This window comes from Dipodomys merriami, unplaced genomic scaffold, assembly GCF_024711535.1.
Source record: "Dipodomys merriami isolate MVZ:Mamm:240054 unplaced genomic scaffold, mDipMer1.0.p SCAF_78, whole genome shotgun sequence".
NCBI classification, from domain to species: Eukaryota; Metazoa; Chordata; class Mammalia; order Rodentia; family Heteromyidae; genus Dipodomys; species Dipodomys merriami.
In genome coordinates, this window is record NW_027206379.1 from 1,650 (window position 1) to 64,551 (window position 62,902).

At 51.3% G+C, this 62,902-nt stretch overlaps 5 protein-coding genes and 1 non-coding gene across 7 annotated transcripts; 3 read left to right on the top strand and 3 right to left on the bottom strand.

The window, feature by feature from the left end:
* Nucleotides 1-1,359: 1,359 nt before the first annotated feature.
* LOC138818782 (basic leucine zipper transcriptional factor ATF-like 2) lies at nt 1,360-7,634 on the bottom strand. 2 transcript variants are annotated; one of them, XM_070009886.1, is made up of 3 exons: nt 7,443-7,634; nt 5,109-5,213; nt 1,360-2,554 (listed from the first exon to the last, which is right to left on the bottom strand). In XM_070009886.1, the coding sequence occupies exons 1-3, from the start codon at nt 7,479-7,481 to the stop codon at nt 1,850-1,852; spliced, it is 849 nt and encodes a 282-aa protein (XP_069865987.1). In that variant the 5' UTR covers nt 7,482-7,634; the 3' UTR covers nt 1,360-1,849. The 2 variants fall into 2 exon arrangements, with proteins under 2 accessions (XP_069865987.1, XP_069865986.1); XM_070009885.1 differs by having other exon boundaries at nt 1,360-2,557.
* Nucleotides 7,635-24,298: 16,664 nt separating this feature from the next.
* On the top strand, nt 24,299-30,944 carry LOC138818755 (ADP-ribosylation factor-like protein 2). The gene is made up of 6 exons (XM_070009843.1): nt 24,299-24,450; nt 24,768-24,899; nt 28,516-28,626; nt 28,715-28,877; nt 29,746-29,826; nt 30,503-30,944. The coding sequence occupies exons 2-6, from the start codon at nt 24,835-24,837 to the stop codon at nt 30,635-30,637; spliced, it is 555 nt and encodes a 184-aa protein (XP_069865944.1). The 5' UTR covers nt 24,299-24,450; nt 24,768-24,834; the 3' UTR covers nt 30,638-30,944.
* Nucleotides 30,945-34,976: 4,032 nt separating this feature from the next.
* LOC138818754 (sorting nexin-15) lies at nt 34,977-45,181 on the top strand. Its single transcript, XM_070009842.1, has 8 exons — nt 34,977-35,198; nt 37,702-37,737; nt 37,942-38,062; nt 39,584-39,699; nt 39,802-39,949; nt 40,493-40,636; nt 43,491-43,748; nt 44,636-45,181. Exons 1-8 carry the CDS (start codon nt 35,100-35,102, stop codon nt 44,728-44,730), a joined length of 1,017 nt encoding a protein of 338 aa, XP_069865943.1. The 5' UTR covers nt 34,977-35,099; the 3' UTR covers nt 44,731-45,181.
* On the bottom strand, nt 39,277-39,383 carry LOC138818832 (U6 spliceosomal RNA). Its single transcript, XR_011369223.1, has one exon. It is a non-coding gene; the product is annotated as a U6 spliceosomal RNA (small nuclear RNA).
* Nucleotides 45,182-46,027: 846 nt separating the features above from the next.
* Nucleotides 46,028-55,401, top strand: LOC138818772 (SAC3 domain-containing protein 1-like). The gene is made up of 3 exons (XM_070009864.1): nt 46,028-46,419; nt 46,659-47,239; nt 50,774-55,401. The coding sequence occupies exons 1-3, from the start codon at nt 46,343-46,345 to the stop codon at nt 51,271-51,273; spliced, it is 1,158 nt and encodes a 385-aa protein (XP_069865965.1). The 5' UTR covers nt 46,028-46,342; the 3' UTR covers nt 51,274-55,401.
* On the bottom strand, nt 51,612-58,774 carry LOC138818769 (aminopeptidase NAALADL1-like). Its single transcript, XM_070009860.1, has 18 exons — nt 58,590-58,774; nt 58,329-58,501; nt 58,137-58,258; nt 57,873-57,995; nt 56,895-57,178; nt 56,713-56,817; nt 55,693-55,778; nt 55,455-55,574; nt 54,558-54,643; nt 54,400-54,463; nt 54,247-54,314; nt 54,071-54,162; nt 53,900-53,990; nt 52,875-52,956; nt 52,615-52,788; nt 52,452-52,539; nt 52,034-52,126; nt 51,612-51,798 (listed from the first exon to the last, which is right to left on the bottom strand). Exons 1-18 carry the CDS (start codon nt 58,772-58,774, stop codon nt 51,612-51,614), a joined length of 2,223 nt encoding a protein of 740 aa, XP_069865961.1.
* Nucleotides 58,775-62,902: the final 4,128 nt, after the last annotated feature.

A 62,902-nucleotide genomic window follows, 5' to 3' on the forward strand; every position in this document is an offset into this window, starting at 1 on the left:
AAAGCCGGACACCGTAGCTCATGCCTTTAATCCTAGCTGAGGTCTGAGGATCAAGATTCAAAGCCAGCCCCGCGACAGGAAAGTCAGAGAGACTTTTTTTTTTTGTTGGTCATGGGGCTTGAACTCTGTGCCTTGGCACTGTCCCTCAGCTCTTCAGCTCAAGGCGAGTGCTCTACCACTAGAGCTACAGTGCCACTTCTGGTTTTCTGGTGGTTTATTGGAGATAGGAGTCTCACAGTCTTTCCTGCCCAGACTGGCTTTGAACTGTGAGCCTCAGATCTCAGCCGCCTGAGTAGCTAGGATTACAGCGTGAGCCACCAGCGCCCGGTTGTCAGTGAGACTCTTATCTCCAATAAACCACTAGAAAACCAGAAGTGGTGCTGTGGCTCAAGCGATAGAGCTCTCACCTTGAGCTGAAGAGCTGGGGGACAGTGCCCAGGCCCAGAGTTCAAGCCCCATGACTGACAAAACAACAAACAAAAAAACCTGGATGAAGAACTGGGGCTGCTACTCTCAAGACCCCTCCCCTGAGGGCTCCCCTGGAGTATGAGTGAAGCCCCATATCAGAGCAGATACCCCAGTGTAGCCCCATCTGTGCATAAGTCCCTGATCTGCCAGCTGCCATCAGACCAGACTCAAGGGTGCTCAGGGAGCTGCTCCAGGGTCTCCACAGATATTGAGTGTCTGGGGTTGCCTAAAGTTGGACTGCTGCCTGGGAAGCCACAGGCCGCAGGCCGCCAAGTTTGAGTCCAACCCTGGCAGCTGCCCCTTCTCCCATTCTCTCCCCGCCTTGGTCCTGGAGGAGGATGGCACTGAGGTCCACTGGCCAGGCTTGTTGGGAAAGAGGCAGGGAGCCAGCAGACAATCGCCTAGAGATTGGTGTGGAAATGCAGAGCGGCCTGACCCAGGCCTAACTCCTCCTAACTCCAACCCCCAGCTTATTGCATTTCTTTCCTGCCCGGGCTGGCTTTGAACTCAATCCTCAGATCTCAGCCTCCTGAGTAGCTAGGATTACAGGCATGAGCCACCTTCGCCCAGCCCCAGCTTGTTTCTTGCTGCTGGAAACACTGCTGTGGGAAGTGGGAGCAACTCCCAGACCTCTCTGCAGCCTCTCCTCACCTAGACCTGGACTTTGCAATGTCCCCAGCTGCAGCCAGGTTTCTCACACCCAGGGAATGACCAGGCACAGTGGAGATCCCCAGCTGCTCCCAGCAATAAACCTCTTGATTGCCTTAGGTTTCTAGGACTTGAGTTCCTTGGGCACCTGGTCCAAGATCCCACCAGGAGACAAAGAAAAGAACAAATGGCTCCAAGAAAGTCTGCATGGGAAAAAAAATTTTTTTTAATGATAAAGACAGGGCTGGGAAGGTGGCTCAGTGGTAGAGTGCTTGCCTTGCATGCATGAGGCCCTGGGTTCAATTCCTCAGCACCACATAAGCAGAAAAAAAAAAGCCGGTAGTGGCGCTGTGGCTCAAGTGGTAGAGCACTAGCCTTGAGCTGAAGAGCTAAGGGACAGCGCCCAGGCCCAGAGTTCAGGCCCCATGACTGGACCAAAATAATAATAATAATTTTAAAGTCTATGTGATTTTATCCATGTCACTTTATCTCTCTGGTCCTATTATCTGAGAAACTGGAGTGGTAACCTTGACTTTTATGGATGGCTGTGGTGGTGAAATAAAATAATGGAGATTACTGGCCACAGGAGTGACAGCTATTTCTCCATGGTAAAATCCTGAACCAACTGGTCGACTAAGAAGGGTGGCCTCCAGGAGAAATAGAGGAACAGCCTGGTGCTGAGGCTGTTGTTTCCTGAGTCCCAGGAAGGGGCAGCCCTGCTGGGGCAAATGGGCTAGAATTGAACTTGAGCAGAGGAGAGCAGTGGGAAGGCCAGGAGAGGGTGGAGGTCAGGATCCTCCTCCAGCCTTTGGCCATCTGCTCCAGAGAGCGGGAGCTCGGGCTTGTGTACCTGGCTCTGTGGACACGTGGGCCCCAAAGCCACCGTTGGGATGTGTGCCGAAGACTCAGGCCTTCCTTTGATAGGGTGCTCCAGCCCAAGGAGCTGTGGAGAGGCAGGCTGGGCCGGGGGACTGGGCAGGCGGGCACTGAGCTTAGGACAGTACACAAGGAAGTTGGAACCAGTAGGCAAAGCAGACAGGACAGGGCTGGGAGACAGCTGGGCAGGAGAAAAAGTCACTATAGGTGGGCCAGGAGATAATGAGGGCTGTGGTGGTGGGGATGGGAGGAGGCCAGGAGAATCCTGACCCTGTGGATTTGAACACAGATGCTGGTCTAGTGGATTTGAACACAGATGCTGGGCTAAAGGAGAGGAACCTGGCTTCTCCTGGCAGCCATGTTGTCTCTCAGGGGCAGACTGTCCCTGGAGTTGCTCAGCCTGGCCCCAGCAGGTGGTAAGCAGTGGAGTTGGGGTGGAGGCACATTTCAGGGGGCACTGGCGCTCATGGAAGTGCAAGGTCCGGCTCCACCAGGTCAGCTCTGCCTGCAGGGTGTGGATCTCCTTCCGCAGGGCGTGGTTGTGTTTCTCCAAGGACTCATGCTGCTGGGGGGGCGGGGGAACAGATGGACAGGGAGGGGATGTCAGCCTGGTCATGGCCAGCACACACCCTGTGCCACTCCAGAGTCTGTATTGCTGAGAAAAGACACCACTACCTTTTGCATGTGCAGGATGGAGCCCCTTGCCCATACTCTGACCATCTGTCCACCATTATCCACCAATTCTTTGTTTTTAGTGGTATGCATGCACATGTGTATGTGCGTGCATGTGTTCATGTATGTGTGTGCATGACTTCCAGCCTGTGGCTGGTTAAGTGTAGGTAAGAGTCTTACAGACTTTTCTGCCAGGGCTGCATTGAACCATGATCCTCAGATCTCAGCCTCCTGAATAGTGAGGATTACAGGTGTGAGTCACCTGTGCCAAGTTCTCATCCTGCGTCCTCATAGGACTCAGACCTGCCCAATACAGGTGCTACCACTATTTCTCACCTGAGGAATTCTCTTGGCCTGGAGAAGCCATTCAGTAATGGCCATTAACTATGGGCTGAAACATCTGAAGGTGTTGTTTTTTTTTTTTTTTTTGGGTCCGGTCGTGGGGCTTGAACTCTGGGCCTGGGTGCTGTCCCTCAGCTCTTCAGCTCAAGGCTAGCGCTCTACCACTTGAGCCACAATGCCACTTCCAGCTTTTTTTTTTCTTTTTGCTTATGTGGTGCTGAGGAATCGAACCCAGGGCCTCATGCATGCAAGGCAAGCGCTCTACCACTGAGCCACCTTCCCAGCCCCCATCTGAAGGTTTTTGAGATGCTCAGAATCCATAATCCCTGTCCAGGGGTTCAAGGCCAGCATGGCAGTTCCAGGGCAAGCTGCCAGCTCTGTCGTGTTCCCTTGAATTCCTGTCATTCAATTGGAATTTGCATCTGCTACGCAATTTCTGTCTCTTCTGATGCTTCCTACCTTGCCCTGTGCCAGTCCTGAGGTGGCCTTCCTGTGGCAAATGCAATGTTATTGTGTCCTAGACACCTCGAATCTGCTTAATGCCATTGCCAGGCCCCTCTAACCTGGCCTAGAAGCCCCCAGCGCTTCCAGAGCACCGTGTGGGGGGGACTGAGGACACTGCTTCTCAGGTTGGCAGCATGGGTGGGTTTTACTGGGTAAAACATAGCTTTTCCTACATGCTGTTCTGAGGAACACCAGTTTTGTGGAGATCCATCAAGGTGGGCCTCTCAATGACCATGTACACATATATAGTGGCAACAAGGATAGAAATGAAGAGAGATTTCTCTTGAGCTAGGGGATGATGTCTGTCTAATCCTAGCTATTCAGGAGGCTGAGATCTGAGGACTGCAGTTTAAAGCTAGACCTGGCCGGAAAATCCATGAGGCTCTAATTGCCAATTAACCACCAAAAAGCCACAAGTAGAGCTGTGGCTCAAGTGGTAGAGCACCAATCTTAGCCAAAAATAAAAGCTAAGAGATAGTGCCCAGGCTGAGTACCAGCCCCAGTACTAACTTGTGTGCGCCCATGTACACACACACACACACACACACACACACACACACACACACACACACACACACACACACACACAAATTTCATTCCACAGACCCTAGGATGAATAACTGGAAACATCATCCTTGGTTCCCTATGTGTGACACTTTAAAGGAGAAGTTGAAGGCAGGGGCCTATTGCATAAGAATGTGGCTGAGGCCAAGGACTCCAGGTTCAGTGGCCTCACTGTCAGACTGGTTTCTGCTTGTGGAATGGATGTTTCTAAACCTCAGCTGAGCACACGTGGCCCACACCTGTAATCCTAGCTACTCAGGAGGCTGGGTATGAGAATTCTGGTTCAAAGCCAGCACGCTTATCTCCAATTAAGCACAAAAAATGGCAGAAGTGGAGCTGTGGCTCAAGTGGTAGATTGCTAAACTTGAGCACAAAAGCCCAGAGACAGTGCCTAGGCCTTGAGTTCAAGTCCCTGGACTGGCACAAAAGGAAAAGAAAAAAAAAAAAAAAAAAACACCTCATCTGTGGAAGCCACAACTCCCAACTGACTGTAAAGATAAGACTTTTAGGAAGTAATTTAGATTAAATGAGGTCAAAAGGGTAAGGGTCTAATCTGATAGGGCTGGTGGCCTTATTAGCAGAGAAAGGGAGAAGGGTCACTCTCCTGTCACACCTATAGAGAGGTCACAAGTAATCACCAAGATGGCCACTTATAAGCCAGGCTGGGAGCCCTTAGCAGGAAGAAAACCAAGGGGCACCTTGATCCACCAAATGCTGAGCTGTCTGTGTTGAAGCCCATCTATGGCTTTGCGTGGTGGTCTGAGCAGATGGCATATGGCCCCAGAGCTTCCCATTGCCTAGAATAGAACAGTGCCAAGCAAAGAGGAGATTTAACAGTTTGCTGTGGAGTAAGGTGACATCCATGAGGCCTTCCCCAGATGCAGGCTGGGCAAATGCTGGCACCATGTTCCTGTCAGGATTTCCCAGCCTCTAGAACCAGGAGCTAAATACAACTCCTTTCTTGATAAGTTAACCCAGTCTATGCTGCTGTGTTACAGAAACAGAAGACAGACTAAGACAGAGGGCATCCCCACCTCGTGCAGGGCATCTGCCTTGTCCGTGTGCTTCTGCCGGCTGCGCTGGGCGGCCACCCGGTTCTTCTGTTTCTTCTTCAGCTGCCTCTGACACTCCACCTGGTTCTGCTAGGCATAAAAGAAGGCTCTAGGGTCCTGGCAGGGACCTGAACGCCTCTCTCTCCCTCGGCACCTAAAGCACAGGTACGTCCTTGTAATGCCGGTCCTATCCAGTGTGCTGCTCACAGCTCAACTGGGAGGTGAGGCAGCCTAGATTTTCGGTTTTTTTTTTTTTGTTTTTTTTTTTGGGTCCAGTCGTGGGGCCTGAACTCTGGGCCTGAGTGCTATCCCTCAGCTCTTCAGCTCAAGGCTAGCGCTCTACCACTTGAGCCATAGCGCCACTTCCGGCTTTTTTCTTTTTGCTTATGTGGTGCTGAGGAATCGAACCCAGGGCCTCAGGCATGCAAGGCAAGCGCTCTACCACTGAGCCAACTTCCCAGCCCCTCGTTTTTATTATTTTTATGCCGGTCCTGGGGCTTGAACTCAGGACCTGGGCACTGTCCCTGAGCTTCTTTGGCTCTTAGGCTAGCACTCTACCACTTGAACCATAACACCACTTCTGTATTTTTCTGAGTAGTTTATTGGCGATAAGAGTGTCACTGAGTGGGCTGGAAAGGTGGCTCAGTGGTAGTGGTAGAGCGCTTGCCTTGCCCTGGGTTTGATTCCTCAGCACCACATAAGCAAAAATAAAAAAGCTGGAAGTGGCGCTGTGGCTCAAGTGGTAGAGTACTAGCCTTGAGCTGAAGAGCTGAGGGACAGCGCCCAGGCCCAGAGTTCAGGCCCCACAACCAGACACCCCCCCAAAAAAAAGAAAAGAAAAGAAAAAAAAAAGTGTCACTGATTTATCTGCCCAGGCTGGGTTTGAACTGCAATCCTCAGATCTCAGCCTCCTGAGTAGCTAGGATTACAGGAGTGTGCTACTGGCACCTGGCTAGAAACCTGAAATTTAAGCCCAGACAGAAAGGGCTTCAAACAGGCCAAGTCTCTCTGGATTAGGCACTCGTGTCTCTAAGCCCAGTTACCTCACCTGTACCTAAAGGCACAGGGGACCTTCTTTTCGCCAAGAATGGAGGAGAGAATCTGGCACAGGTGGCCTTGTGCCAGCGAGGAATGGCAAAGGTCAGCGCTGTTATGCCAACTGCTATGGTTTCCACAGACCAGGTGCTGAGGTTCCCTACCGGATGGCTCGGTGAGGGCAGGGCCAGGGCTGACTCAGTTCCATGTGCCAATGCCCAGCTTGGGTCTGAAACAGATGTTCACTTGCTCAACAAACATCTGTTGACCACCTACTACTATGTGCCAGAGCCTCAGATAGGACACAGCAGCCAATAAACCAGACAAAACTCCCTGTCCACATGCTCACACTACAGTGGGCCTGTAGCCATAGGCAAAGACAGAAGAGTGGACCCCAAGGTTAACAATGGTGTCACCCGCCCTCCCCCCCAAACCTGGGAACCATGAAACCTAGATGAAACATCTCATCCAAATGCACAGAGCTCTGGAAAACGAGGGCAAGAGGGGAGAGTTAGCTTGCCGCCCCCCTGCGGAAGTGTGATAGGTATAAGGTCCTGGTGACCCTGCCCAGGGACTCTGGATCTGGATGTCCCCGGTTCACAGCTACCCCGGGCCCTGTCCTCCCAGGGGCTCCTGAGCACAGCAGGTTCATTTTGGACTCTGGAGAGTCACAAGATCAGAGGCTGGGGAAAGGAGGGGGAGAAACCACAGCTGGGGAGACTTGGGGAGGGAAGAAGAGACTTGGGGAGGGAAGACAGTGAGGGATGAGCTTGTGAACGGGAGGTGGCAGGGAGCCAGTTCTAAACTCAAATCTGGTCTGTAATATGAGAGCTAGGGAGGTGTCATCCCAATGCCCCCAGCTCTTCAGGAGAGGAACCAGCCAGCCAGGCACTGCAGACTCACACCTGTAATCCTAATTCTTCAGGAGACAGATCTCAGGATCCATGTTCTAAGCCAGCCAGGCAAGTGAGTCTGATGACTCATCTCCAATTTACCACCAAAAAGCTGCAAGTGGAGCTGTGGTTCAAGTGGTACAGCACCAACCTTGAGCAAAAACAAAAAACTAAGTGACCGTGCTCAGGGCCTGAGTTCCAGCCCCAATACCAGTGCACGGACATACAAATTGAGATCCAGGAAAGAGGAGGATGCACCCTGTGTGTGTGCGGAAGTGGGACTAGAACTCTGGCTGTATCCCTCTCCCTCCCATCCCCCATTGTCCAGACCCTGGGAGGGAACCTCAGCTTATTCCCCTTCTCCCCCATTCCTGGTCCCGATACTCACTGTCCCAGACAGCAGCACATCCTGGCCACAGAGGTGCATAGCTCTGGCAGGAGTGGCAGAGGCCCCGAGGTCCCCACCAGCATCTGCGACCTCCCGGTGCCCTCTGGGGGCCGCTGAGGAAGTGGTGCCTCTTTAAGTCCTCAGTGACCACTCCCCCCCTCCCCCCCTCCTGCAAGTCCAGTTTCAGTTTCTTCTAAAGCCACCGGCTGCTCAGAATCCCTGGCTCAGGCTTGCTCACGTGGCTGGGACTTCCTAACATGCACTGGCCTTCCGGTGGGGCCCCTTCTCTGGGAGGAGGCCAGGTGAGGGCGGAGTAGAGGGGCATGGAAGGCCAGGTGTCAGGTGGTGCTCTAGGGAAGAAGGACCTTCAGGCTGCCAGGGACAGAGCCAAGAGGAGGAACCAGTGGGGTCCCAGAGCTGATGTGGGGTTGTGGGGAGCCCCTGTTTTCTGGGGGAAAGCCCAGGTTTACAATCTTCATTGAAGCTGTGCAGCTTGGAGAAGATGATTCACCTTCTCTGGGCCTTCGTTTCCTCATCAGTAAAGGGTATGGGAGGAATGATACAGATTCCCAGGCTTAAGTTGGATCTGAGTGAAACAATGCAACCGTCCTAAACCTTATAAGGCCCTCAGAAGTTTTAGTTTTACCAGATGGGTAAAATACCACACAACATGGAGAGACCGGCTTCCCAGTCATGTGACCTGAGTAGGTAAACTCACCCTTGCTGTAGTTTTGGTTCCAAATCTGTAAGGAGAGGGTGGAAATCATTTTGTGACAAAAATATAATGAATGAAGGCAGGTGAGTTGCATGAACCATGCCAGTGCAAGGTCTGCAAAGAAATGTCTCAATCATAATGGTAGGAGATGAAACTAAGCTTATAATCATGCCTAAAAGGCCGGAGCACCCAGTTATATAATAGCAACTGCCATGAGATCTGAACAATATAGACAGGAGCCAGTCGCTCATGCCTGTAATCCTAGCTACTCTGGACCTAAAACTGAGGATTATGGTTCAAAACCAACCCAGACTATAAAACTTTTATCTCCAATTAACCACCAAAAGCTGGAAGTGGAGCTGTGGCTCAAGCCTTGAGGAAAAAGGCCAAGTGAGAAGAGCAGGAAGGCTTGAGTTCAAGCCCGAGTACCAGCACAAACAAACAAACAAAAACCCTGAACAGGGGCTGGGAAGGTGGCTCAGTGGTAGAGTACTTGCCTTGCATGCCTGAGGCCCTGGGTTCGATTCCTCAGCACCACATAAGAAAAAAGAAAAAAGCCGGAAGTGGCGCTGTGGCTCAAAGGGTAGAGCACTAGCCTTGAGCTGAAGAGCTGAGAGACAGCGCCCAGGCCCAGAGTTCAGGCCCCACGACTGGACCCAAAAAAAAACAAAACAAAAAAAACCGCTGAACAACATGATTAAGATTCTGAGCTGGGCATTGGTGGCTCATGCCTATAATCCTAGCTACTCAGGAGGCTGAGATTTGAGGATCACTGTTCAAAGCCAGCTGGTTAGGAAAAAGTCTGCAAGATTCTTATCTCCAATTAATCTTCTGAAAGCCAGAAGTGGAACTGTGGCTCAAAGCAGTAGAGTGTTAGCCTTAAGCAAAAAGAGCTTAGGGACAGCACTCAGGCCCTGAGTTCAAGCCCCACAACCAACAAAAAAATAAAAATTTGTAAATAAGATTCTGTAAAGTTTGATATCAATATGTAAATAGGTAATAAAGTATAAAAGTGTGCATGGAAGGGAATAAGAAATAAAATTGAGAGTCATGGATGTGGGTTGAATCATGAAAGGTGGGTTGAGAGGCCTGGGGACTTCTTTGAGAAAGATAGTGAATCACTTTTAAATATATTGCAGTATATACACAAACAGCATAAAGAACCTAAATGAGAGCTGTTGGCCAGTAGGGGAATGGAGGTGGGGAAAGAGAAACGGGCTTTGTTGGGGAATGAACACTAGCGGGAGAGGGTTAGGATAGGGAGGACGAGGGCCTAGGAAGGTGGCTCAGTAGTAGAGTGCTTGCCTTGCATGCATGAAGCCCTGGGTTCGATTACTAAGCACCACATAAGCAGAAAGAAGTGGAAGTGGTGCTGTGGCTCAAATGGTAGAGCACTAGCCTTGAGCTAAAGCGCTCAGGGACAGTGCCCAGGCCCAGAGTTCAGGCCCCATGACCGACCCCCCCCCAAAAAAAAAGATAGTGGGGACGAAGGAAGATGAATACATATGATGAAGGAAATAGGTTGTTTGCAACTATGAAAATAGAACAATGACCTGGCTCTGGAGGCTCACGTCTACAATCCTAAATTAACATTAACAATTAAAAAAAAAAATCTTTGTACCCATGCACCAGTGGCTCACTCCTATAAACTTAGCTACTTTAAGAGACTGAGATCTGGAGAATGGCAGTTCGAAGTCAATTTGAACAGAAAAATCTTCAAGAATCCATCTCTAAAAATAAGCATAGAGCCAGGCGCTGGTGGCTCACACCTGTAATCCTAGCCACTCAGGAGGCTAAAATCTGAGAATTGTGCTTCAAAGCCAGCCTGGGCAGGAAAAGTCCATGAGACTCTAATCTCCAATAAACCACTCAGAAAACCAAAAGTGGTGCTGTGGCTCAAGTAATAGAGTGCTAGCATTGAGCTGAAGAGCTGAGGGACAGCACTCAGGCCCAGAGTTCAAGCCCCATGACCCACCAAAAAAATTTTTTTTAAATCCTGGCTAGAGTCTGTGGCTAAAGTGAGGGAGCACCAAGGGAATATGAGGCCCTGAGATTTGAGCTCAGTACCGCCAAAACAAACAAAATCAAATCTCAACTAGCAAAGCCTAAAGCTCCAGGTAAACTTCCATGGTCATGATCTTTGGAAGTAAGACCTTGTTTGGACAGAATATCTGTTAGGGACAGAGGAGCCAGTAACCACTGTCCACAACAAGTATGCTATATGTAGGATCCTATGGTCTGGTGAGCATCTTGGGGTTGTGCCTGAGTCTGAGGGCTCAAGGCTGATAAGACTACTAGGATGGCAAGTGCTGTGGATATGACAATTACTGATGAGTGGTCTGGAGTGGATGTGCTGAATTTTCAGCTGCCTGTGAGCAGATTAGAAAAAAATCTTGCAATGATTGGTAGTGTCTGCCATGCTGTGATTGATTAGTGATGTCTGCCATGAACAGAGACATAGTAAGTAATTTTATACCCTCTCTCTTTTTTTTTTTTTTTTTGGTAGGCCATAGGGCTTGAACTCTGGGCCTGGGCGCTGTCCCTCAGCTCTTCAGCTCAAGGCAAGCGCTCTACCACTTGAGCTACAGCGCCACTTCCGGTTTTCTGGTGGTTTATTGGAGATCTGAGTCTCACGGTCTCTCCTGCCCAGGCTGGCTTTGAACCGAGATTCTCAGATCTCAGCCTCCTGAGTAGCTAGGATTACAGGCGTGAGCCACCAGCGCCCGGCTTATACCCTCTCTTTAACTAAGTCTAAAACTAGCCTGGGTAGCTTTAGCATTGGAAGACTTCACTCTGAGTGCTGGTATGCTGCTCATCAGGTTTATCACCTGATATGTTCACTGGGGATGATGGAGAAAACAAACCTATTATAGTTCTGTTGTTTTGAAGAAAGGAAGGAATGAGGTGAGATGAAAGTTTTTCCAATATTGTAAAGTCCTGTCCTGCTAGATACATTCCTCCTCCGGAGATTTATGGAGACATATTCTAGATTCTAAATCATTGAATGCCATCTCATAATGAGAAATGCTGGATAGGTGGGCAGGACTGGGCCCAATATCTGGGTCCTGCTGCCTTGCTTCGAAGGGGGTTGAGACAGATTGGGGCACCCCAGGCAGTAAGGCTGCCATTTCTCTGAATTGTTTTTGTTTCTCAGAAACCAAGAGGGCAGGGGTAGAGTCTTACCTGAAACAAACACCTGAGGGGCTCATTAGTAGTCCATGAGCTCCATAGGGAATGGATCTGGAGCAGGCTGTGTGTGATGTAACCCCTAAAATACCTGTGTGGCTACCTAGAGCACAGATACCCACCCCCTCTCCCCAGCTTATAGTCGCATACGCAGACTCCCAGGCCCTGGCTTCTGCTAGAGGATAGACAAGCAGCAGGTATGGCTTCAAAGCCAGCCAGCCAGGCCCCAGCCCTGGAGGAAAAGCAGAGGCAGCGTTTATGGCTTGCTCTCCCAGAGGAGATGGCTTGGAGAGGGAGGGACAGGCAAAGAGGGATTCTAAGGGTGATAAGGTTGAACCTTGAATGCCTATGCAAAGCTTCTCTCCAGGGTGCTTGACCTCCTGGCTGGCAGAGTCACCAAGTCGGAGCCTTCCCTCAGATAGGGCAGGAGGCTCAAACTACATTTATTTCTCACAGTATTGGAAGCTGGGAGTCTAAGGTCAAGGTGCTGGCAGATTCTGTGGTGGCACACAAAGTTCTGCTGCTTTTTTTTTTTTTTTGTCAGTTGTGGGGCTTGAACTCTGGGCCTGGACGCTGTCCCTCAGTAAGCCACAGCGCCACTTCTGGCTTTTTCTGTTTATATGGTGCTGAGGAATCGAACTCAGGGCCTCATGCAAGGCAAGCACTCTACCACTGAGCCACCTTCCCAGCCCCCTCTGCTTGCTCTTTGACACTAACCCTGCTGGATGTGGAGGCACACACCTATGAACCCAGGTAATTGGGAGGCAGAGATCAGGAGGGTCATGGTTCAAGGCCAGTCTAGGCAAGAGTTAGTGAGACCCCCCCTCTCCAACAAGTTGAGTTTGGTGGCCACTTCTACTAACTATACAGGAGGCCTGGATAGCTATAATATGGCTTATGATTGACTTTGGGCAAAAAAAAAAAATGACAGGCCTTATCAGAAAAAATACCTAAATAAAAAAGGGCTGGAGGTATGGCTCAGGCTCAAATGGTAGCGTGCTCCCTAACAGCACAAGTCCCTGAATTCAAACCTTAGTACTGACAAAAAAGGGTGGGGAGGTCTAATTCCATCATGATCTCAAGACCTCATCTAAACCTAATTACTTCTGATCCTTGCTCTTCTCACACCTCCTGGGGTCTCCAGCTGCCCAGGAGTGTAGGTCCTCCCTACTTCCTCATCCCTCATGTTAGGCCAGACCTCCTTCAAGTCACCTGAGGGAAGCAGAAGGGGCCAGGTGGCTCTAGTGGGACAAAGTATGTGTGGGTCAGCTAGGAGTTAAGCCTCAGCTAGGAGTTTACATGAGCACACACCTGTTGAGCCTTTCTGCTGGACAGGTCACTTCCTATTGGAGAGGTCAAAGAAGGCTTTCCCGAGCAGGAGCTCTTTGAGACAGCCATTAAAAAATGGGCAGGCTCAGCCAGGCGTCGGTGGCTCACACCTGTAATCCTAGCTACTCAAGAGGCTGAGATCTGAGGATGGAAGTTGAAAGCCAGCCCGGGCAAGAAAGTCCTGGAGACTCTTTTTTTTTTTGTCAGCAGCAGCACCACTTTCGGTTTTCTAGTGGTTTATTGGAGATAAGAGTCTCACAGATTTTCCCTGCCCGGGCTGGCTTTCAATGGTGATCCTCAGATCTCAACCTCCTGAGTAGCTAGGATTAGAGGCTTGAGCCACAGGCACTGGGCTGGCTCTAAATGAGACTCTTATCTCCAACTAACCACCAGAAAACTGGAAGTGGTGCTGTGGCGCAAGTGGTAGAGCGCTAGTCTTGAGCTGAAGAGCTGAGGGACAGCGCCCAGGCCCAGAGTTCTAAGCCCTACCACCAACCAAAAAAAAAAAAAAAAAAAAAAAAAAAGATGGGCAGGCTCTATCTCAGGTTTTGGAATTTATTCTTGGCCAAATCACTTAAAATAATCTTTATGATTCCTCTGTTAAATGGAGATAACAAAAATTGTATATAAAATAATAAGTATAAAAAGGCTTAGAACACTGGTAAGCAATAAGTCACATAGACATCTGAACTTTTTTCCTTTAATAACATAGGTATTTTATTTTAATTAGCTTACCTCAAGTATAGAGAGAAAGGTTTTTCTTTTTTTTTTTTTTTCCTTTGGGTCCAGTCGTGGGGCCTGAACTCTGGGCCTGGGTGCTGTCCCTCAGCTCTTCAGCTCAAGGCTAGCGCTCTACCACTTGAGCCACAGCACCACTTCCAGCTGGGAAGGGTTTTTCATTGTTACATTTCCATACATGTCTATAATATATACTGATCAACCTCACTCCTTCTTTCGGGTCTACCTTCCCCCACTTCCCAAAAAAATTTCAACAGGTTTCGTTGTTCTATTTTCATATGTGTCAACAATTTATTTCATCCTCTTTTATCTTCCTTGTTAACCCAACTTCTTCCTGTTAGTACCTCCCCATACAGAATCTATTTCTCTTTCCTCTCCTTACCGTCACTCTATTGACCTGCTAAACTTTTTTGGGAGGGTGGGGGAGGGTGGGGAGGGATGCAGTCCTGGAACTTGAACTCAGGGCATGGGTATTGTCCCTGAGCTTTTTTTTTTTTGGGGGGGGGGGTCAGTTGTCAGGGCCTGGGCGCTCTCCTTCAGCTCTTTAGCTCAAGGCTAACACTCTACCACTTGAGCCACAGTGCCACTTCTGGTTTTCTGGTGGTTAATTGGAGATAAGAGTCTCACAAGCCAGGTGCCTTTGGCTCTGACATGTAATCCTAGCTACATAGAAGGCTGAGATCTGAAGATCACAGTTCAAAGCCAGCCAGGACACAAAAGTCCATGAGACACTTATCTCCAATTTAAAAAAAAAGCACTCAGAGAACTGGAAGTAGTGCTGTGGCTCAAGTGGTAGAGTGCTAACCTTGAGCTGAAGAGCTGAGGAATAGTGCTCAGGCCCAGAGTCAAGCCCCATGACCGACCAAAAAAGAGAGAGACAGAGAGACACAGAGAGACACAGAGACACAGAGACAGAGACAGAGAGAGACAGAGACAGAAACAGAGAGAGTCTCATGGACTTTCCTACCCAGGCTGTCTTTGAACTGAGATCCTCAGATCTCAGCCTCCTGAGTAGCTAGGATTACAGGCGTGAGCCACCAGTGCCCAGCTTCCTTACCGTTTTTTCCCCCTCTATATGAGACTCTACCACTTGAGCCACAGCTCCACCTCTACCTTTTCTTAATTTTTAAATTTATTTTTGTCAAGGTCATGTATAGAGGGGTTACAGTTACATAAATAAGGTAATAAGTACATTTCTTGTCAAACTTATTACCTCTTCCCTCATTTTTCTCTTACTTTCCCTTCCCCCTCTTACTTTCCCTTCCCCCTATCCCCCCCCCACTAGCTTTTTTGAGGTGTAGTTTATCAGAGATAAGGAATCTCATGGACTTTCCTGCCTGGGATTGGCCTGGAACCAGATTACAGGTGTGAGCCACCAGTGCTCAGCTACATTTCTTTTATTCTGTCAATGAAAAGATTTGAAATTTATGGGAACATAAGTGACAGAGATGGTAAATTCCCCTGGTAACTTCGGTGTGACTTGAATCTGCGAAAGGGACTGACTACAGGATGCCTTTTTGCTACGATGGCTGCTTCATTTTGTGAAAACTATACTTTTTTTTTTTTTTTTTTTTGTCGGTCGTGGGGCCTGAACTCTGGGCCTGGGTGCTCTCCCTCAGCTCTTCACCTCAAGGCTAGCGCTCTACCACTTGAGCCATAGCACCACTTCCTGCTTTTTTCTGCTTATGTGGTGCTGAGGAATCGAACCCAGGGCCTCATGCATGCAAGGCAAGCACTCTACCACGGAGACACCTTCCCAGCCTGAAAACTATATACTCTTTCAAGTCCAACGACAGAAAAGCCACATTGTCTCTGACTGAGCCAAATCAACTTTCCCTTGTCATGACTGAGAGACTCTGTTTTGTTTTGTTTTGTTGGGTCCAGTTGTGGGGCCTGAACTCTGGGCCTGGGTGCTGTCCCTCAGCTCTTCAGCTCAAGGCTAGCGCTCTACCACTTGAGCAACAGCTCCACTTGCGGCCTTTTTTTCTTTTTGCTTATGTGGTGCTGAGGAATCGAACCCAGGGCCTCAGGCATGCAAGGCAAGCACTCTACCACTGAGCCACCTTCCCAGCCCATGACTGACTCTGGACCCTGAGGTTCCCTGCTTCAGCAGAAAGCAACTAGGTCAGTCTTGCTGTCCATACCCCTAAAAGAATTCAGGGTCTGGAGCTCTCGAGGGGGAATGTTATGGTTGGCATCCAGGCAGGCATGAGCAGGAAATGCCCTGGGATACAAGCATCCGTTCTAAAACCTCCAGATGGCCCACATCTGGAACAATCATGGCTAACAGTTAAGGTAACAGCCCTACATATGGCATAGGCCAAGGCTAAACCAAGAAGGACAAAGAGGACTGAACATGAAGGACAAAAGTACCAAATGCACAAGCATAGGCCTTCCCAAACCTGGGCAAGCCTCAGCACAGTGGCCAAACTATTTGGGTAGGGCCACCTGAAAAGCTAAGGGAGAAGAAGAGGCCTTGACTTGAAGTCCCAGTACCAGCACAAAACAAACAAGGAAGCCAGGCACCGTTGACACACCTGTAAACCTACCTACTCAGGAGGCTAAGATCTGAGATCGAGGTTCAAAGCCAGCCTGGGCAGGAAAGTCCATGAGACTCTTATCTCCAATTAAACACCAGGAAACCGGAAGTGGTGCTATGGCTCAAGTGGCAGAGTGCTTACCTTGAGCTAAAAACAGGACCCAGGCCCAGAGTTCAAGCCCCCTCCCTTCCCCCTCCATGACTGGAAGGACTGGTCTATGTGTCTCTGACATCAGGCCAAGCATTCTTTCTACTTTGTCCCAGCTGAGTCAGGAAGGAAGGTCACGCTGGGGGACCGGGGGGGGGGGGGGGGGGATTGGGGCTATGACTCCCCAGGGCCTATGGGGCGGAAGATACCTTTCACTTTCAGCCCAGGACATCATGAGCATGCGTCAGAGTAGAGTTGGCCTCTAAGGAACTGGGTGACTTCACCCAGGGTTCCATGATGTCAGCCCCACGGTTATTCCTCAGTGGTGAGAGGCGCAGGGCAGGGGAAGTGGGAGCTGGCTCGGATCCCAGCAGTCTGCTTTTCCCTGAAGCCTATGTTTCTGACTCTATGCTATTCCTTTAATATACATGTATTTCTGGGAAGTTAACTTGACCTGGGCTGGAAGAATAAATAATAAACAGCCGCTTTGAAGAGTCAGCTTGTATTCCTGGGCTTTACAGGATGTGGCAATGATGATGTGTCCCTTCCATTTTCACAAGAAGTGTTAGCTGTGCGACTCTGGACAAGTCATTGGTTCTCTGGGCCTCAGTTGCCTTGTCTGTAAAATAGCAGGCCCTTCACTTTGCCAGAGCTGTCATGATGACTAAAGCCATACATGGCAATGATCAATAATGAGCCCAGAAAGACTGATCCTTCTCCCTCTTGACTCAGTGCCCTTAAAAACAGATGGCCTTTACCGAGGCTATTGTGCAGGCTAGGCTAGCTCAAGGTAAAGAAGGGCCAGCCCAGAGCAGTCAAGCTCCCAAGCCCCAGACATGAGAGATTGCCTTTGGTAGACCTAGAACCAAGGCTGGGAATGTGGGTAAAGCGTTTGCCTTGCATGTATGAGGCCCTGGGTTCAATTCCTCAGCATCACATAAACGAAAAGGCTGGAAGTGTCACTGTGGCTTAAGTGATAGAGCGCTAGCTTTGAGCTGAAGAGCTCAGGGACAGCGCCCAGACCTAGAGTTCAAGCCCCACGACTGACCAAAAAAAAAACGAATGGTGCCCAAGGGACAGAGCTGTTCTTGGCCAGGCAGGTAAGCAGGTGATCATGGCTAGAGAACTTCAGAGACTGTCTAAGACTACTGGTTTTGCAACTGGGGAAACTGAGGCACAGTAAGAGGAAGGAGTTGGCCAAGTGTAAGGAGACAGCAGAGCCTGGCAGACCTGGGTTCTTCTCCCCTTGTTCATCACTGATTCAGCAGTGCCTTGGGGGACTGGAGTGGAAATAAAGGTGGCCATGAGGTTCCCACAGGAGGACAAGGAGTGTTTGTACTTGCCAAAGGTCAGCAGAAGGACTGAGGGGTGCACTGTGCAAGATGGGGCCTCCCGAGATGCCAGAGCAAAGCCCCTGAAGCTAAACATCCACAAGGCTGAGAGGGGCTTCAGAACTGTGCTCATGAGTGCCAGGTTTTGAAGCCTCACACAGACTTGTACCCTCTGTGAGCCTTAGTTTCCATATATGTAAAGGAGTTCATGAGACTCATCTCCAATTAACCAGCAAAAAAAATTCTAAAGAGGAGGTATGGTTCAAGTAGTAGAGTACCAGCCTTGAGTGAAAAAAATCTAAGAGACAAGGCCCAGGCCCTGAGTTCAGGCCCCAGTGGGGCAGGGGGAGGAGGGGGGAGCAACAAACGTAAAAGCTATGGGAGAAACAGTAGGAAAAGGGGGATTTAGGCAAAGTGAGTTGAATGGTTTCCTTCCCCACTTTCCTCCCTCTCTTCCTTTCTTCCTCACTCCCTTCCTTTCTCCCTCCTTCCCTCCCTCCCTTCCTCCCTTCCTGCCTTCCTTCCTTTTTTTCACCCAGACTCTTACTGTCTTGCCCAGGCTGGCCTCAAAATTTGTGATTCTCCTGCCTCCCCCTCATAAATAGCTGGGATTGTAAGTGTGTCGCACACGTTTAAATACGGAGGTGATGCTGGGCCTCCCTGAGATATTTGCTTTCTTTTTTTGCCAGTCCTAGAGCTTGGACTCAGGGCCTGGGCTCTGTCCTTGAGCCTCTCTGTGCTCAAGGCTAGCGCTCTACCACCTGAACCACAGCGCCACTCCCAGCTTTTTCTGTGTATATGGTACTGAGGAATACAAGCCAGGGCTTCATGCATACTAAGTAAACACTTTACCACTAAGCCACATTCCCAGCCTGAGATATTTGCATACAAACTTTTTTTTTTTTTTTTCAGCTATCTGAGAGAAGTAAGGTGGAAAGAGATACTGGTGTGGGCAGAGGAGGGGTTATCCAGGAGGGGTTACTACAGCAGGAAGTGCAGGAGATTTCCTGGGAGAAGCAATGACCCTCCTAGGCCTAGAGGCCCCTGGGCTGTTGGATAATGTCTGACAGAAGATACAAGGGTTCTAGTGCCTTGGGGGAAAGGAGGGAGGGAGCAAACACATTTCAAGGAGCTGCTGCAGCCAGATGGGCCAGCAGAGGCTATGGGAAATGCTGGGGACAGGGTCAGGGCCAAGAGGGAGCAGAAGCATTTGGCATGGGTCTTGAGCTCTTTTTTTGCTTGAACTTAGAGCCTGGGCACTGTCCCTGAGCTGCTTTTGCTCAAGGCTAGCGCTCTACTACTTGAGCCATAGCACCACTTCTGGCTTTTTCTGTGTATGTGGTACTGAGGAACCAAACCCAGGACTTCATGCATGCTAGGCGAGCACTCTACCATGAAGCCACATTCCCAGCCCAGTACCCAGTGAGGTGGACACAGGTGTGGCTGCTCCAAGCAATTAATATCATCTTTCCTTACTCCTAAGGTTTTGGGCGGGCCTGGGGGTGTCACTTGACCTCTGTGGCTGGAAGAGAGTGAGTGACAGCTCCTTCTGTCATGGGGAAGTTGGACAGGATGCCTTCTGTCACCCACGCCAGGTGAGACACCTGGGCAAAGACCTATAGAGGTTTCAACACCGGACACCCTTGGAGGTGCCAGGCTGGGGTCTGTGGGTTGCCCATACCCACTGAGGGTGAGTGAGCAGCCCTGGGGCAGGGGACTGTCCTGGGGTACTGGAGCCCCCCTGAGCATGAGGGAGTCCTACAGCAAGGACTGGGGTTTATCTGCAGTTGCCATTTCAACATTGGAGTTGCCTACTAGACTTTCCATTTCTTTGCTCATCAGTAGGACAAAAGCTCCACTTGGGTATGCTGCCACCAAGTGCTGGCTGAGGCCCCTGTCCTGGGCACACAGTTCAAAGCACACAACTTGCATCATTGATGTGTGCACGGAGAATTAAATATGTGTTCTCTTCCCATCAAAATTATTATTTTTTGGGGGGGGGCTCTGGTTGTGGGGCCTGAACTCTGGGCCTGGGTGCTATCCCTCAGCTCTTCAGCTCAAGGCTAGCGCTCTACCACTTGAGCCACAGCACCACTTCCAGCTTTTTTCTTTTTGCTTATGTGGTGCTGAGGAATCGAACCCAGGGCCTCATGCATGCAAGGCAAGCGCTCTACCACTGAGCCACCTTCCCAGCCCTTCCCATCAAAATTATAACTTTATTGTGGTGGTGCCAGGTCCTGGCAAGGGGCATTGTACCACTGGAATAGCTATGTCCAGCCCCTGTAACTTGTTTACTTAGTATTTATCTGCCAGTTCTGGGGTTTAAACACAGGGCCTTGTACTTGTCAAGTCTATTGCTTAGCTGGAACTCTACGACTTGAGCTATGCCTCCAGCCCCAATTTTTGCTGGTTGTTTTGGAGATGAAGTCTCACAAACTTTTCTTCCTAGGGCTTACTTTGAACCTTGATCCTCTGGATGGAACCTTGAGTAGCTAGGATTATGGGCCTGAGCCACCAAGTACCCAGATTCTGTAACTTTCTTTTAAACAACCTGAGTACAATAATTTGAATTCAGGTCTGGGAAGGTGGCTCAGTGGTAGAGCACTTGCCTTGCATGCCTGAGGCCCTGAGTTCGATTCCTCAGCACCACATAAGCAAAAAGAAAAAAGCCGCAAGTGGCGCTGTGGCTCAAGTGGTAGAGCGCTAGCCTTGAGCTGAAGAGCTGAGAGACAGCGCCCAGGCCCAGAGCTCAGGCCCCACGACCGGACCCAAAATAAATAAATAAATAAATAAATAAAAATAATTTGAATTCAATAGAGGTGAAGTTGTAACTTAGTGGTACAGTGCCAGCCTAGTGAGCAAAAGGAGCTGAGTTCAAACCTCAGTATCACCAAAAGAACAAACAAAAGAATCAAATAGATAACTTATTTGGTAAGCTTAAAAATAAAATGTAGATAAGTAAAATGCTTGGGTAAATTGTTGCTGATATTTAGTGATTAGTAAGTATAACTTAAGAAATGTTTTATCTTTTAGTTTAATTTTTTGATTCCAAAATTTAAAGTTTTGTTATTATGATTTATTTATTAGTCAGTTGTGGGTCTTGAACTCTGGGCCTGGGCATTGTCCCTCAGCTCTTCAGCTTAAGCCTAGCACTCTACCACTTGAGCCACAGTGCCATTTCCAGTTTTCCGGTGGTTTACTGGAGATAAAGTCTCATGGACTTTCTTGCTGGGGCTGGCTTTGAACCATGATTCTCAGATGTCAGCCTCCTGAGTAGCTAGGATTACATGTGTAAACCACCGGCGCCCAGCTATTATTCCTTATTTTTATAAAGGGGTACATAAAACAGCTGATTGAAATGTTGTACCTTTTTTATTTATATTTTGAAAGGTCTCATTGTGTTGCCAGGTTGGTCCCTAACTGGTAGTCAAAAGCCCCCTAGCCTTGCTGGAGATGTAGCTCAAGTGGTAAAGCACGAGCTTAGCAACTTTGAAGCCAGAGTTCAAACCCTAGTAACCCTAGTACACACACACACACACACACAGAGAAAAAAAAACCCTAGTAACCCTAGTACACACACACACACACACACACACACACACACACACACACACACACACACACACACACACACACACACACACACACACACACACACACACACACACACACACACACACACACACACACACACACACACACACACACACACACACACACACACACACACACACCCCTACTGCTACAGGCTGGGAATGTGGCTTAGTAGTAGAGTACTTGCCTAGCATGCATGAAGCCCCGGGTTCAATTCCACGTAAACAGAAAAAGCTGGAAATGGTGCTGTGGCTCAAGTGGTAGAGTGCTAGCCTTGAGCAAAAAGCAGCTCAGGAACAGTGCCCTGGCCCTGAATTCAGCCCCAGGACTGGCGCTGCCACTCCCCCCCCCAAAAAAAAGCTACTACAGATATTTTTTTTTCCTGCCTCACCCTCTCAAATATTGGACTATACAGGTGCATGCCACTGCCCCCAGCAAAATTAAAATTATATTGCTAAGTTGTTTATACTGGGCAAATACCGCTTTTTGCAAGGCATATAGAACTCAATTCTCAAGTTAAATCCATTTAGCCTAAAGGAGTCTTCTTTTCAAAAGTAGGTTTCACAGCTGTCAGGATTTGGGTATTTTAATTTCATGATCTTTCTTGTGGGAAAAATTATATTTATATATATATCTACAGTTATATATAACTACAGCTTTCTATATATTCTTTTGAAGGTATTTCTCAGGAGTTTTATTTAAGAGCTCTCTTCTCTATGAGGCACAAGGAAACACATTCTGAAATAGATCTCACCCTCCTCTTTAAAATCCCCTCTATGTGACATTGATCAAGATACATCCTTAAACTGACTTGAATTCAAACTCTTCTGTACACGGAAGATAACAGTACATGCAAAATAAATAACTTTTTAAAAAGCCTCTTCACTCCTGATTTCTAGCTTCAGGCAATTACTCATAGTCACTTTCTGACTTCTTCCTTTTTAGACTGAAACCTACCATGAGAATCCCACATTTACTTATTTATGTATTTAGCCTGCATTTATTTAGCCTTTAGTTATATAATTAACCTTGATGTATTTATTTATATAGCCTCATATGTATTTATTCATGTATTTATTTTGTGCCAGTACTGGGGCTTGAACTCAGGGCCTCAAGATCTTGCTTAGCTTTTGCCACCCAAGCCTCACACTCTACTACTTGAGCTACACCTCCACTTCTACTAGTTAACTAAAGTTAAGAACCTCACATACTTTTCTGTTCTGGCTGGCTTCATGCCTGTAATTGAATAGCTAGGAATAGCTAGGATTACAGGAGTGAACTACCTGCACCTGGCCTATGCCTAATATTTATACAAGTAATTCAAGGCTAGTGACAGGTAAAACAATCCAGAAGTACTTAAGATAATAATTTCAAGTCCCCTCCACTCCAAGCTTGCTCCCCAGAATTAACATTTGAATTTCAGTGATTTTTAAACTTTGTGAGTGTTCCACATTGGGAAGTATATTCATCCATATAGATACTGAACCAAACGTTTCACCAAACACTACCTTTATAAAAGTAGCTATGCGGATGGGAAGGGGAAACAAAGGAGGAGGCTACAATGCTTGATAAGAAATGTACTCATTATCTTGCCCATGTAATTGTAACCCCACTGTACAGTTTTTTCACAATAAAAAAATAAAAAATAAAAGTAGCTATGCTTTGTTTTGTTAATCCAACTTTTATTAATACTATTAATTTGAACCCTATGAAACTGATATCTTTATAATCAGAATGGCCAAATTCAGGTAATTCATGTCATTCAACCTACTGGAGGAACATTACCTTCACAATCCACTTAAGGACTTTATTCCATTATTATTATTATTATTTATTTTTTTTTTTGTCGGTTGTGGGCCTGAACTCTGGGCCTGGGCACTGTCCCTCAGCTCTTCAGCTCAAGGTGAGCCCTCTACCACTTGAGCCACAGCGCCACTTCCAGCTTTTTCTGCTTATTTGGTGCTGAAGAATGGAACCCAGGGCCTCATGCATGCAAGGCAAACACTCTACCACTGAGCCACCTTCCCAGCCTCCATTTTTTTTTTTATTTTATTTTTCCTTTTTTTTTTTTTTTTTTTTTTTTTTGTCGGTCGTGGGGCTTGAACTCTGGGCCTGGGCGCTGTCCCTCAGCTCTTCAGCTCAAGGCGAGCGCTCTACCACTTGAGCTACAGCGCCACTTCCGGTTTTCTGGTGGTTTATTGGAGATAGGAGTCTCACGGTCTCTCCTGCCCGGGCTGGCTTTGAACCGCGATCCTCAGATCTCAGCCTCCTGAGTAGCTAGGATTACAGGCGTGAGCCACCAGCGCCCGGCTATTTTTCCATTTTTTAAAAAACTTTTTTAGTGGGCATTCTTCCAGTTATTGTTCTTTTATGGGCCGGGCGCCGGTGGCTCACTCCTATAATCCTAGCTACTCAGGAAGCTGAGATCAGAGGATGGCAGTTAAAAGCCAGCTCAGGCAGGAAAGTCTGTGAAAATCTTATCTCCAATAAACCACTAGAAAACTGGTAGTGGCGTTCTGGCTCGAACGGTAGAGCGCTAGCCTTGACCTGAAGAGCGCAGGGACAGCGCCCAAGCCCCTCGACCAAAAATAAATAAATAAATAATAAAAAAAAAAAAACTAAAATGGGACCAGGCTTGCTGGCTCGTGCATATAATCCCAACTACCCCAGAGGTGGAGGGAGATCATGCGGATGTGATTCCAGGGCAGCTGGGGCAAAAAGTTAGTGACACTTCTATCTCAACGAAAGCCAGATATGGTTGAGTATCAGTTATCCAACCTAGGCCGGAGGATCCAGGTCTGAGACCCTATCTGAAAAATAACCTAAAAGCAAAATGGGCTGGTAGGTGTGGCCTAATTAGTACAGAGCCTATCCAGCAAATGTAAAGTCCTGAGCTGAAACCCTAGTACTCCAAAAGGAAAAAAGAAAAAGGAATAGAAATGTGCTTATTTACTTAATACAGACAACACGGACACAGACAGCTGGGGCTCGAACCCACAGCGCCTAGCTAGCGCTCTTCCACTCAAGCCACAGCTGCACTTCCGGGTTTTTCGTCGTCTCATAGATTTTCCTCCCCAGGCTGGCTTCGAACCACGACCCTGATCTCAGCCTCCCGGGTAGCTAGGATTGCAGGAGCCTAGCGGGTGGGTCAATTCTTGGCGTTCCCCCGCATTGCAGGACTTCCCAGTCCTCTAAAGGACATTGACTATCCTGTCAAGGGAAAAGACACGGAGCGCGCGCACGCGCACGCGCACACGCATACGCAAGCACGCACGCACCCTTGGAAACGGCCTCTAGGGGGCACGACCGCCCTGGACTGAGCCGGGGACCGGGGAGGCCCATCTGCGTCACTGCAGATTCAGGAGGATGCTGAGGCCCCCGCGGAGCGGGGCTGGGCCCCCCGTCTCCGGGCCTTCTACTGCTGCCAGGTGAGCAGCCGGCACCCTGTGCCCCCAGTTCTGTTTCCAGAGTTAAACCCTTTGTAGGTACTCCCCACCTAACCAAGATAACGGTTCTGGAGCTTCAAGCTCCCGTTCCCGCCAAGTCCGACGGTCCCAGGCTGGAAGGAATGAGGATTTCGCCCTGGGAGGCAAAGGGTTAACGCCGGGGTGGGCGCAGCAGTCCCGGTGACCACTAGGGGGACCATGGCTGCGGCTCCAAAGGGAGGCTTCCGAGTCACGTGGAGGAAAGGGCGGGACCAAACACGGGGCCGACCAATAGACTGTGCTGTCCACGGGTGTGATAGCCAATAGGAACTGAGAACGGAGTCCCGGGACTAGAAGAAACGGCAGCCGGGAGGGGGTTACGGGACCATGGGGCTTCTGACCATTCTGAAGAAGATGAAGCAGAAAGAGCGGGAGCTGCGACTGCTCATGCTGTATCCTTCCGGAAGCCGGAGCCGCGAGGGCAGGGGGGCGGGGAGGCCTGCCGGGTGGGCGGTGCCAGGCGCCCCCTGCCGGGCGCGGGAGCGCGACCGCCGGGTCCAGACCAACTGCCCATTGTGCGTCACGCACGCGGCCCTACCAATCCTCCCGGCCGGGGCCGCCGCGGGCCGTACCACCTCGCGGGGACGGAGGGGGGACTCGCCTCCAAACGCCAAAGGTGTGGGCCTGGAGGCGCCCTGCGGGGCGGAGCGTCCCGGGTGCTGGGTGGAATAGGGCCCGGAGGTGACTCCGACGTCACCCTCTGTCACTCCGGCCCGAGCGTGGGTTCTGGTCCTCCGGTGCTCTGACCTCCTCTCCCTGGGCCAGGGTGCCGGCCCCGACCCCGAGGTCGGCGCCCGGGCGGCGCGCGGGCCCCGGCTGGGGTCAGGGCGGCGGTGTGGATCCAGCCTCGGGTCCCCTGCTGGGCAGTCGGTCGTGCCTGCGCCCCTAAGGGCTTGCAGGCCCCAGGACCCTCGGGGTGGTGCGTTAGCCGACGCCTGCGGGGCGTTGCCCTGCGGTGTGCCAAGCAATCGACCCGGGCGCCGGTGGCTCACGCCTGTAATCCTCACTACTCAGGAGGCCGAGATCCGAGGATGGAGGTCGGAAGCCAGCTCAGGCAGACAAATCCAAGAGACTCTTACCTCCAATGAACTAGCCAAAAAAAAAGCCAGGTGTGGCTCAAGTGGTAGAGCACCAGCCTTGAACAAAAAAGCTAAGAGCATGAAGCCCTGCATTCAAGCCCCAGTACCAACGCATTAAAATAATAATAATGCCACACTAAATGACAGTTGGGTAAAGACATGAGGGGGGGCAAAGATTGAAGCATATGTATCTGGAGGAAAACTATCCAAGGCAAAGAAAGGCAAATGCATTCCTGTCAGGTTCATGGGGACATCAAAGAAGGCAGTGTGGTTACAGAAGAGACTCAGTGACTGGAACCATCTTATAAGGACTTCTGGTTCTTGGCTTTTTTGAGAAGTTTAGAGGAGAAGCCACGAGCTGAGACCAGGCCCAGGCCAGAAGGCAAGATCATGGAAGACATGGTGATAGGCAGGCCAGCAGGAATAGCAACTAGATTGAGAATGAGATGAACTGAAACCAAGCCTGATACCAGGGTTCTGGCCAGAACAGTCTGAAGCACAAGGAGCCGTGCCTTGGTGCCTCATGCTTGTAATTCTAGCTACGCAGAAGGCTGAGATCTGAAGATCCCTGTTCAGAGGCGGCCTAGGCAGACAAATGTGTGAAACTCATCTCCAGTTAACAAGCAAAAAAGCTGCAAGTGGAGATGTGGTTCAAGTGATAGAGCAAAAAAAGCCAAGTCAAGGTGATGTTCTTAGTTCAAGCACCAGTATGGGTGCACATGCGTATAGATGCACACGCGCCATCCACTGTGCTGAGATGGGGAGGAACAGCTCCTGGGAAGATGGTAGCCCTGACCTCTGTTTGGCCAGGTGAGGCATCTGAGCTATCCTTAGGATGTCACATGTGCTGCTGGACCTGTGCAGCAGAGGTAGGGTGGTGTTTGATCACAGGTGCAGGAGCTCACCTAGAAAGTGGTGCGCACAGGTGTCCAAACACGTGAAATGAGGATGCAGGTGCTACAGGGGAGCAGAAGATAAGCAGTGAGGGCCGCCAGGCCCCTGAAATGCAGCATGAAGTCTTTGGGGACCACTGTGGCAAGAACAGGCCCTGGAAGCCACTGGGGACACATTCTGATGATATGCAGTGGTTTCCCCCTCTCCCAGCTGGGAGTAGGTTTAAGAAAGCAGGAACTGGGAGCCAACAACTCACACCTGTAATCCTAGCTACTCAGGAGGCTGAGATCCTCAAATTATGGTTTGAAAGCAAGCCCAGGTAGACCCATTCCTAAGACTATTAATCTCAGGTAGCGCTGTGGTTCAAGTGGAAGAGCGTCAGCCCAGCCTTGAACCAAAAAAGCTAATGGAGAGTGCCCTGGCCCTCAGCCCTGGTTTCAAGTCCTCATACTGGCGAGAGAGGGGTGGGGAAAGGGAAAGAGGAGAGAGCGAGAGCTGGAGCTCTAACCTGTAAGGCCCTGGGTTCCATCACAGCACTACTAAAAGGAAAGAAAAAGCAGGAAGATACAAAGTTTGACCCAGGTGAGTGTAAGGAGTGTTTGAGGAAGTGTGCTGTAGAAGGCAAGTTGTTCATCACTGAATGGGGGAGAGGGAAGAGGAGCAACAGGAGTTTGTCACCTGTTCTTGATCCATGGAGAACACATAGATAATACTGGCATTAGAGAGACCAGGATTAGGGCAACTTTAGGCCTAAGATTGAGCCTCAGGAGCAGCACTTTTCTTGCCCCCATCTCTCAAGTTCCTAACCAGACCAGTAAACAGGAAGAGGGCCTGAGCACAGGACCTGCCCTCCTTCTAATATCCAGTCAGGCTGCAGGAGCTCAAGTGTTGGAAGGAGAGGAGGTGGTTCTCTTTTCTCTAGAGATTTGCTCTTTACAGAAAAGGATGTGAAACATTCCAGAAACACAAACGCAGCTGCCATTCTCTGATGTTTGTTCTTCCCTTAGTCCTTCAACAGGCTGGCCTTGGGTATTTCAGACACTCAAGAGACTTCACCCAGCATCCCTGGTGCCTGAGCCTAAAGCAGCTCCTCTTGGACTCCTCTTGGACCATGCCCTGCATTGGTCACTCTCGCCAGGATCTGTAGTACATTATTGTTGTTATTTTGTCCTCCTGGAATTTGAATTTGGGGCTTCGTAATGTCTAAGCAGGCCCTCTACCACTTGAGTCCCTCAGCTAGCCCTTTTTGCATTGATGATTTTGCATTGATGATAGGGTCTTGCTTTCTGCTCAGGCTAGCCTAGACTGTGATGCTATTTGTGCTTCTACCAAGTCACTGGGTATGCTCCTTCTCACTTAGCCATTGGTTGAAATGGAATCTCTTAAACTTTTTTTTTTCCTTCCCAGCTGGCCTTAAACCCTCCATTTCCCATGTGTGTCTCTCAAATAGGTAGGATTTCAGGCTTAAGCCACTCTACCAAGCCCTTAGGTTTGTAGTCTATCACAAGCTCCCATGAGAGTGTAAACTTCATAAGGATGAGAACTTTGTCCTCTAATACCCTAAGAGGGCCTGGCTCTTAATAGGTGTTCAACTAATAGTTGCTACATGAATTAAGTTGCTTTTGTTCATCAGAGATGATAGAAATGATTATTTTGCTGTTTCCATGTTACCCAATTAGGGGTCAGGCATGTGCTCAGCTTGGACTCAGGGGCTTGAACGGAGAGCTTTTCACTCTTTGCTTGTTCACTCAAGCCTGTTGCTATACCACTTGAGCTATAGCACCACTTTCAGCTTTTTGCTGGTTTACTGGGAATAAGATTCTCTTGGGTTTGTCTGACCTGGCTGGCTTCAAACCATGACCCTCAGATCTCAGCCTCTTGAGTAGCTAGGATTATAGGTGTGAGCCACTAGTGTCTGACTCCAACTCAACTTTATATATATATGATGGGAAATGATTAGCCCCTAAGGAAGGGACGCTGTGTTGGCATTGCCACTGGCTGGGCAGAGGGACTTCTCCTTAACCAAATGCCCCAGCGGCCTGGACAATGCCGGAAAAACCACCATCCTCAAGAAGTTCAACGGGGAAGACGTGGACACCATCTCCCCGACCCTGGGCTTCAACATCAAGACCCTGGAGCACCGAGGGTGAGCTGGGGCCCTGCCCTGCACTAGCCAGGTCGGGGCAGGCAGGGGCCGGAGGGGGCTGATTTTCTGCTGGCTCTTTCCTGCCCAGCTTCAAGCTGAACATCTGGGATGTGGGCGGCCAGAAGTCCCTGCGCTCGTACTGGCGGAACTACTTTGAGAGCACAGATGGCCTCATCTGGGTGGTGGACAGCGCCGACCGCCAGCGCATGCAGGACTGCCAGCGGGAGCTCCAGAGCCTTCTCGTAGAGGAGGTGCGCAGGCCTGCCAGTGGGGGCTGGGACCCGGCACATAATAGGTGTTCAGCTAAGACTTGCTGCATGAATGAAGTTGCTTCTGTGCTCACAGATGAGTCCCACAGGCATCTGTGCTCCAAATAACATAGGGTCAAGATTAGTTTTTGTTGGTGGTGGTGGTCATGAGGCTTGGAACTCAGAGCCTAGGCTCTGTCCCTGAGCTCTTTTACTCAAGGCTAGTAGTGCTCTACCACTTTCAGCCACTTCTGGCTTTTTGGTGGTTAACTGGAGATAAGAGTCTCATGGGGGCTGGGAAGGTGGCTCAGTGGTAGAGCGCTTGCATGAGGCCCTGGGTTCGATTCCTCAGCACCACATAAGCAAAAAGAAAAAAGCCAGAAGTGGCGCTGTGGCTCAAGTGGTAGAGCGCTAGCCTTGAGCTGAAGAACTGAGGGACAGCGCCCAGGCCCAGAGTTCAGGCCCACGACCGTACCAAAAAAAAAAAAAAAGAGTCTCATGGACTTTCCTGCCAGGGCTGGCTTCACACCTCGATCCTCAGATCTCAGCCTCCTGGATAGGTAGGATTACAGGTGTGAGCCACTCGCACTCAGGTCAGACATCTTGTTTAGCATCTTCTCCCTGATTATGGATGAGGAAACTGAGACATGGAGGAGAGAGGTACCACTGGGTGGTGCTCAGCTGGACCCTGAGTCCACATGTAGCCGAAGTGGGATCAGACAGGCCAGTCACTCTTTTCACTCTGCTCTGCCACCCAGACCTTGCCCTGATCATGGAGACTGATGTTTGACCCCAGATCCTCTAGGCCAGTAGAAAAGGGGTCAGGCTGGCCTCTGAGCACTCACCCTCCTCTCCACTTTTTCTCTCCCAGCGCCTAGCCGGAGCAACCCTTCTCATCTTTGCCAATAAGCAGGACCTGCCAGGAGCACTGTCCTCTAATGCCATTCAGGAGGTGAGTCCTTGGAGGCAGGCTTGCCTAGAAAAAGGGGCATGAACCAAGATCTACTTGATAATTATTATAAAAGCATTTATTAGTCCCCTATGTGTGGCAGGACCTGTTCAGAGCACTGGACATTGGGTCATTAATGAGGTCTGTAATGGCGCCCTATAGCCTGGGGAAGCAGAGCTACAGACAGATTGATCCACAGGATACGGACAATCAGTCTGCAGGGAGTGCTTCCTGTCAGGCTAATTCTGCACAGACCCGAGTCCATTTCATTCTCACAACCACTCTCATGTTCTAGATGGCGCAACACAATGAGAGAGAGTAGATGACTTTCCCGGTACCACACAGCCAGGAGGTAGACAAGCCAGGATTTAAATCCAAGCCTGTCTAGCTCAAGCCTGCATTTTAACTGCTATTCTAGTTCTCAAGCGCCACAGAGAGAAAGAGCGGGGTTAGGATCCTAGTTCTGCCACTTACTAGCCATGTGACGTGGCCAGTAATTGGCTTCTCTGAGCTTTGGTTTCCTTCTTGGTAAAACTGCAAGCCCAGTCGTTGGCACCAGGAGTCCGTGTGGCTTTTACATCAAGGACCACAGAGAACCCCGGTGCCCCACGGGCGATGCGCCTCACCCCACAGGGCTAGGGCTGTGCACTGTGGCTCCACCTTTCCTCTCTGTCCCCAGGCTCTGGACCTTGCCTCCATCCGTACACACCACTGGCGCGTCCAGAGCTGCAGCGCCTTCTCTGGGGAGGACCTGCTGCCCGGCATCGACTGGCTCCTGGACGACATCTCCAGTCGCATCTTCACCGCCGACTGAGTCACCATGGATGTCCCCGGCTCCAAGTCCAGACACCACCTTGGGGGTGGGGGGGAGCTGAATAGGCCAGCTAGACTAACACTCCCCACCCAGTGACCTGCTGCTGCTACCCATGCCCACTGCCGCTCTCCCAGGCAGAGCACTGCCCAGGCTATCATCCCAGCTCCTGTCGCTCCAGCCCGTGATGAAGGCTGCAGCTGTGGTGCCAAGAGGACAGGGCTGGGCCGGGAGGGGCTGCCTGCTGCTACAGAGGCCCTGGGCCACATACCTTGCTCAGTGGTAAGAATAAAGCACTCCTTCTCCAGTTCCTGGCCTGCGCTGTTTGTGAGATACCATCTGTAACAGTCCAGGCAGGTTTCCCAGAGAGAAGTGACTTCAAGCTGAGAGGGGCCTCACACCTGTAATCCTGGCCACTTGGGAGTCTGAGATTGGGAGGGTTGCAGTTGGAGGCCAGCCTAGAAGAAAATTTCACAAGACCTTTCCACAGGGCCCAGTGACATACCTATTACACGTGCTAAGGTGAACATATAGGGGTCATGCCCATGCAAGAAACTAGACCCTATCAAAAATAACCAGCAAAAACAGGCTGAGGCATAACTCAGTGTTACGAACACCTGCCTTCCAAAGGCAAGGTCCTGAGTTCAAACCCCAATGCTGAAGAGAAAAAAAAAAAAAAAAGGTTGGGAATGAAGGAGTAGAATGATAGCTTCTGGGTAGAGGAGAGGAAGATGGTCCACAGGGCAGTGGCCCTCAGGAGGGGTCCCCATGATCATGGGTATTGGATGGATCATGGGCAGAAAGCCTATTGAAGTTGGGACCCCTTGGGGAGGAGCATGCAAAGGGAGGGAAGGGGGGAAGGTGGCTACATCAAGCTACAAAGCACTCAAGCAGGCCCACCCTGCCCAATTGCTGGCTCTGCAAAGCGGGGTTCTGTGGTAAGTGCTCCCCACAGAGGACGGTCCAGCATGGGCATCCCCCCCAGCTAAGGGAAAGCTGGAATCTGAGCCCAGCACACGCCCTCCCCGGGCCTTCCATGGAAGCATGGGCCTGACCATCTTGTGCTGTTTTTCGCTGTTCAAATTCAAAAGCTAAGAAGATTTGAGTAAGACTTGGGCCCCGTTAGCTCGATGCTGGTGGCTCACGCCTGTAATCCTAGCGACTTAGCTACTCAGGAGGCTGAGATCTGAGGATTGCGGCTCAAAGCCAGCCCAGGCAAGAAAATTCACGAGACTCTAATCTCCAATAAACCACCAGAAAACCAGATGTGGTGCTGTGGCTCAAGTGGTAACATGCTGAGGGACAGTGCCCAGGACCAGAGTTCAAACCCCATGACCTACAAAAAAAAAAAAAACCAACTGGTGTCTGTCTACCTGTCCAAAAATCACATCCCTCCCCTTGCAAAACTGGTTAAAAAAAAAAAAAAATTGGGCAGGGGCTGGGAAGGTGGCTTAGTGGTAGGGTGCTTGCTTAGCATTCATGAAGCCCTGGGTTCGATTCCTCAGTACCACATAAAGAGTAAAAGCCAGAAGTAGCACTGTGGAAAGATAGAGCACTAGCCTTGAGCAAAAGAAGCTCAGGACCCTTGAGTTTAAGCTGCAGGACTGGGGGGGGGGGGAGTGGGGGGTAGGGGAGTGGGAGGTCAGGCAGTAGTGGCTCACACTTGTAATCCTACTACTCAGGAACCTGAGATCTGAAAAGCCTGAGATCTGAAAACTGGAAGTGGCACTGTGGCTCAAAGTGGTAGAGTACCCAGGTCCTGAGTTCAAGCCCCAAAACAGACAAAAATATCTAAAGACTCATGCTTCAATGCAGGACAGTGGTGGCTTATACTGAAATCCTAGTTATTCAGGAGGCTGAGGATCATGGTTCAAAACCAGCCTGGGCGGGAAAATCCATGAGACGCTTATCTCCATTTAACCAGCAAAAAGCCAGCATCCAAGGCATAATAGCCCTTCCTCCAGCTGTTTTCATTCCAACCAGAATCAGACCATGGCTAAGTGGGACTGACAACAGCTCTTCCAATGTAGATGCTCACTTCCACAACAATTGATTCCTTTTTTTTTGGGGGGGGTCCGTTGTGGGGCTCAAACTCTGGGTCTGGGCGCTGTCCTTCATCTCTTCAGCTCAAGGCTAGCACTCTACCACTTGAGCCACAACACCACTTCTGGTTTTCTGAGTGGTTTATTGGAGATAAGAGTCTCACAGACTTTCCTGCTTGGGCTATTTTACAAGCAGTTCATAACCCGGCCCTTGCCTTTCAGTGATGATAGCATGGTATTGATGCCTGTCTTTCCCACTTTGGCTTTTTAAGGCTTTTTAGTGGTACTGAGATTTGAATGTTGCTAGCATGTGATCTCCCGCTGGAGCCATATCTCCTGCCTTTTTTGCACTGGCTACTTTTGAGACAGGGTCTCACTTTCTGTACAGGCCACCTGGACTAACTGTAATCCTCCTATTTAAGCTTCCTGCTACAGCTAGAATATCAGGAATGTGCCATTATGACCAGTTTGCTTGCCTTTTTTTTTGGTCAGTCATAGGGCTTGAACTCAGGGCATGGGCACTGTCCCTGAGCACTTCAGCTTAAGGCTAGTGCTCTACCACTTGAGCCACAACGCCACGTTTTCTGGTGTCTAACTAGAGATAAAAAGTCTCAGGGAGAAGTGGTGCTGTGGCTCAAGCAGTAGAGCGGTCACCTTGGGTTGAAGAGCCCAGAGCCCAGGCCCACAGTTCAAGCCCCATGACTAACCAAAAAAAAAAAAGTGATCTACTTGGCTTTTAGGGCTGGGAAAGTGGCTCAGTGGTAGAGTGCTTGCCTTGCATGCATGAGGCCCTTGGTTTGATTCCTCAGTACCACATAAGCAGAAAAAGCCAGAAGTGGCGCTGAGGCTCAAGTGGTAGAGCGCTAGTCTACAGCTGAAAAGCTGAGGGACAGTGCCCAGGCCCAGAGTTTAGGCCCCACGACCGACAAAAAAAAGAAAGAAAGAAAACACAACAGTCCTTTTAGCCAGGCGCCAGTGGCTTTTGCCTATAATCCTAGCTACTCAGGAGGCTGAGATCTGATGATCACGGTTCAAAGACAGCCTGGGCAGGAAAGTCCGTTAAATTCTTATTTCCAGTAAACCACCAGGAAACTGGAAGTGGTGTTGTAGCTTAAGTGGTAGAACTCTAGCCTTGAGCTGAAGAGCTCAGGGATAGCACCCAGGCCAAGTTCAAGCTCCTCGGCCAACCCCCAAAAAAAGTCTCAGGGACTTTCCTACCCCAGCTGACTTTGAACCAAAATCCTCAGATCTCAGCCTCCTGGGGTGCTAGGATTACAGGTGTGAGCCACCAGCTCCTGGCATGCCCAGCTTTTTATTGATTGAGATGGGGAGAGGGAGGCAGGTTTCCTGAACTTTTTTGTGTCAGCTGGCCTCCAACAGCTGTCCTCCTTATTTCTGCCCCCAAGTAGCTAGGATAACAAGTACAAGCCTTTTGTGCCAAGCACCTCATTTAGGCTTTGATGTAATATTAGGTTTCAGCAATATGGTTTTGATGCATACTTATTGGTAAAAGGCCACATACACTACCTCTGGGGTGCCGTGGCTCACGCCTGTAATCCTAGCTACTTACATAAATATATGTATATATTAATGTCTAAATATATACTTACATGAGATTGGGGGGAGAGGGGAGGCTGGGAAGGGATGTGAAGGGTAAACAAAGGAGGAGGCTGCAATGCTTGGTAAGAAATGTACGCATTATCCTGCCCATGTAATTGTAACCCTTCTGTACAGTATGTTCACAAATAAAATAAAATAAAATAAATATATACTTACATGAATATTTAAATTACATTAAACACAAAAACATTTTTTTTTGGGGGGGGTCCGGTCATGGGGCCTGAACTCTGGGCCTGGACACTGTCCCTCAGTTCTTCAGCTCAAGGCTAACACTCTACCACTCGAGCCACAGCACCACGTCCGGCTTTTTTCTTTTTGCTTATGTGGTGCTGAGGAATCGAACCCAGGGCCTCATGCATGCAAAGCAAGCGCTCATATTTTTTGATAGGGGTTGAAGGTGTGGCTCATGAGAGAGCTAGCCTAGCAAGTGCAAGGACCTGAGTTCAAACCCTAGTACTGACAAAAACAAAAGTATGTGGATGGATGAAAGAAGAGAAGTGGTTTGGAAGTCTGTGGGGCTTACGCTCAGATACGGGGTGCTCCATTGCCCTCACAGTGAGGAGGTGCCTAAACCTCCCCCGACCAATCTTCCTTCCCCCATTACCCGCGTTTACGCTTTCCCCATGGTAGGGAACTTTTCAGACGCTCCCTTGGCCGCAGGCCGGGGCCAGGGCGGCGCTGCGACTTGCGCCCGGCTCCGTGGGCGGGTAGAAGGAGGGCGCAGGCCCGGGCGAGCCGGCGCTGGCGGAGGCCGGAGCCGGAGGGGCGGGGGCGGCGGTCAGCGCCGCTCCAGCTCGGTGGCCATGTCTCGCCAGGCGAAGGATGACTTCCTGCGGCACTACACGGTCTCCGACCCCAGGACCCATCCCAAGGGCTACACCGAGTACAAAGTAACCGCGCAGGTGAGGTGGGGCCCAGCGGGGACCTTTCCGCTTTAAACAGCTGGGGGGGCCGCGTGGTACCTTAAGGGTAGGTGAGGCGGGCGGCTCCCTTGTTTGGACGACAGAAAAGCGTTTTCCCTTTAAGTGGAGTCCCGCGTGAGGGCGGTCCTGGGCGCCTTGTGGGCGGGGCCTCGGAGGCCGTGAGGGTGGTCCTGGGCGCCCTGTGGGCGGGGCCTCGGAGGCCGTGAGGGTGGTCCTGGGCGCCCTGTGGGCGGGGCCTCGGAGGCCGTGAGGGTGGTCCTGGGCGCCCTGTGGGCGGGGCCTCGGTGGCCGTGAGGGTGGTCCTGGGGCTGTGGGCGGGGCCTCGGAGGCCGTGAGGGTGGTCCTGGGGCTGTGGGCGGGGCCTCGGTGGCAGCCTTTTCTTTTTTTTAAAAGGGCGCGGGGCGCTCCCCGCCGCTGCGCTGCGGGACCCGAGCTTCCCGCGTAGTTTGTGCATTTCTCGAACATGAAAACGAGCTTAACCCAGTATGAATTCTCTGGTTACTTTTGCTTTATTGGTTTGTTTAGTTTCGTATGTACGTGAAAACTCTTGCAATACTTTTTTTTGTCGGTCGTGGGGCTTGAACTCTGGGCCTGGGCGCTGTCCCTCAGCTCTGCAGCAAGGCCAGCGCTCTACCACTTGAGCCACAGCGCCACTTCTGGCTTTTTCTGCCTCATGTATGTGAGGCAAGCGCTCTACCACCGAGCTGTGCCTAAACCTCTTTGTATTCAAGGCTAGCGCTCTACCACTTGTGCCACAGCACCACTTATAGCCTTTTGTGAGTAGTTTACTGGAGATTAGAGTCTCATAGACTTTTCTACCTAGGCTGGCTTCCAATTTAGATCCTCATGTCTCAACCTCCAGAGTAGCTGGGATTAGGATTAGCTAGGCAAGAACCACAGGCGGCTTCGGTTTTTTGAAATTGAGACATAATTTATATGAATGTACAGCTGTAGTGGGGAGGGGCAGTGAGACCACTGAATCCGCAGTGAAAATGTAAAAGATTTTATTGAGTGAAAAGTGCTGACGGGCCAGGACCTCACCTGGAGTTGTGATCCCAGGAAACGGCCCTGAGTGCCAGCCCACATTGGCTTTTAAGCATTTTGGGCTAGGGTGGGGAAAGCAGGAGGCTGGGTGTTGGTTTTAGCCAATGATTGTTACAAGAAATTCGCACATTAATTTAAAATTTCCCGCCAAGGTTTTGCTGGCTGGAAGCAGGGGAATAGAACAAAGGGTGGTGATGGTTCATCTGGGTTAGGGCTTCCGTTGTTCAGAAAACGGCAGAAGCAGAGTAACAGAGTTACAGGGTTATGGAGTTACAGTTACTAGCTAAAATAGCTAGTTACCAGGGAAGTCTTATCCACAGCACACTCACATTTATATCCCCCCCTCCCTCCCCGGTCGTGGGGCTTGAACTCAGGGCCTGGGCACTGTTCCTGAGCTTCTTTTGCTCAGGAAACTTACTCTACCACTTGAGCCACAGCACTACTTCCAGCTTTTCCTGTGTATGTGGTGCTGAGGGATTGAACCCAGGGCTTCATGTATGCTAGGTGAGCACTTTAGTGCTGAACCACCTTCCCAGCCCACACATTTATATCTTAAAATCCTTCGTTATCCATTTTACACAATCCAAGTCAAATATTCCATCTTTACCTCCTCTACCACATCACAGCTTGATCAGATTTTATGTAATATATATTGTGCAGCTCAACATACACTTCCATCCCCCAAGTTTGTGTCTTGTCAGTCATTAGTTGTCTTCTGTCACCATAAATTTGATCCATTCTTTTTATTGTTTTGTTGCAAGATCAGTACTCCAACTTGGTACCTGAGGCTTTGCTGATTGGCCAGGGCTCTATCAACGAAGCCACACCTCCAACCCTTTGTCTGTTCTTGACTTTCCTATGAATGGACTCACACAGCAAATGCTCTTCTGTGTTTGGGCTCCATTTTGGAAAGTCTCATGGACATTCCTACCCCATATAGATTTAAGCCTTGATCCTCAGGTCTCAACTTCCTGAGTAGCTAGGATTGACAAGCGTGAGCTACCAGCACCTCATTTGATCATCCAGTTTGGTAGATAAACAGAAGTATCTAGCAGAAAACTTGCTAAGTTATACTCAGAGCCTTAAAGTCATGGCACCTTGATGCCAGAGGGCTCTGTGGCTTTGAGGGGAACTAAGAGGTCCCTGGAATGATGGGATGTCAGGTATCAGGCTCTGATCTCACCAGGTTCTTTTTTTTTTGGGGGGGGTCCGGTCGTGGGGCTTGAACTCTGGGCCTGGGTGCTGTCCCTCAGCTCTTCAGCTCAAGGCTAGTGCTTTACCACTTGAGCCACAGCACCACTTCCGGCTTTTTCTTTTTTTGCTTATGTGGTGCTGAGGAATCAAACCCAGGGCCTCAGGCATGCAAGGCAAGCGCTCTACCACTGAGCCACCTTCCCAGCCCTGTGATCTCACCAGGTTCTTGCCTTTCCTTTTTCAGTTCATCTCAAAAAAGGACCCAGAAGACATCAAAGAGGTGAGGCTTCTGGTTGGGAAGCAGTCGCCCCCCATTCCAGCTCTGGAGACAGTAAGGGAGTTGCTTGGGAACTGAGAAGAGCCCCTCCTTTCCCTCCCTTATTTCCTGGCCCTGGGCGGGCGGGGTACCCTGGCTCTTCACTGTTCTGAGGGGCAGACTGGGCATGGGAAGGCCGCCCTGGTCACGGCTCCCCCCGCATAGTAGGTGGTGGTGTGGAAGCGGTACAGTGACTTCCGCAAGCTCCATGGCGACCTGGCCTACACACATCGCAACCTCTTCCGGCGCCTGGAGGAGTTCCCTGCTTTCCCTCGGGCACAGGTGTTCGGTGAGTGAGTGAATTCTCAGGCCAAGATGGAGGGAGAGTTGGGAAAAGGAGATCTTAGCTGGTGAGGGCTGGAAAGAGTCCTGGACCTCTGTCCTCCAAGATGGCGTCATCTGACAGACGTCCTGGGCTCTTTCCCATTCCCAACTTTATTAGCCCCCCCCCCTTTTTTTTTGGTGCTGGTATTGGCTTGGCTTTAGGACTTGGGCATTGTCCCTTAGCTTTTTCTTTTTCTTTCTTTCTTTTTTTTTTTTTTTTTTTTTTTGTCAGTCGGGGGGCCTGAACTCTGGGCCTGGGCGCTGTCCCTCAGCTCTTCAGCTCAAGGCTAGCACTCTACCTCTTGAGCCACAGCACCACTTCCGGCTTTTTCTGCTTATGGAATGGAACCCAGGGCCTCATGCATGCAAGGCAAGCCCTCTACCACTGAGCCACCTTCCCAGTCCTTCCTTAGGTTTTTCATGCAAGGCTGGCACCCTACCACAGCCATAGTACCAGCCTGCCCCAGCTGGCTTCATCCTCAGATCTTAGCCTTCTGAGTAGCTATTATTACAGACACCAGTGCCCAGCTCACTTCAGGCTTTTGTTGGTTAATTGGAGATAGGAGTTTCATGGACATTCTGGAATGGGCTGGCTTTGAACCAGGAGCCTCTTTTTTTTTTTGGCCAGACCTGTGGCTTGAACTCAGGGCCTGGGCATTGTCTCTTAGCTTCTTTTGTTCAAGGCTAGCACTCTACCACTGGAGCCACAGCACTACTTCCAGCTTTTTCTTTTTGTATGGTACTGAGGAACCTAACCCAGGGCTTCATGCATACTTAGGCAAACACTCTACCAGTAAGCCACATTCCCAGCCCATGATCTCATCCCTTGAGTAGTTAGAATTACAGTGAGCCACTGATACCTGGCGATTTTGGTTCATTTTATTTTATTTTATTTTCCTCCCCATCTGTCATATGATATCCTTGGGAGCAGAGGCCTTGTTTCTCACTCATCTTCTTTTTTTTTTTTGTTTTTTTTTTTTGTTTTAAGTACTACATCTATTTAAAATTCAGTCATTTAATGTCAAATAAAATGGTATTTTGCAAAAGCCATTAAGATTTTAGTGACAAAGTATAAGTCCCTATTTCTTATTACTAATTACATAAAGCTAAGTACTTGAAGTACATATTGTGAATAAAAGCAGAATGGCAAAAATCTTTTTTTAATTTAATTTTATTTAAAAAAATATGGAACGCTTCACGAATTTGCGTGTCATCCTTGCGCAGGGGCCATGCTAATCTTCTCTGTATCGTTCCAATTTTAGTATATGTGCTGCCGAAGCGAACACTCACTCATCTTCCTAAGTCAGCACAAAGTAGCTGCTCAGTAAACGTCTGGTATGAATACACACAGGAGGGGCCAGGGAGGCTAGAGAGGTAGCCAGCAGGCTGTGCAGAGCCTCTCAGGTAGAACCAGGAAAAATGGGCCATGGAGCTACTAATTTGTCTCACAGTTGCTCTTCCTGCTCCTTTGCCCTGGCTGCTGCAGGCCGGTTCGAAGCCTCTGTGATAGAGGAGCGGAGAAAGGGAGCAGAAGACTTGCTTCGCTTTACTGTACACATCCCTGCTCTCAACAACAGCCCCCAACTCAAGGAGTTTTTCCGGGTACGTGCACCTGCTCTTGCTAGCGCCCCTGCACCTGGGAAGCCCAGCTGCCCACCAGGTGACACTTGTGACTCTCCCCGCCTGGTCTTTTCCCTGCTGCAGGGTGGGGAGGTGACTCGGCCTTTGGAGGTTTCCAAGGACCTACACATCCTGCCAACCCCTCTGATCCCCGCACCACCACTGGATGATCCCCGGCTGCCCCAGCCGCTCCCTGCAGAAAGAAGGGGCCTGGAAGAATTGGAGGTTCCAGGTACATCAAGGTGGAAGGAGAGAGGCAGGGTTGGGTGCCCCAGGGAGAGAAAGGGGGGCCTGTGTTCAGTGATCACAACAAACAGCTTGGGATGTTCCCCGCTGCACTGCTCACCTGCTCAGGGCCGTTGGAAAGGTCATCCTTGTCTGCACTTCAGTTTACTTATCTGTAAAATGGGTACAAACCAAGCCAGGCGCCGGTGGCTCATGCCCATAATCCTAGCTACTCAGGAGGCTGAGATCTGAGGATTGCGGTTCAAAGCCAGCCGAGCAGGAAAGTCCCTGAGACTCTGAACTCCAATAAACCACCAGAAAACCAGAAGTGGCACTGTAGTTCAAGTGGTAGAGTGCTAGCCTTGAGCTGAAGAGCTGAGGGGCAGCGCCCAGGCCCAGAGTTCAAGCCCCACGACCTACCAAAAAAAAAGGGGGGGGTACAAACCCTAACAGGCTTGTCTGGGCCGCTGGCTGAGGGAGAGGATGATTCCCTTTTGAAAGCCAGGAAGTGGTGAGGGCAGGCGTCAAGGGCCCCCTGGTCTCTCCTCAGTGGATCCCCCGCCGTCTAGTCCTGCCCAGGAGGCCCTTGATCTTCTCTTCAGCTGTGGCAATGAAGAAGAGGCGTCTGGTTCCCCTTCCCGAGGCCCCCTCTCTGAGGCTGAGCTCGCCCTCTTTGACCCCTTTTCCAAAGAAGGTAAGGAGGCAGGGTGGACGGGGCGGGGGCTGGGACAGGAGAGCTGCAGAGAAGCACAGGGCTGCCGGCCAATCTGCAGGGCACCTGTGTAAACCCAGGCATGGCTGCTGCCTGCCTCCGGCTGGCTGCTCTCATGACCATCAGAAGCAAGAGGCCCACTGTGCCACAGCCCGGCTGCTTGGTGAGCTGAATACCAGAGCTATGAGGAGCATCCTGTTTCTCCTCCTATTTCTGTTGTGTGCATTTTTTTGTTTTTTCATTTAAACCAGTAGTAGAGCCTGATGCAGCTGGCACCATTTGAGCCAGGCCTCTAGCTTTTTTTTTTTTTTGCTGGTTGTTTTGGAAATGGAGTCTCTTAAAACTTTTGCCTGGGATGGGTTTGAATTGTGACCTGCTACATCTCAGCCTTCGGAATAGCTAGGCACGAGCCACTGGAGCCTGGCGCTCGCCTCTGCACCTGGCTACTTTTCCTCTGCTTCCTCCCCTCTCTGCTCCTCCAGGTAGGAGGGCAAAGAAGGATGTGGGGACAGACAGAGTGCTGCCCCCAGGGCTGTCCCCCAGCCTCTGAGCGGGAATAACACTGAACCCTCCCCCCCTCCCCCAGGGTACTCAGTGGGCAGCTCTGTAAACTCTCTCATAGGCAGTGTCACAAGACATTCAGTGGCCCTGCAAGAAAAGGTCCCCGTCCTTGTGCTATGGTGGCAGTGTGCTCACGTCCTCCCCTGCGCCACCCATGGCAGGCAGTTCACCCTTTTTATCAGCTCTTATGGGCCAGGAGCCAACACTGCACTTAACTGGACACCAGGCTCCTGAGCTCAGTACTGAGGAGCTCCATGGACTACTCTGCTCTCAGCCGTACGGGGAGGTCTGGAGGCCCAGCTGGAGGCCCTCCTTCTCCCAGGAGGCCCCCAGGCTCTCCATGGGGTCTCCTAGGACTCCTCACTTAGATGGAGATGGAGCAATGCCTACCTCTTCCTTCTCTAGGATGTACTCTATGTGTGTGTGCATGTGTGTGTGTGTGTGCGCGCACGCGCGCGTGTGTGTGTGCACGCAGGTACTGGGATTTGAACCCAGGGCCTCTCCCTCTCACTTGGCTTTTATTGCTCAAGGGGTGCTTTACCATTGAGCCGTAGCTCCACTTCTGGTTTTGTGGTGGTTCATTGGAGGTAAGAGTCTCACAGGCTTTCCTGCTGGGCTGGCTTTGAGCCACAAGCCTCAGATCTCAGCTTCCTGAGTAATTGGATTCTTGTCCAAAGCCTCTGCACCAGAATCACCAGCTGCTGGGAGGCTATCTGACCACCTCTAAACCAACCCCAGACACATAATGGGCCCCTCTCCCTACTTTTGAGTGTGAGGGTGCCTGTCATCAACCGTCTGCACATTTGGGGTCCTTGATTGAAAAGGAAAGACCTAAAACCCCAGAGGGGACTGACGTTGTGCGTCTGTGGTAGAACACTTGCCCAGCATGCATCCCTAGCACTGCTTCTCAAAAAAACCCAAAACACTCAACAAAACCTTGAGATTCTTTTAATCTATTCTAAGATTATTCTAAGACTTTAGAGCAGTTCTGCCCTTAACCCAGAGATCACAAATTAAACTTTTTTGTTTGTTTATCCTGGGTGTTGAACTCAGGGCCGGGCGCTGTCCCTAAGCTTCTTTTGCTCAAGGCTAGTGCCCCATCACTTGAACCACAGTTCATTGGACATAAAAACTTTCCACAGGCCCAGCACTGGAAGGTCACGCTTGTAATCCTAGCTACTCAGGAGGCTGAGATCCGAGGATCAGAGTTCCAAGCCAGCCCCAGCAGGAAAATCTGTGAGACACTTATCTCCAGTTAACCACTTGAGTTCAAGCCCCGCAACACACACACGTGTGCACACACACACAGACACAGACACACACACAAAGTTTCATGGAATTTCCTGCACGGGCTAGCTTTGCAATCCTAAAATCTCAGCCTCTTGAGTAGCTAGGATTACAGGTGTGAGCCACCAGCTCCGGCTTCACAAACTATACTTATGTTGTATACCTAAAGAAAGAATTTTGAAGGTAAGACTTTTACAAGACTACATGAGCACCAGATGCAGTGATTCACACTTATAATCCTAATTACTCAGGAGGCTAAGATCTGGGAATCAGGGTTCAAAGCCAGAAGGAGCAGAAAGTCTGTGAGATTCTTTATCGCCAGTCAACCATCAAAAAGCCAGAAGTGGGCTGGGAATGAGGCTTAGTGGTAGAGTGCTTGCCTCGCATGCATGAAGCCTCCTGAGTTTGATTCCTCAGTACCACATAAACAGAAAAAGACAGAAGTGTCACTGTGGCTCAAGTGATAGAATGCTAGCCTTGAGCAAAAGAAGCTCAGGGACAGTGCCCAGGCCCTGAATTCAAGCCCCAGGACTGGGAGGAAAAATGAAAAAAAAAAAAAAAAAGCCAGAAGTGGGTTTGTGAGTCAAGTGAAAAGAGTATCAGCCATGAATGAAAAAGCTAAGGGACAGAGCCCAGGCCTAGTGCTCGTGCATGTGGGGGACCTGCGCGTGCGCGCGCACGCACACACACACACACACACACACACACACACACGCACACAAACTAGGAAGGTAAGACTTTTTACAAAGTACATGAACTCCTCTAATCAAACAGATCATAGCTAGTTTGCTATCTTTTAAGTTAAGGCTTCTGGGTTTGTCCAGGCTCTAATTCCTTCTTCTGGAGACAAGCTGGTGTCCTGAGGGAGGAGAGGCCTGGGGGTGGGGAGCAGGTCCTAGGAGAGGAAGAGCTGCTGAGCGTAAATTCTCTCACTTGATCCTACCCAAAAGGCCAGGAAGCAATGTGAGCCCTCTCTGTCCAACTGCAGAAGGCGCAGGCCCTAGCCCCACTCACATAGGAGAGCTGGCAGCCATGGAGGTAGAGTCTAAAAGGCTGGACCAGGAGCCCTGGGAACCAGGAGGGCAAGCGGAGGAAGAGGATGAGGAAGAAGGGCCAACCCCTGCCTATCTGACCCAGGCCACGGAGCTCATCACCCAGGCCCTCCGGGATGAGAAGGCAGGTGCCTACCCTGCGGCCCTCCAGGGCTACCGAGATGGCGTGCACGTCCTGCTTCAGGGAATGCCCAGTGAGTAGGGTCTGGAGGGTCAAGGGTCAGGTTTGGGATTGCTCAAGGATGCAATGGGGAAGGATAAACAGAAAAGCAATGAAAGGATTAGGGGGAGAAAAAGCCTGTAATCCTAGCTAATCAGGAGGCTGAAATCTGAAGATCATGGTTCAAAGCCAGCCTGTGCAGGAATGGTCATAGAACCGGCAAAAGGCCAAAAGTATAGCTGTGGCTAAAGTGATAGAGTGCCAGCCTTCAGCAAAAAAAGCCAAGCAAAGGCACAAGTGGGGATTTGTCCCTCACTGATTGGAAGAGGGTTTTTTTTGTTTGGTTGTTTTGTTTTTCCCTTCAGTTGTGGGGCTTGAACTCAGGACGTCCCTGAGCCTTTCTGCTCAAGGCTAGCACTTTGAACCACTTGGAACCACAGCTCTACTTTCAGTTTTCTGGAGGTTAATTGGAGATCAGAGTCTCATGGACTTTACTGTCCAGGCAGCTTTGAACCAGGATCCTCAGATTTCAGCTTCCTGAGTAGCTAGGATTACAGGCATGAGCCACCAGTGCCCAGTTGGAATAATAATTTTTTTTTCCCCAGTCATGGGGCCTGGGCACTGTCCCTCAGCTCTTCAGCTCAAGGCGAGTGCTCTACCACTTAAGCCACAGAGCCACTTCTGGTTTTCTGGTGGTTTATTGGAGACAAAGTCTCATGGACTTTCCTGCCCTGGCTGGCTTTGAACTGTGATCCTCAGATCTAGCCTACTGAGTAGCTAGGATTATAGGAGTGAGCCACCAGTGCCTGGCTGGAAGAATAATTTTAACCTGTGAAAGCCTTAGTTTTCTTATTTGTAAAATGGGAGGAAACAATAGGATCCAACTAAGGGACCAGACCAAAGGCCAATCTTTGTCCACAGGTGACCCATCCCCTGCCCGACGGGAAGGTGTGAAGAAGCGGGCTGCCGAATACCTAAAGCGGGCAGAGGAGATCCTTCAAGGGCACCTGTCCTAGATGCCACCCTGAGGGAGGGGTACTTCCTGGCGAGCCAGCTCCAGCACTGCCAGCCTCCCTCTTGTCTCCCCAGAGCCTGGCCCAAATTACTGGTCTTTTAACCCCAGGGATTACATTTCTGTATGTAATTGGACTAAGGATGAAGAAGTAATGACTTCTCAGTTTCCAGCCTGCCTCGCTGAAATCAGATACACACTTCTGATTCTGCCTGTCTCCATGTCCACGTTGTCAGCCACAGCTCTGGGCATAAACTATTACTCTACCCATCTGGAATGGGGGTCTGCAACCTGTAGCCTACAGCCAGATTTGGCCCACTGCCTTTTTTTTGTTGTTAAGGTTCATGAGCTAGAATCAATTTTTACGTTTTGTAAAGGGTGAAAATAAAAAAAAGAATCAAAAGAATAAGATTCTGTAGCAAGTGAAAAATAATACGAAATTTAAGTGTTATGAATAAAAATTTGTCAAAACACAACTAGGCTCATTCGTATAATGTCTATAACTGAGTTCTTGCATCACCATCAAGTACAAGCTGTGTACTTGGGTCCACCTAAATCACAAATTTCTGTATGGCTTTACAGAAAAGTGTGCTGACCCCTGCTGTAGGAGATGGGAAGAATCTGGAACAACCGAAAATGACAAGTTGATAAAAACCAGTTTATTGACAAAGGGATGAATGAAACGTATTTCTCTTTCTCTCTTTTCCTTCTTTGCTTTTTTTCTTTTCCTTTCTCCTTCCTTTTTTTTTTTTTTTGTCGGTCGTGAGGCTTGATTGAACTCTGGGCTTGGGCGCTGTCCCTCAGCTCTTCAGCTCAAGGTGAGTGCTCTACCACTTGGGCCACAGCACCGCTTCTGTTTTTTGATGGTTTATTGGAGGTGAGTCTCGCAGACTTTCCTGCCTGAGTTGGCTTGGAACCTTGATCCTCAGATCTCAACCTCCAGAGTAGCTAGGATTACAGGCGTGAGCCACCAGTACTTCCTATTTCATTTTTGCTGCCAGAGCAGGGGTTTGAACAAAGGGCCTGGGTGATGTCCCTGAGCTTTTTGCTCAAGGCTAGCATTCTACCCTTGAGCGAGGGCTCCACTTCTCCCTTGGAGATAATGAAGCCTCCTGGACTTTTCTGCCCTGGCTAGCTTCTAACCGCGATCCTCAGATCTCAGCCTCCAGAGCAGTCCAAAGCCCAACAGTGAAGGCTCTGAGGACTGAAGCCCAACGGGAAGGCGTGGCCCCGTGCTGGCCCGCCCCCGCCGCCCAGCCATTGGCTGCGGGAAGGACTACAAACCGGTGCATCATGGGACTTCCCAGACCCACAGCGATTTGGCTTGGGTTTTTCTGTACTGGTTCTAAGGTTTGAGCCCTGGGTCTGGGTGCTGTCTCTTAGCTTTGTTCAGCCAAAGCTGGCGCGCTACCACTTGAGTCACAGCTCCACGTCTGGACTGTTTTGATTAATTGGAGGTAAGCGTCACGGAGTTTGCTGCCCAGGCTGGTTTCCAAACGTGATCCTCGGATTTCAGCCTCCTGAATAGCTAGGATTACAGAAGTGAGCCACTCTACAACTCCAAGACCCTACGGGGTACTCGTACCTCGGAGCGCTGCGCACTAACGGAGACACGGATGGAGGCTGAGCGCGCGGAGCCCAGCTGCCAACGTCGGCCGCGGCGCAGTGCATCTCGGGAGCTCTACAGGACCCGGTGAGAGGGCAGTGCTTGTCCGGGCAGGAGGCGGGCACGCTGGAAGCCCGGCCTGGGGGCGGGTCCCGGCCGGTCAGGCCACGCCCCTAGCCCGGCCCCCGTCGGCCACGCCACGCCCCCTCACCAGCCCGCCACGCCCCTCTCCCCTGAGCCGCAGGGGCCGGTAGCGGCTGCGGGCAGGCCGCGGCGGCCGGGCCGCGGGGTCCTCACCATGCTGAGCGCCCACCCTCTCCCCGCAGCCCACACATGCTCGACTGCGAGCCCCGGGTGGGCATGTGCCAGGACATGTGCCCGGCCGCCGAGCGCGCCCGGCGGGAAAGGGAGCGCCGCCTGCACCGCTTCGAGGTGGCGCCGGGGCGCCGCGGGGAACCGCCCCGCGCCGATCCGCAGCGCGCCGTGAAGGAGTACAGCCGCCCGGCCGCGGGCAAGCCCCGGCCCCCGCCCAGCCAGCTGCGCCCGCCCTCCGTGCTGCTGGCCACCGTGCGCTACCTGGCCGGCGAGGTGGCCGGGAGCGCCGACGCCCCCCGCGCCGAGGTGGCGGGCTTCGTGGCCGACCGCTTGCGCGCGGTGCGGTTGGACCTGACCCTGCAGGACGCGGGCGACGCCGAGGCCGCGGCGGTGCTGGAGGCCGCGCTGGCCACGCTGCTGGCCGTGGTGGCGCGGCTCGGGCCGGAGGAGGCGCGCGGACACGTGGACCCGGTGCTGCTGCAGACGCAGGTGCAGGAGGGCTTCGGGTCGCTGCGGCGCTGCTACGAGCGGGGCGCGGGCACGCACCCCCGCCAGGCCGCCTTCCAAGCTCTCTTCCTGCTCTATAACCTGGGTGAGTCGGGGGTCGCCGCGGCGCAAAGCCCTCCTTGGGGCGGGGACCCTCCTGGGGGACAGCGGAGGGAAAGGAAGGAGCTTTGAAGTCTCCGTGGTCCAGGCTGGGGGAGAGGGGTGGAGGGGGTGTGGCTCGGCGGCAAAGCGCATGCGCCCCCCGTTCCAGAAACAAAATTCAGCTCACCATTAGGTTCCCCCAAAAGTTAGTGTATGGGCTGGGAAGGTGGCTCAGTGGCAGAGCGCTTGCCTTGCATGCCTGAGGCCCTGGGTTCGATTCCCCAGCACCACATAAGCAAAAAGAAAAAAAGCCGGAAGTGGTGCTGTGGCTCAAGTGGTAGAGCGCTCGCCTTGAGCTGTAGAGCTGAGGGACAGTGCCCAGGCCCAGAGTTCAGGCCCCATGACCGGACCCAAAAAAAAAAAAGTGTAAAGCCCGCACCGGTGGCCCACACCTGTAATCCTAACTACTCAGGAGGCTGAGATCTGATGATCAAGGTTCAAATCCAGCCCCGGCAGAAAAATCTTATTTTAGACTGGAAAGGTGGCTTAGTGGTAGAGTGCTTGCCTGGCATGCCTGAGGCCCTGGGTTCGATTCCTCAGCACCACATAAGCAGAAAAAGTCAGAAATGGCTCCATAGCTCAAGTGGTAGAGCACTAGCCTTGAGCTGAAGAGCTGAGGGTGGCCCAGGCCCAGAATTCAGGCCCCATTACCCACCAAATAAAAAAGAAAAATCTTATCTTCAGTGCAACACCCAAAAGCCATAACTGAAGTGGCTAGCAAGCCGGGCGCTGGTGGCTCACGCCTGTAATCCTTCCTAACTACTCTGGAGGCTGAGATCTGAGGATCACGGTTCAAAGCCAGCCCGGGCAGGAGAGACTGTGAGACTCCTATCTCCAATAAACCACCAGAAAACTGGAAGTGGCGCTGTAGCTCAAGTGGTAGAGCGCTCAAGGCGAGCTGAAGAGCTGAGGGACAGCGCCCAGACCCAGAGTTCAAGCCCCACGACCGACAAAAAAAAAAAAAAAAAAAGTGGCTAGCAGTAACCTCGAAGAAAAGAGCTCAGGGACAGCATCCAGGGCTTCTGGACCATGCTTTCTTCACTTTTTCACTCAACCACTGGAACCACAACTCCATTTTCAGCATTTTTGATGGAAAAATTAATTGGAGATAGAGTCTTTTGGATTTATCTGCCTGGGCTGATTTCAAACTCAGATCTCAACCTCTGAGTAGCTTGGATTTCAGGCCTGAGCCACAGCTCACATCTCATTTCACAGACCAACTTCCCTTCCCATTTCTGGGCTCCATTTTCTCAATAGTAAAAGTAAAAAAAGAGGGCTGGGAAGATGGTCCAGTGGTAGAGCGCTTACCTAGCATGCGTGAAGCCCTGGGCTTCATTCCTCAGTACCACATACACAGAAAAAGCCAGAGTGGTCCTATGGCTCAACACAGTTTTAAACAAAATCAGCAGCTGGGAATGTGGCCTAGTGATAGAGTGCTTGCCTAGCATACATGAAATTCCGGGTTCAGTTTCTCAGTACCAAATACACAGAAAAAGGCTAGAAGTAGGGCTGTGGCTCAAGTGGTAGAGTGCTAGCCTTGAGCTGAAGAGCTCAGGGACAGCACCCAGGCCCAGAGTTCAAGCCCTACAACCGACAAAAAATAAAAATAAAAATCAGAACTCAGAGTCTTCTACTTGCTAGGGCAGGTGTTGGACCACTTGAACCATACTTTCAGTCTTTTGGGTTGGGCTGTAGCTCAGTTGGCAAGGTGCTTGCCTAGCAAGTACAATGTCCTGGGTTTGATCGCTAGTACCAAAAAGAAAAGAAAAGGGCCGGGATGTAGCTCAGTGGCAAAGCGCTTGCCTAGCAAGTGCAACATTTGGGTTCAATCCCCAGTACCAAAAAAAGAAAAGACAAAAAAAAATACAGTTAAAGAAAAAAACAAACAAGGGCTGGGAAGGTGGCTCAGTGGTAGAGTGCTTGCCTTGCATGCATGAGACCCTGGGTTCAATTCCTCAGCACCACATAAGCAGAAAAAGCCGGAAGTGGGGCTGAGGCTCAAGTGGTAGAGTGCTAGTCAACAGCTGAAGAACTGAGGGACAGCACCCAGGCCCAGAGTTCAAGCCCCATGACCGACAACAAAAACAAAAAAAGAAAAGAAAAAGAAAGAAATTAAGACAACAACAAAAAATACAATTTAAAAAAAGAAGCTCAGGCTGGGAATATGGCATAGCAGTAGAGTGTTTGTCTAGCATGCATGAAGCCCTGAGTTCGATTCCTCAGTACCACATACACAGAAAAAGTTGAAAGTGGCACTGTTACTCAAGTGGTAGAGTGCTAGCCTTGAGCAAAAGAAGCTCAGGGACAGTGCCCATGCCCTGAGTTCAAGACCTAGGACTGGCAAAAAGAAAAGGGAAAAGCCGGGCGCCAGTGGCTCATGCCTGTACTCCTAACTACTCAGGAGGCTGGGATCTGAAGATCGAGGTTCAAAGCCAGCCTGGGCAGGAAAGTCTATGAGATTCATCTCCAGTTAACCACCAGAAAACAGACCTGGCTGTGGTTCAAGTGGTGGGGCACTCACCTTGTGCTGAAGAGCTCAGGGACAGACCCAGACCCAGAGTTCAAGCCCCAGGACCAACAAAAAAGAGAAAAAGAATGAAAGAAAGAGTAATGTGAACAAAAGGGCTGAGAGCATAGCTCAGTGTGTAGAGTGCTTGCCTAGCATGCTCTAGGGTCTAGAATCAATCTCTAGGAAAAAGGAAAAAAAAACACTTTCAAGACTTGAGCACCTTTCTAGCACCTTTCTTTGAATGATACATTTTATTTTTTATTTATTTTTTGGGGGTCCAGTTGTGGGGCCTGAACTCTGGGCCTGGGCGCTGTCCCTCAGCTCTTCAGCGCAAGGCAAGCGCTCTACCACTGAGCCACCTTCCCAGCCCTGAATGATACATTTTAGTAAATCCTATTTAATTATAATAAAATGCTGTTGACTTCACAACTGAATGAGTCAGAAGCCTCCGTTCTTAAAAATGTCCAAAGGCTCCAGTATCGTGATTTCCTGGAAGGGAATTAGGGACGGAGTCACCTCAGAGTCACTTCCCATGTGATGGGGACAGGGAGGCAAAGTCATCCCTCTAAACAGGTGTGGGGCAGCCAGGACAGTGGGAAACCCAAGCTCTAGGCAGTCACTAAACTATCTGGGTCTGTGTACCCCTCAGAAACCACTGCCCACGTCTTCCCTGTTACAAGACCTAGACAGAGGGAGTTGAGATCTTGTGGCACCTGACCAAGCTGTGGATGAGGGATTTGCCTGATGATCAGATCTGTCTTGGAGAGAGGCATGGCTGTGAGTGGGTCAGGCAGGTTACCTGAGTGGGCAGGTGACCAAGGTCAGGAGATGAGCTTGACTGAAAGTCAGAGGGGGTGGGACTAGCTGAGACTGGAAGTGGGAGTGGGCGGAACCCAGGATGATGGATGGGAAGCGGGGCCGACCCCGAGAAGGAGCGGGCATCCTCATCCCGCCTTTCTACCCCTGCAGGTTCCACGGAGGCTCTGCGTGAGGTTCTGCAGCTGCCCGCCTCCCTGCGCGCCTGCGCGCCCCTGCGCAGGGCCCTGGCAGTTGACGCTGCCTTCCGCGAGGGCAACGCCGCCCGCCTGTTTCGCCTGCTGCGAACTCTGCCCTACCTGCAGAGCTGCGCGGTGCAGGGCCACGTGGGCCGCGCCCGCCGAGAAGCCCTGGCCCGCTTCGCTCGCGCCTTAAGCACCCCCAAAGGGCAGGCATTGCCACTGGACTTCATGGTCCACCTGCTGGCCTTGGATGGTGCTCACGAAGCCCGGGACCTGTGCCAGGCCCATGGACTGCCCTTAGACGGAGAAGAAAGAGTTGTGTTCCTGAGAGGCCGCTATGCTGAGGAAGGGCTGCCTCCGGCCGGTACCTGCCAGGTGTTAGTGGAGAGCAAGCTCAGAGGACGCCCCCTGGAGGATGTGGTCATGGCAGAGGAGGAGGAGGGTGTGCACAGACCCGGGCCCCCCACGTGAGAGGCCGTGCAGTCTCTCACAGCCTTCCTGTTTCCTTGTTATTCCCACGTAATAAAAGGAACTGTTTTTATAAGGTTGCTAGACTTCCTTTATTTGGGGATGTGAGGAAAGACTGAATGCACAGGGCCTGTCCTCAGTGTGACTTCGATTCCCAAGAAGTGGCGAGAGAGAGACAGAGAGAGAGAGAGAGAGAAAGACTGCCCCGTCTTCAGGTGTCTGATTGGCAGCTTCTGCTCAGGTGCTTCAGAGGATCCCCTGCTTGCGTGACTCCGGGCCTCCACTCCAGGAAACCAGGTGAGAGGCGGAAGATGAAGGAAGCATTGCAGACACAGCTGGTATCAGAGATCAGCCACGGGCCTCAGGGTGGCCGCTGCCCCCTCCAGAGCCATCACCACAACACTGAGCTGCCTCTGCACCTCAGCCCACGCTTCAGATCCGGGGCTTGTACCCTCGGCCCTGGCGCAGGCATTGGCCAGGCCTGGGAATGTGGCCACCGAGCTGGTGCGGGGCGCCCAGAGCACGTGACTGACAAGAAGGCATAGGATGAAGGTTAGTGAGGGACTGAGCCTGGACCTCATTCAGCTGCTATAAACAGGCACTAAAGCCCCCCACCCCGCCCCTCCATCTGTAAAATGGAAGCTTATGGCAATGGGGGTCACTATGTTCCTGTCTCTGGGACATGAGTTGCTCTACGCTTCCCAGTAGGTGGCCATTACGCTGCCCCACCTTGGCACCTCCCAGGACTTGGGATCTGGCTCACCTGTAGTACTGCTCCTCTGGGAATGCCCGGGGGTTCAGGAAGGCCCTTTCCAAGAGCATCAGCTGGTCATTGACTGTCCGGACCTGCAGAGAGCTAGAGGAAACAAGACCTGCAGAAGCCTGCAGCCAGAAGCCTGCCGCCAGCCTGACATCTGTTTGTTTTTATGGGGGGCGGTCATGAGGCTGGAATTCTAGGTCTGGGCACTGTCCCTGTGCTCTTCAGTTCAACGCTAGCGCTCTACCACTTGAGCCACAGTGCCACTTCTAGTTTTCTGGAGATAAGCCCGGACTGGCTTTGAACCTCCATCCTCAGCTCTCAGCCTCCTGAGTAGCTAGGATTACAGGCGTGAGGCATGGGCACCCAGCCAGCCTGACATCTTGCCCGCAGGTCCTCATGGTCGCCCACTGCCCTTGCTCACTCTGGGCTGCTGCTCTGAAGCGTTGTTATGTGTTGGATCAAGTCTGCGGCTGCTTTCTCAAACTTCTCCACTGCCGTCACCAGAGGCCCTGTGAGGAAACAGCCGGTGGCTTAGTCCTGGGGGTTCAGGGCTCCCCAGGCCCTGTGTCAGGAGGAATCAGTACCCAGATTGATGTTGTGCTGCTGCAACTGGGTCCCCAGGTGGTCCTGGGCCGCCTGCAGGAAGCTGCGGAGAGTCTCGCTGTAGTCACTGACGTTGAGTGGCAGGAAGAAGCTGTCACTGAGCCGGAGAAGCACGCTCCCCGCTGTCCGCGCCACAGCTTGGTGGCTGCTGAAGCCTGCAGGAAAATGACAAGGCCAGGGCTGGGTCTGCAGCCCATCCTCCCTCAGCCCATCTCAGGATGCCCCTTGTCCCTCTTCTCACCGGGATCCACAAACTTCTCTACATACTCAAACGTGTCGAAGGCCGTGTGGTAGGTGGGGTAGATGCGGGCTGAGGTCTTGCTCTAGGGGAACAGGGCATGGGAAATGGGTGCAGCTGCAGTGAACCACTCTGTGTAGGCATTTTCTCGTGAGGTAGATTCTAGGATTTTCAGTTTATATCACTTCTTGGCCTTTGAGTAAGATCATGTGTAAAATTTCTTCTTTCTCTTTTCTTGTTCTTTCTTGTGTGTGTTTGTGTGTGTGTGTGTGTGTGTGTGTGTGTGTGTGTGTGTGTGTGTGTGTGTGTGTGTGTGTGTGTGTGTGTGTGTGTACTGGGGCTTAAACTCAAGATCTAGGTGTTTTTTCACTCAAGGCTGGTGCTCTACTACTTGAGCCACAGTTCCATTTCCAGATTTTTTTCTGGTTAATGGGACATAATCTCACAGACTTCCCTGCCCACCTTGGCTTTGAACCTTGATCCTCAGATGGCAGCCTCCTGAGGAGAAACCCGAGGCTCAGAAGGACTTACTTGCCTGACCAGCATAAGAGAAGAGCTAGGCCAGTGCTAATTTCCAGTTTCACAGAAAGGAGCAGCATGAGGCTTTGGAGGCCGATAAAGGCCTCCAATCTCAGCTCCTCCTGTACAAGCAGAAGGTGTTTGGGTACCAATCAGGGAGGGCAGGCTGTGCATTCCACAGCCCTGGTCTACTTGCATTCTTTATGCTGAAACAAACCACCCACCCTACATATCAAGATCTCCGTACCTCTTTCAGTCAGTATCATCTACAATTGATTGGCAGTGAGGTTTGCCTTAAATAGTGCAAAACCTGATCTACATCTTATAATCAGCAGTATTTGTCATGAGGTAATAAATAGATACACAGAGAAGGTAAACTTGCCCCAGGCTGCACAGCTACCAAGCAAAAGAACCAGATCCAGTCTGTACTAGAGCACATGGCAGGATGTTGAAGCTGGCGGAGCACTCTAGGGGAAGGGCGGTTAGGGCAGATCGGGGTGCCTGCTTACCTTGTCGTAGGTGTAGGCCAGGTCCATGGAGGAGATGCCAAGGAAGTGAATGAAGGGTGCATAGTCACTGCCGGCACCCAGAGTGCCCATGCTGCGGACAGGAAGAGGGCGATGCTAGAGGCTGCTGAGCAGGCCCACCAGCACCAGGCTCCGGTCCAGTCCCTGGCTCACCTGGGGATCAGGCCATACACGGGACTGCTGCGGTTGGAGTACCGGATCCAGTTGTCATAGATACTGAGCCCACTGGGACCTGGTGCACCAATCTATGGCGCAGGGACATGGAGTCTAGGACTGCCCACTCTCCAGACCCAGGCTTCTAGGTCTCCTCCCAGCCCCCCCTCCTGTACCTCTTTGGCTGCAGAGAAGATGACACTCTGTACCGGGGGCGTCCCCTGCGCCCGGAGGGTGGCGTTGGCTGTGGGGGGAGCAGGGGAGGACTGCTTGCACCTGGATCCTGCCCCCTTTCTTCCCCCACCTCCCTCCTGGCGCCTGCCCCCTACCAAACACGGAGATGTCCACGTTGAGGTAGGCCACCGCCCGCTCCTGTAGCTTGCTGAAGAACTCCTGCGGGGTGTGGAGTGTGGGGTGGGGTGACCTCAGACCCGGCCAGCCCCACCCCAGAGCCCTGTTCCTGCCCTGGCCTGTGGGACTTGCTTACCTCGGTAAATTCTGTGGAGCCAATGAGCCCAAACTCCTCTGCCCCCCAACTGGCAAATATGATGGACCTGCGGGGCCGCCAGGTGCCTGGTGGGGGGCCGGGAAGGGTTGGAAGGTGGGATACCCAGAAAGGTTAGGGACATGGGGAGGAGGGCAGCCTTCGCCAGGCCTTCCAGGAGGTTTTGTTCTCTGAGACAGCCCACCCCAACACCAGACCCCACCCCACCCCAACACCAGACCCCACCCCACCCCCACCCCAACACCAGACCCCACCCCCACCCCAACACCAGACCCCACCCCCACCCCAACACCAGACCCCACCCCACCCCCACAGTGGTCACTTCCTCCAGATGCCAGCTTCCTTTCCATAGACATGATTATAAAAAATAAAAATTTTAAAAAGCCAGGCACCGGTGGCTCACGCCTGTAATCCTAGCTACTCAGGAGGATCATGGTTCAAAGCCAACCTGGGCTGGAAAGTCTGTGAGACTCATCTGCAATGAACTACCAGAAAACCGAAAGTGGCTCTGTGGCTCAAGTAATAGAGCACTGGTCTTGAGCTGAAGAGATCAGGGACACACCCAGGCCCAAAGTTCCTAGCTACTCAGGAGACTGAGATCTGAGGATCATAGTTGGAAGCCAGCCACAGCAGGAAAGTCTGTGAGATTCTTACCTCCAATTTATCACCCCAAAAGCCAGAAGTGGAAGTATGACAAGTGGTAGAGCACCAGCCTTGAGCAAAACAACTCAGAGACAGTGACCATGCTCTGAGTTCAAGTACCAGAAGAGTGTATACACACACACACACACACACACACACACACACACACACACACAGAATAAGAATGGGGGAAAAAGGAGTGGGCTGAGTCTTTGCACTAGAGAAGGGGCAGCTCACCCTTCTTCAGTAGTGTCCCCAAAACGCGAGTGATCTCCAGGAGGACAGCGGTGCCACTGCTGGGGTCCACAGCACCATGGATCCAGCTGTCCCGATGGTTTCCATAGATGACGTAGCGGTCTGGCAGGAAGAAGAGTCAGAGCCCAGAGAGGAGGGAAGTAGGGGGTGGGTGGGCCGCAGGGGGCTGGGTGATGGCTCGGGGCACGGATGGGCTCCAGACTTGCACATGGGGGCTCACCAGGCTCCACGGCCCCACGGATGATCCCTAGGACGTTGGAGGAATTCCTCAGCACCAGGCGATTGTGGACACTCAGTTTCACCATGCTGAGGAGGTGATGGGAGGAACAATAGTCTTGGCCCTGTTCAGTGTCTCCCTACTCAGCAGGACAAGCTGAGGTCCAGGGAGGGAAGGGGTCAAGTCACAGAGAAGGTCCAGGCCCAGCCCTTGGGACGGGAGTCCTCTCTTTTGCCCATTCACTAAGTATATATCAGGTATTTTGTGCACATGCATGTACCCTAGTCTTACTAGCCTCTGCCCAGTGAGACAGACAGGACCAAACAGGGTGAGGGGGAACTCCCCCTTCTGAGCAATAGAGCACAAGCAAGTGAACAAGGCCTTGGGAGAGGGCAGAGCCCTTGGGGCCAAGGAGGCTACAGGCAGGGAGGCTGACACCAGCCAGGAGTGGTTGAGGCCCTGATGTGGAAGCCATCTTGGCAAGTTCAATGTAAGATGTGGCCACAGTGTGAGAGGGGCAGGGAATTCCCAGCTTCCCCTAAACAGGACACATATTTTGGGGACCAAGGAAGGGCTGGAAGAGAGAAAGAGATAAGGCTAGGCTTTGGGGTGGGAAGACAAAAAAGGTAGGTAGGGGGCTGGGAATGTGGCTCAGTGGTAGAGTGCTTGCCTAGCATGCATGAAGCCCTGGGTTTGATCCTCAGCACCACATACACAGAAAAAGCTGGAAGTGGCACTGTGGCTCAATTGGTAGAGCTCTAACCTTGAGCACAGAGAGGCTCAGGGATAGAACCCAGTCTGTGAACTCCAGGACTGGGGGGGCGGAGGGTAGGGGAGGAAAGATTGGAAAATAAGACATGAATGGAAGTGGAGGTATGGCTTACGTGGTAGAGCGCCAGCCTCAAGAGAAAAAGCTAAACAAGAACATAAAACCTTGAGTTTAAGCCCCAGCACCAGCATTTTTTTAAACTGAATAGCCCACTCCCCACCCCATCCCCTTTTACCCCACCCCACCGCACTCACCTGCCTGCTGGGAGGCCTCCATTTGTGGAGAAGCCAGGCCCCAGTTTGTAGTCACAGCCCAGCGCCCCCTGCCAGGAGCCTGGAGCCGAGGGTCCACTGAGGTTACTGGGGAGGAGAGAGCAGTCCCTCAGTGCACGCGGCTGGGCGGCCCCATGGGCAGGGCCCCACGGGCACAGGCTCACCAGAGCAGCTCTTTCGCATCTTGGAAGCCAATGGGCTGGGCAGGAATTGGGGGAAATCCAGAGGTGTTGTTAGGATCCAGGCGGAAAGAAGCAGGATGGGCTGGTAGGTACGGAGTCAGAGGGTCCCCAAAATATTTGTAGTAGGAGCCTCGTTCCACACCAGAGGGAGGTAGGCCCCAGGAGTTAGGGAAGGTCTCACTGGGCAAGCTCTTCCCATCGTTGATGTCGGCAGGGTCCGTGTACACCAGCACCCCAACCACACCGTGTTTGGCTGCATTCTCTGCCTGCAGCAGAGAAGCGGTGAGTGCCCTCCTTCCCACCTTCCCTTCCTCCTTTCCTCTTTCCTTCCCTTCTCCCTTCCCTCTCTCCCTCCCTCTTTCCTTCCTCCCCTTCCTGTTTTTCCTCCCTTCCTCTCTCCCTTTCCTTCCTCCCTCTCTCCCTTTCCTTCCTCTCTCTCTCCCTTCCTCCTCCCCTTCCTCCCTCCTTCCTTCCCCCTTCCTTTTCTTCTTCCTCCCTTCCTTCCTCTCTCCCTACCATTTTCCTTCCCCCTCCCTCCCTCCTTCCTTCCTCCCCTTCCTTTTCTCCTTCCTCTCTCCCTATATTTTTAATTCCGACCTCCTTCACTCCCTCCCTCTCCCTCCCTCCCTCCCTCCCTTCCTTCCTTCCTTCCTTCCTTCCTTTCTTCCTTCCTTCCTTCCTTCCCTGAGTAAAAGCTGGGACTCCATCTTCCCTTGGGCAAGGAGAGGTTTATGCGAAGCATTTATGGCAGTGCTCCTTACAACACTGAACAGTGTCAGGTGAGGAATCTGGTTTGGTTTGTTGCTTGTCTGCTTCAGCGCTGCCCCAGGAGTTCAGGTTTAAAGTCTCAATATGGCTCGCCTCACCTGCCCCAAGCCTGGAGCTTGGCTCCCCAAGCACTCGGTGTCTTCCTTCCCCTCCCTGCGTGTATGTCTGTCCATAGATGCCCTTCCCGCTCACCTTGGCCCCACGCCCAGCGCCCCCATAGCGTGTCAGGGCGATGGTGCCTTGGAGTGTGATGCCTCGTGCCTGCAGCTCCTTGAAGTCCTCTTCTGTGCCTTGGTTGGCATAGACGAGGAGGCCCTAGTGCCAAGAGGAGGGATTCCTGGGGCTGGGTTTAACCAAGGGCAGGTGGAGGAGGGACAGGAAGGCTGGAGGGAAGAAAGCTGGGCTGAAATAGGGGAGCTGAGCTCTGGCAGCATGGGGATGGGGGCCTAGCCCCACCTTTGGGGTTCCAGGAGGAGCATAGGCTGCATAGGGTTGCACCACGTTAGGTCCTGCTTGCTCCCCGGTCACGTTCTCCTCACTGGGTTGGAAGGAGTGGAGGACGGTCTCATTGGAGTCCACTGTGGAGGGACCCCGGAGTCAGCAGCTCCCCTCACCACCCCCACCTTCCCAGCCCGAGCAGGACCTCACCAAGTTCCACAAGGTTGGGCTGCTCCTGGTTGGGGAAGGACAGTAGCACCTCATAAGTGGAAGTCACAGCTGAATCAAGGCCGGAGAGCTGATCCTTCCAGCGCTGCAGAATGAACTCCACAAGGGCCTCGTCTCGGGGACTGGAGGCCAGGTGCGGCTCCTTGGAGAGTTCTCTGCAGGGCAGGGAGGAAGAGGAGCAGGGCGAGGGTGAGGGAGGGGCCTCTAGCCCACAGGGGGAGGGGGCACAGCTGCCTCTCTCACCGAAGGTTCTCCCGGATCTTGCTGGCATCCAGCTGTGCAAGGACAGTTTGAAGGATCTCCTGGTCCAGGTCCTGGGGGTCTGGTGGGTCAGCGGCTTTGGGGATGGCAAAGTGGCCCAGGATGATCCCTAGTCCCAAGATGGCAGCAGCCCCCACTGCCGACCCTACTACCTTCGCCCAGTGCATCCTGGAGACTTGGCCAGCTGGGTGCCTCTAGTTAGGCCTCTTAAAGAAGGGGTGTTAGCTTAGTTAACCATTACCCAGCAGGTAAGGGGTTGCCCTTTTGCCCCAACAGCCGAAAAGTGAGGGGGACATCCCACAGTGCCAGCAATTGTCACACGAACCATATTCTGCACCAATCACTTGAAAGGGATTTCTGAGGCACCAGCACAATGGGGACATCCAGGCCCAGGAAGGGAAGGATCTCAGCCACGGCCTCCCCATCAAAGAGAGGCCACACCAAGCTTGGGACTAGGAGCTCCCGTGTCCAGTGTCCAGTGCTGACTGCCTCTGTCACTGCCTAGGTCTGGCTTGGTGTCACTCAGTGTCTGGCACAGCCAGCTCTGCCTGCTTAAGCAGATCCAAGTCTGATTCTGTGAGCCAGGCACTGGTGGCTCACATCTCTAATCCTAAGTACTCAGGAGGCTGAGATCTTAAGATCGTACTTCGAAGACAGCCTAGGCAGGAAAGCCCATGACACTCTTATCTCCAATGAACCACCAAAAAGCCAGAAGTGGATGTGGCTCTAGTGGTAGAGTATCAGCCTTGAATAAAAAAACTGAGACAGTGCCCTGACCCAAAGGTCAAGTCCCTGTACTAGCACACACACAAAAAAATACAATCAGCTGGGTGCCAGTGGCTTACACCTATAATCCTAGCTACTCAGAGGCTGAGATCTGAGGATCATGGTTGGTTCAAAGCCAGCCCAGGAAAGTCCATGAGATTCTTTTTTTTTTGGTCCATCGTGGGGCCTGAACTCAAGGCCTGGGCGCTGTCCCTCAGCTCTTCAGCTCAAGGCTAGTGCTTTACCACTTGAGCTTTACCACAGCACCACTTCCAGCTTTTTCTGCTTTTTCTGTGGTGCTGCAGAATCAAACCCAGGGCCTCATGAATACAAGGCAAGCACTCTACCACTGAGCCACGTTCCCAGCCCCCATGAGACTCTTATCTCCAATTAACCACCAGAAAACTGGAAGTGATGCTGTGGCTCAAGTGGTAGAGTGCTCACCTTGAGCTGAAGAGCTCAAGGACAGTGCTTAGGCCCAGAGTTCAAGCCCCACAACCGACATAAATACAATCAGACATTGCATGACAGAAGCTGTATGACCTTGGACAAACCACGCAGCTTCTCAGGAAATGGGGATGATAGGACCTAGTTCACAAAACTGGGGTATTGTCTTCATTCATATTTATATAATAAATCTTAAGCAAGAGAGAATCTGTAGAAATAGCCTGGTGTATGTTGTGAATGGAACTCAGTAAGGTGTAACTTGCCCTCCCCACCCTGAAATTCCTGGAGCATAAACCTTAGAGTTAAAGGAAGAACGAAGATCTAAAGAATGTTCTGGCCAGGCATTGGTGGCTCACACCTGTAATCCTAGCTACTAAGGAGGCTGAGATCTAGGGATCATGGTTCAAAGCCAGCCCAGGCAGGAAAGCCTTTGAGACTCTTATCTTTAATAAACCACTCAGAAAACCAGAAGTGGTGCTGTGGCTCAAGTGATGGAGCGCTCATCCTTGAGCTGAAGAGGGACAGTGCCCAGGCCCAGAGTTCAAGCCCTACAAAAAATATTCTGGTTCTGTTGTGAAGAGTTCCAGCTTATGGGAGGAAATGGAGAGGAGGGGCTCTGAGGGCATTTCTGAGGCTAAATCAGTAAACCCATACCCAAAGGTGACTTTGTCCTCCATCTCCTGGCTCGATGTGGAATTCATTCATGCATCCACCTGTCCCTTTACCCTCTTCCCTCTCTTCTTCCCTCTCTCCCTCCCACCACCTTCTGTCCCTCTTTTATGCCCTCTTTCACTGTGTATGCATATGTTTACTTAGCCATGCTAGGCCTGTGCCTGGCAAGGGTTGACAGAGTCCAGCAGAGGCAGGCTGGGAGTTGATTATCAGCTCTATCTTGAGTATGGCCTTGGATCTTATCAGAAGCCCATCTCTTGCTCATGATAATAGGATGGTTGCCCAGGTCGCCTGATAAGGTGAGAAGAGGACACTAGAGGCAGCAGCTCCACCCTCTCCTGGGAGGACTAAGTCCTTTGAACACCTGGACACATGTGTAAGCCGCCTGAGCGGGTCACTGTGCTGTTAAGGGTGGTTTGCATTTGAGAATGTTTGAGGCCTAGCATGCGTGAAGCCCTGGGATGAATTCCTTAGTACCACATAAAGAGAACAAGCTGGTGCGGTGGCTCAAGTAGTAGAGTACTAGATTTGAGCACAGTGAGACTCAGGGACAATGCCCAGGCCCTGAGTTCAAGCTCCAGGATGGGGGTGGGGGGGAAGGGCAATGTATGAATGTCTGTCTAGGTGACACTCCAGAACTTGTCCTAGACTGCCAGGCGCTGGTGGCCTATGCCTGTGACATCTGAGAATCACTATTCCAAGCCAGCCCACCCAGATAAAAAAGTGTGTGGCATCAAAAAGCTGGAAGTGGTGGTATGGCTCAAGTGGGAGAGAACCAGCCTTGAGTGAAAAAGCCAAGCAAGAGTTGAGACCCAGCCGGGCGCTGGTGGCTCATGCCTGTAATCCTAGCTACTTAGGAGGCTGAGATCTGAGGATCCCGGTTCAAAGCCAGCCCGGGGCAAGAGAGACCGTGAGACTCCTATCTCCAATAAACCACCAGAAAACCGGAAGTGGCATTGTAGCTCAAGTGGTAGAGCGCTCGCCTTGAGCTGAAGAGCTGAGGGACAGCACCCAGGCCCAGAGTTCAAGCCCCACGACCGACCAAAAAAAAAAAAAAAAGAGTTGAGACCCAGAGTTGAAGCCTCAGCACCAGCACCAAAACAAAGAAAGATAGAAGAAAGATAGGTACAATGTCGGTGTGTGGGGGGGGAGGGGGGTATAATTGGGTGGGGGGAGGGGGGAGGCTGGGAAGGGAGGTGAAGGGTAAACAAAGGAGGAGGCTGCAATGCTTGGTAAGAAATGTATGCATTATCCTGCCCATGTAATTGTAGCCCCTCTGTACAGTATGTTCTCAAATAAAATTAAATTAAATTAAAAAAAAAAAGAAGATAGGTAGAAAGAAAAAGAAAGAGAGAGAGAAAGAAGGAAAGGAAGGAAGAAACGAAAAGAAAAGAGAAAAAAGAAAGAAAGAAAAAGAAAGAAAGAAGAAAAAATCCGCCATGAACTTGGGTCACTTTTCCTTCTCCCACATTGACTGGGTAGGATGTATGGGGCCTCTCTGAACATTCTAGAATGTGATTGTTAATGGAAACCACCTCATTTAGCTAAGGCCTATAAGCATCCAGTCTTTCCACCTTCTTCCCACAGCTGCTGGCTCCCAGGACCCGTTCCCGTTGCTTTCCTCTTCTTTCCCTTCTGGCCCACTTTGTGGCCCTCCCGTCCAGTACAACACCTCCTCTCCACCCGACTACCAATCTACTTCCTGTGTCATCAAGACTAGAGAAGTCACAGGAAAATTCCATACTCCAGCTCCTGGCGCTGGGTCATCTCCTTGGCTTTGCTCTACCCTGGGCACACAGTTCAACCCCTTTGATCATTTTCCACATCACTCAGGGCCTGTGTGGTGTCTCTGAGGGTTGTTTTGTTTCATTTGTCTTTTGGTTTGAACTTAGGTCCTAGGCACTGGTTCTTGAGCTTCTTTTGCTCAAGGCTAGCACACTATGGAGCACAGCTCCACTCCCAGCTTTTTCTGAAGAGTTTATTGGAGATAAGAGTCTCAATGGAAACCGGCGCCAGTGGCTCACACCTGTAATCCTAGCTACTCAGGAGGCTGAAATCTGAGGATCATGGTTCAAAGCCAGCCTAGGCAGGAAAGTCTATGACTCATCTCCAGTTAACCACCAGAAGAAAACCAGAAATGGCACTGAGGCTCAAGTGGTAGAGTGCTCGCCTTCAACTGAAGAGCTGAAGGACAGCGCCCAGGGCCCAGAGTTCAAGCCCCACGACCTACCAAGAAAAAAAGTCTCATGGACTTTCCTGCCTGTGCTGGCTTTGAACCACAATCCTCAGATCTCAGCCACCTGTGTAGCTAGGATTACAGGTATAAGCCACCAGTGCCCGGCTTTCTTTTCCTTCTTTCGTGTGTGTGTGTGTGTGGGGGGGGGGGTGGGTGGGTGGGTGTGTGGGTGTGT

What these genes read in the sequence shown, in the direction of transcription:
- LOC138818754 (XM_070009842.1), top strand. Translation starts at nt 35,100, where the DNA reads ATGTCTCGCCAGGCGAAGGATGACTTCCTGCGGCACTACACGGTCTCC. An exon ending in GGAAGAATTGGAGGTTCCAG is followed by an intron (nt 39,950 to 40,492) that starts GTACATCAAGGT and finishes GTCTCTCCTCAG; the next exon opens with TGGATCCCCCGCCGTCTAGT. An exon ending in CCTGCTTCAGGGAATGCCCA is followed by an intron (nt 43,749 to 44,635) that starts GTGAGTAGGGTC and finishes CTTTGTCCACAG; the next exon opens with GTGACCCATCCCCTGCCCGA.
- LOC138818782 (XM_070009885.1), bottom strand. Translation starts at nt 7,481, where the DNA reads ATGCACCTCTGTGGCCAGGATGTGCTGCTGTCTGGGACA. An exon ending in ATGTGCTGCTGTCTGGGACA is followed by an intron (nt 5,214 to 7,442) that starts GTGAGTATCGGG and finishes TATGCCTAGCAG; the next exon opens with AACCAGGTGGAGTGTCAGAG. An exon ending in AGGCAGATGCCCTGCACGAG is followed by an intron (nt 2,558 to 5,108) that starts GTGGGGATGCCC and finishes CCGCCCCCCCAG; the next exon opens with CAGCATGAGTCCTTGGAGAA.
- LOC138818769 (XM_070009860.1), bottom strand. Translation starts at nt 58,774, where the DNA reads ATGCACTGGGCGAAGGTAGTAGGGTCGGCAGTGGGGGCTGCTGCCATC. An exon ending in GATGCGAAAGAGCTGCTCTG is followed by an intron (nt 56,818 to 56,894) that starts GTGAGCCTGTGC and finishes TCTCCTCCCCAG; the next exon opens with TAACCTCAGTGGACCCTCGG. An exon ending in CTTCAGAGCAGCAGCCCAGA is followed by an intron (nt 52,127 to 52,451) that starts GTGAGCAAGGGC and finishes TGTTTCCTCTAG; the next exon opens with CTCTCTGCAGGTCCGGACAG.
- LOC138818772 (XM_070009864.1), top strand. Translation starts at nt 46,343, where the DNA reads ATGGAGGCTGAGCGCGCGGAGCCCAGCTGCCAACGTCGGCCGCGGCGC. An exon ending in CGGGAGCTCTACAGGACCCG is followed by an intron (nt 46,420 to 46,658) that starts GTGAGAGGGCAG and finishes CTCTCCCCGCAG; the next exon opens with CCCACACATGCTCGACTGCG. An exon ending in CTTCCTGCTCTATAACCTGG is followed by an intron (nt 47,240 to 50,773) that starts GTGAGTCGGGGG and finishes CTACCCCTGCAG; the next exon opens with GTTCCACGGAGGCTCTGCGT.
- LOC138818755 (XM_070009843.1), top strand. Translation starts at nt 24,835, where the DNA reads ATGGGGCTTCTGACCATTCTGAAGAAGATGAAGCAGAAAGAGCGGGAG. An exon ending in AAGACCCTGGAGCACCGAGG is followed by an intron (nt 28,627 to 28,714) that starts GTGAGCTGGGGC and finishes TTTCCTGCCCAG; the next exon opens with CTTCAAGCTGAACATCTGGG. An exon ending in AGAGCCTTCTCGTAGAGGAG is followed by an intron (nt 28,878 to 29,745) that starts GTGCGCAGGCCT and finishes TTTCTCTCCCAG; the next exon opens with CGCCTAGCCGGAGCAACCCT.